Here is a 60,948-nt window from a genome sequence, read left to right on the forward strand (position 1 = left end):
ACATAGAGGAGTTACCACACATAGGCCCTCGTCAACAGCAGACAGGTGAATAAAGCTGTTTTGAACTTTCCACCCGTGTACTCGCATGAGTGAGTACAGGTAAGACCAGCAGAGAAATGGCACAGCCAATCCCCAGGATCATGAGAAATAACAAATCATCATTTTAAGCCAATGAGTTTTGGGTCATGTGCTATGCAGCAATAGATAACTGGTGCACACACTAAGGAAAAGCTCTTTCATTTGCAAATGGCAAAATCACAACTCTGGTTTAAGCAGAAAAAGAATCTGAGGGTTCTCATTACTAAAGTTCTGGGAAATATTGGATCCAGGTACAAAGACAAGATCAATGGGACTCTTGCATTTCCATGTCTCCACTGCTGCCCTGAAGACAACTTGATTCTCATGGAGACTGTAGCAGTCTGTATTTTCCAAAGACAGCTGTCGCTATAGTTCCCATTTCCTGCATTCTTTTATGACTGTGCTCCTCTGCCATCAAGAGGTAGACTATAATGTCCCTCCCCTTGACTCTGAGCTGACATAGGACTTACTTATAACTATGAATGCAATGCACTTCTAAGGCTATGTCAGAAAAGGTCATGCCCCTTCCATTTAGATTTCTTGGGACTTTAACTCTGGAGAATGACAGCTGCCATGTAAGACATCTAGCTACGCACTCCCAAGATGGCAGCCACCATAAAGAAGGCGGCTGCAGACGATGGCAATATTACCTTTGAAGACCAATAGATGATAAACAAATACAAGTAGAATCACAGAGCTAATGGAAGAAATAGATGTAGAAAAGAAACAACTGCAAAATTCAGATGTTTGTGAGGACAACATGTGGACGATGATAGTTCAATGATACTTTATCAAATTGGCCATATTTTCATGCTTTATTCTCAAGAAGAAACACAAGATATGTTGGAAGAAGCAAAGAAAAATTTGCAGGGAGAAAAAATTTGCAGGGAGAAAAAATTTGCAGAGAGAAATTGATGTCTAAGACTCCAGACTAGAATCAATTCAGCAGGTATTTGCAGATTTGAAAGCTCAATTATATGCAAAATTTGGGAGCAATATACACCTTGAAGCTGATGAAAATTATACATTTTTATACTTTTTAAATGTTTTTAATAAACTGGAATATGGTTTAAAATGGTAATTTCCCATCTTCAAATTGCAACAGGGTGGTCCCCAGGAAAGGGGGAGGTTCCCTGCCCCACCCAAGGGAGGGTGGGGCTGAGCAGGGAGAGAAGAAGCTGCAGAAGAGACTGAGGAAGGAAGCAGGATGGAGCCAGGAGACCTGGAAGAGGCGCATGGAGCCTAGAGACACGTGAAGAAACTGTGCTTGTCTTTTGGTCGTGGAATGGGTGACACAGATGTGGGTGAGACCCATGGGGAGGTGACAATGGCAGCTTTTATCTTGATGTTGATTTTGCTCTTTTCCTTCCGGGCTTGTCTGGTAGTTTTTGACCCTTTTCTGTGGGTCCCCACTGGAAGATGCTTTAGACTTGCAGCAGGCTTTGGGGCCTTGTTCTGGGCCGATCCCATTTGGATGGAGTTTTACCCACGAGGGGATGGGTAACTTTGGGTGCTTCATTTAGAAACTAGACTCTTTGCCTTACCTGTATTGTTTCCTAGTTTTATTAAAGTTTCTTCCCATTAAAGTCTCATATGTTTTGTGTTGATGCGGCGGATGGCAGAACCCATTTAGAATAGGCAGGTTTGCGGGGCTTGGGCTACCCCTCTTCCTGTCCTATAACAAAATGATATGGAAAGTAAACTTTCTTTTTTAAAAAACTTTCATTTTATTGAATAGAAACTTGCTTATTTTCTCTCCTGCTTATTTTTTTTATATTTTTTAAAAAGAAGATAGTATTCAATTTGTATTTTGAGCCACAGTTATCTCAAGGGTAGGAGCTTTACGTCACGTTTTTCAAATAAGTGAAGCAGGGCCTCCCTGACGGCAGAGAGGTTAAAGTCTCAGCACTATCAAGCTATCACTAGCTACTGTGGCATGAGTTCTATCCCTGATTCTTGGCCAGGGAACTGACCCACATGGCGCAGCAGACCTCTCCTGTCTCATCTGCTGCTCCCCTCAGCAGTGTATCTCAGTAGACCTGCCTGTTCTGCTCTCCACTCTGTCTCTGGTGAATCCTCTCACCCTACCCTCTCCCCACACCCCTGGCCTACACCCTAGTTCTTGTATGCATAAATAAATAAAAACAATAATTTTTTTTAAATCTTATTTAAAATAAGTTAAGCAAAAAAAAAAAAAAAAAAAAAAGATGTCTCCCTACCCTGAGACCACTAAAGAGGTGAGGTGTAGATGTCCTGGTCAGCAGTCCCAATGGCGCCTCACCTTCCAGACCTTGTCACCAAGGCACCAAACAAGTGGATGTCATTATCTTGGAGTCTTCAGATGAGACCCATCCATCTGCAAACAAGTGCCACTGAGTGGCCTCCATCAGCATCACAAAAAGCAGAATTGCCCAGTCAAGTCCTTTGTGAAATCCTGACCTATAAAATTCATTGGTGATGATAACATGATTGTTTGAAACTCTTGAGTTCCTGCCCAACATATCTCAGATCACCAGTGGAAAGAGAGTGTCTCTTCCCCAACTGTTTCAGCAGAAATCAAAGGAAAAGAGGAAAAACTCTCATCAGTCCCTATAACCATGGGACTGGAAAAGTTTGATTAGCCCACTCTGGAACTAGGGGTAAACCAGCCCCATGGGGAGCACACAGACTGACTTTTCCCAAAGGCAAACCGTTGTACTGTCACCAGAAGTAGGAAGGGTGTTTGCTGGAAAGCAAAATGCCTTGTCTCCACTAAAAGCACAATCACTAACACAAGCACCCTTTCCCAGTAGGGGTCCACCTGACCCAGCCATTAGAAATCCAGTCTTGATATCAAGAGACCACTTTAATAGCTGTCAACCTCTGAATTTACCCCCCATTTTACTTGTGAATCTGCTCGTGCATGACTCCTCCCCACCTTTTAACCATATCAGCACATCCCAGAATAGCTGAGCAAAACTGAACAGTCATGATAAAAACTTAGAAATAGAAGCTTAAAACTAAACTTAAAAGCTTAGAAATGGAAGAGACAGAAATCTTCAGACCATTCATGCCAAGCAGCTCACTACACACATTGCAGCCTACTTGTCGGCGCCCAGCCTTGTGAGGCTGGGCTTACTCCACACAGGATGTAGAAGCAGTCCCTGAGGAGAGATCCCGGGTCCGGCACACAGCCCCAAACGTGTCCAGTAGTTACAAATTAAAACAGGGTCGTCTCAAGGTCATTACTGTATTCACATAGACAGCCTTGTGTGCATACACAGCATTTCCAGCACTCACCATGCTTTCCACAATGTGTTCACAGCACTCAGTGGCCCTAGAGTTTTTACCTGACTGTGGGGTTCACACTCTGTCAGCATGATGTTCACCACACTTACCATGAGGGGTCCTAGTCACCATAGAGTCTGCACCACACTTTACTAGTTTGCTCACACCCAGTGACATTGTAGTGTTTAGTGCAAAAACAGTGAGTTCATAGACTGTATGTGCACACATAGGGTCCCCATGGTGTCCCCTGTACTTCCAGAAACATCCACATTCATGATTTTGTCTAGGATTAGGGAGTGCACACTCATTGGGGTGTCATTGCAAGAGAGTTCACACTACTCTCCCCTGACTACTCACACTCACCATGATGTGTTTGCACTGGTTGTTCAGCAGTTCACCCCAGTGTGTCTGGTAGACACTGGTGTGCCTGTGACCCCACACCTAATTTCATGACTCTTCCCGGAGATCCCAGGTGGCTCTGGGTGTGGTATGACCTTGGTTCTGACCAAGATGCTGGCAGCCCAGAAGAGCCCAGGGCAGTGATGGGGCAACCCTGCAAAGGGATGAGGCCAGGAGGGTGTGGGTAGGTGTTCTCTCTGGCTGTATGTTCCCAGGACACATGGCTGTTTATGGGCTAGGGCTGTGGAAAGTTGAGCGTGAGGATCCTCATTCTTTCCAAGCAGAATCTTTCACCCACACAGCGCCTGAGCCATAAGGATTTGATCCCTTCCCCAGGTCACCACCGGTAATCCAGAAGGCCGGGAAAGAAGAAATGTTTTTCTTGATACACAAAGGACAGTAGTAGCAGTAGTATTGATAGTATAGCAAGAAAAAAATGTTGCTACTACATGAGCCCAAGATAGGATAGCTTATGCCCAAATAAGTTAGAGTTAACCAACCCCTACCTATTTTAATACTTGGTTCCTCAAGTTTTTGATACCAGCGCTCTATAGAGTTTTCTTGATACACAAAGGACAGTAGCAATAGTATTGATAGTATCGCAGGAAAAAATGCTGCTATTACCTGAACCCAAGACAGAATTGCTTATGCCCAAATAAGGTACAGAGTTTTCAGTGAATAGCCCTTTTAGCTTTTACCTACAGGCCCTCTGGCTTCCCCAGATCTCAGACATGAGTCTGCTGAGGACTGCACCAGGAGACTGCTCTGCTAGGCCTGTCTTGCTCATGTCTGGGTCCAGAACTACACTTCCTCTCCAGTGACTCTATCTTCCAGGAGGCTCCTCAGTCAGAGAAGTTTTGAATCTTCTACAGTCAACAAGTCAGCTTCCATCACAGTGGAGGGCATCAACTCCCTTTCACCTTTCTGGCTGCTTTGGATTTTCATTTTAGCCAGTGAAGTTCATCCTCACTTGAGCTCCTGAAGAGCAAGGCCTGTGTCTTTATTATCTCTGTGTCCCCAGTAGCTGACTCAACATTATAAATTCATAGCTCAAACAAGGGGGTAGGGGGCTTACCCGAGGCCATTCATGGAGGAAGGGGCAGAGCTGGAGCTGGGGCCCACTCTCCTGTTCCACAGCTAGGCTCTTGTCCGCACTCCAATAGTCTCCCTGGCATCTCACAGAGACATGATGCTAAGGGACTGCAGTCCCCCCTCTGGGTCTGGTGAGGCCTCAGTCTGCCCTGAGACACTGAGACAGCCTCTTGATGCCTGATGCCTGGACACCTCTGAGTTAGTTCTAGAGGTTCAATTCCCTGCTTTACTTGAGGGAACACCTAGAGAATGCCCACAGACAGCAAAATTCCAAGTTCCCAAAGGCTCTATATCCTCTATGGGCCTGCTGACCTATGAAGACCATAGTGAGTGGGGGAAGTGGGCAGGCAGGCTTGACCCATCTACTTGCTTCAGCTTAATGAGGGATCTAAGCAACTTCAAGTGTAAATGACAACAAGCCAGACTGTGTGCATAGTGCTAGTGGCTGTGTGGGGGTGTGCAAGCCTGGCGGGGGATGTCATGATGTCTCTATGCCCAAGCACAGTTCGGACCCCCAAGTGCAGTCTGACCTTGGTACTTCGCTCTCTAAACCTCCATGGCAAAATGAGAGGATTTCATGGGCGCTAAATCCCTCTCCTCTTCCTTTTCCCACTACTGCTCCTTCCAGCTCCTTCCAGCCCCTCCTCCCTGTTTTCAGTAGAGCAGATTCCCAGCCTTTGAAAACCGGGCACTTGCAGATCCCCAGTCACCAGAGGCCTCATCTTCTATTCTTAGTACTTAAAATCTTTCCCTTAGAAGAACAATTCTCTCCTTGAGGAGAATTCTGGCATTCTCTACTACTTTGTATAGGTATATGTGTTTCTGTCTAATAGTTTGTGACTACAAATGCATCTGCACTTTAGTGTGTATGTGATCAGCAGTGGGAAAGCGAGAGATGGCAGGGGCCCCTGTGGGGAGAATGAGTCCATTTGCTTATATCTCTGTGTCTTTTCCAAACACACAGTTAGGCTGCGAGTGCATATACTCATAGCCCAGCTGTGCACATTCTCACATTATCCATTTGTAGCAAGACTTAGTCAAGCCAGGAAGACCTGGGCCCTGTACATCCCCAGCAGGGCATTTATCACATTCTATCAACATTGTCTATTTTCTTGTCTGCCCCATGTGTATGGTTAAACCCCAAGAGGACATGGCTCTCACTCCCTCCAATTCCCAGCACCCTGAATATTCAGAAACTGTGTGTGAATTGGGCTGGCCTGGCCTCAGTGCTCCCAGTAAGACATTCCAACCTCAATGCCCACCACCCCCTCTGGAGTACAAAGTAAGCCAAACCTAATACACCCACAGGGCTTTCCTCTTGGGGTCACTACCCAGGACCTTCCTCTGCCTCAGGCAAGGATTGCTCTCACCCTGAATATGGAGGCAGGCTGGGATACAGGCGTGGGCGGCCCAGCTGATCCAGCCAGCCCTGGGGCCTCCACTGCCGGGAGACTCCCTCCTATTTTCTGGACTTTCTGGCCCTGGCGTGAACCTTACTGGCGCCCATGGGCTTTTAATATTTTCCGTTCCTGGCTGTTATACAACATTTCACCTCAAAAATGCATCCTTTCCCCTCACCAAAGGGCGCACCCTTCCAGTGAGGGGAACCCGTGGCCGGGTGAGTAGAGGTGACCCACTGCATTCTGGACTTGGAGGAGTCCCAGCCCAGCACACTAGAGAAAGACGCGGCAGAAATGTCTTGCCTGCCCAAGGAAACAAGCTGCAGCCTCGTGGTCCCGCAGGAAGCCTGGATCCACAACAGGCAGGGGTTTCTGCTGGGTAACATCTGGGACTCCAGTCCCACCCCTCTGACCTTGGCCAAGTGACTTTGCCTCTCTGGGTCCCAGGCCCCCACCTGTATGCTGGGGATTTCTGCAGTGCCTGTCTCTCTGGGCCTTTGTGAGGCTCAAATGCTGCACATTTGGATCTCTGGGGAGCTTTGCGACACATCCTGCCACGCACCACACTGGCTCAGTGTGCTGGCTTAATCCCTGTGGGTGCCACCTGGTCTCGATATTTATTCAAAGCTCTCCAGGAGATCCTCACTGCTGAGAACCACTGCTCTGGTGGGAAAGGTCTTCCAAAGCCTCTTTCAAAAGGTCTCTTTGCTGGTGTCAACCGCTGAGTGATGAGCCAAGGCTCCACCACCCCTCCCACTGGAAATAGGACCCCAGGATGTCTGAGGCCCACGACAGGGCTGGAGGGAAAAGCCTGCCGAAGGGCAGCAGGTCCCGCAGGTGTGCCCAGCAGCATCAGAATTTCCAAACCAGTTCTGCCAAAAGATAGATGCTTTGGGCTACCAACCCTGTCCTTAGCCAGGACCCCACAAGCCTCCCCTGATGACCCCCTGCAGAGGGGGTCACGTTGTCCCCAAAGGGACCCCGCCTGTGGCTGAGTGACAGCTTCCCCTCCCCAGATCCAGGCCCTGAGCCTGGAGGGTGGGACTGTGAGGTGAGGTAGCCCTGGACCTGTCACCCACCCCCTCAATGCCCTCTGGATAATGGGTCACAGTTGCTAGAGAATTAAATGAATGAGTCAGGTGCCCGATGCCAGAGGAGGGAGGAGAGGATGTTTGGGGGCATAGTGAGGAGAGTGACATCTGCTTTACTCATCCTGAGAGCAGAGGATCTGCAGAAGATTCCAGAATCCAAAAGAAGAAAACAGCTAGAGAACCAGGCACCTATGGGAAAGAGAGTAGCATGCAGGGACGCTTGTCACAGTAATGAGAGCATCCACAACCTCCCTTTCCCCACACACAGCCAAGGCTATTTCTCAGTGTGGGGCTGGACAGAGAGGGAGAGAGAGAGCAGGTTCTCTCCAGGGGGTCCACAGTCCCTGTCTGGGGAGCTGCATCCAAAGTCCAGCCCCTAAGAGAGTGCAGAGCCCTAGCCCCTCAGGCCTGACCTAAGGCTCTTCTACCGGACAAAGATCCGACAAAGATCCCGCTGGGGGAAACTAGACCCCCATGGGAGACTTAGCCTTGGGAAGAAGGGGTAGGTTTTTCTCAGGCAAGCAGTGGTTAAAAAACAGGGGATGAGGGCCTCTCTGGTGGAACAAGGGGTTAAGCACGGCACTGTGAAGCTGTCCGAAGACTCTGCAGCACAAGTTCGATCCCGGCTGGCCAGCGCGCAACCCACATGGCGCAGCAGACCTCTCCTGTCTCGCCTGCTGCTCCCCTCAGCAGTGTACTTCAGTCACTCTGCCTGTTCTGTTCCCCACTCTGTCTCTGGTGAGCCCTTTCACCCCCGCTCCCCCCCCACACACCTCTGGCCTGTCCCCAGCTCTTGTATGCATAAGTAAATAAATCTTAAAAAACAAACAAACAGGGGGCCTCCCCTGGTGGCACAGCGGTTTCCGCAGCCTCTGCAGCGCTGGTTCCTTCCCGGGCTGGCGAGGGTCCCACAAAAAAAAACAAAAACAAAAACAGGGGATGCTGTGCTAATGAGGTTCACTCACAGCCCTGCCTCCCAGGAAGGAGGGTGGAGGGCACCACACAGAGGTGTATACGAATTTAATTGAGAACATTCTATCTTTCTTATAAATTCGAATTTTGAGGATTATGAAGTGACCCTTCATAGCGAAGTCTATTTTGACTAAAATTAATATAAACATATCAGTTCCCTTTATGTATGTGACAGATTTTTTTCTATCCTTTTATTTGTAACCTTTCTATATTCTCATATTTAGATATGCCTGTTATAAATACCTTATAACTGAACTCATTGCCTTGTCTAGTCTGGCAATCTTTTACCTCTGACTGGAACATTTAATCCATATACATTTATTAAAACACTGATCTCTATAAACACACATACATTTATATATTTATTTGTGTATGTAGGTATGTATGTGTGTGTATTTCTTTTTTTTTTTAAAGATTTGTTTTTATTTCTTTATGCATACAAGAGCTGGGATGCAGGTCAGAGGTACACGAGATCAGAGGATTCACCACAGACGGAGTAGTGAGCAGAACAGGCACATCTACTGAGATACACTGCTGAGGGGAGCAGCAGGCCAGTCAGGAGAGGTCTGCTGCACCATATGGGTAGCTCCTGGTCGGGAATCGAACTCAGGCTGCAGTGGCTGCTGATTGCTTCATAGTGCTGAAACTTAACCCTTTGCACCACCGGGGAGACCCCTGTATTTCTTAATGTATTATTTTGTATTTTCCCCAGCTTTGTAGGTGTTTTGTGTCCTATTCTTTCTGCTTTATTTTCTTATTCAACTTTTCTCCTTTTCTACTTTTCAAATTGTGCCCCCTCTTTTTTTTTTTTTTGCTATTTTTAGTAATTATACTAGAATTTCACATGTATACTTTGTCTAAGTCTAAAGTTAATCAGTGTTTTTAATTTGTTCTTAAATAAAACAAGGACCTTACAACTAATTCTAATTGTCCCTTTCTGGTTTACACATTATTTTTTTTATATATATACTTGAATTTTATCTTGTTTTTTAAGCCTACCAGACATCACTATTATTGTTTATACAAAAATTTTTAGATGTACTCACATATGTACCACTTTCTTTGCTCTACATTCCTTCTTGTTTTTCATTCCTTCCATCTGGAATCACTTTCTTTCAGACTGCTAGTGGCAAATACAGTTTTTATTCATCACATCATGTAATTATTTTTCCTATTCTTAAAACATCTCTTCACTGGTTTTAGACTTCTTGATTGACAGTCATTTTCTCTCAGCACATTGAAGATATAATTCCACTGTCTTCCTATTATTAAGAAATCAGCTGTTTTAATCTAATTGTCACTACTTTGAAAACAATCTGTCCTTAAGACTTTATCGTTATATTCGGCATTTTAACTGTGATGTGTCTACTTGTGGATTTTTATTTTAATTATTTTTAGATTTACTGAGATTTTTTAAAGTATTGATGAATTTTGGGTAAGTCTCAGCCACTATTAAAATATTGCTTCTGTCCCATACTCTCTCCTCTCCTTCTGGAGCCTCTGATTATATTTATCTTGAACTTTCTCACTTTAGTCTCCATGTCTTTTAACTACTCCATATTTTTCATATTTTTATATCTCTGTGCTGAATTTAAGAGAATTTCTTCAGGCTTACCTTCCAGTTCTAGTTTTATTGTACCTGATATTTTCAATTATATTTAATCATCTATGAAACACAACCATTGAATTTGTATTTTAAATTTCTAGAGGAACATTCTGTTTATTTATTGTTCAAATATACCTGATTCTTCAAGTTTTTAGCTTTTTAAATATAGTTATTTTATTTTTTTTATTTAATATAGTTTTTTTATATTATTTATCTGATAATTTCAGTATTGGACATCCAGGCAGATATGTTTCCATTGTCTGTTGTTTCTTGAATGTTTTGTGATTTTCAACTAGGAGCTACTTATTTCTTTGGAATTTTATCTGTGAGAATTCTTGAGACTTGGGGTAAAAGTGGGTTTTTCCAGGGGGGTTTACATTAACTTGTCAAAAACTGGACCCATGTAAAATTAAATGCTTGACTTAAATTTTTCAGTCCACTTGGGTAGTGTGAATTTGGGCTTATGGTTATGTATTTGTAGGGAGTATTTTATTTTCTTCTGAGATTAGAGAAACTAAGATAGGTATTTTTTTCCTGTTGGGAGGTACTAGTGCTTCTAATTCGTTCATTCATTCGCTGAAGTTTCACTTTTATATGGGGAAAGTTTTATTAGTCTTCCCATCTTAGAGGGGCTTGGAGTTTCTCTCAGTAGTGTGCTGGAACTGGCTTCTGCCAGTGCAGAACAATCAAATGTCCAGGAATTTTGTATGCCAGTCCTTAGTACTGCTGATATCTTGAAGTTGGCCATGATAGGAATACTTACTCCATGGAAATCAGCAAACACTAAAAACAGGGTGCTATGGTTTGGTGGAAAGTTAGTTACTGGCACACTGGTTTCTCTGAAATCACCCCATCCCTACGAGACCATGAAAATTCAAATTCAAGTTTATGAAATTAAAATGATAAGGTTTCAGTTATGCAAGATGAAAAAATTCCAGAGATCTGCTATATAATATTGTGTTTAATCAACAATACTGTACTGTACACTTTAAAAAATGCCAAGAGAGTAGATCTCATGTTTTTTATAAAACTCTTTTTTTGTTGTTTTTTTGTTTATAGAGGCATGTTTTATTTATTTATTTGTTTGTTTGTTTATTTTGTTTATACATGCACTGGGTATAGTCAGAAGTGCGGGAGGGTGAGAGAATTCACCAGAGCCACAGCGGGGAGCACAGCAGGCAGAAGGACCGAAGTACACTGCTGTGGGGAGCAGCGGGCGGCAGGAGAGGTCTGCGCGCCATGTGGGACCCTCCTCAGGTGGCCGGGGAGCAGCCAGGGATCGAACCGGTGCCGCAGAGGCCGTGGGCAGCTTCGCAACCCAGCGCTCAACTGCTGCGCCACCGGGGAGGCCCTCATGTTTTTTATAAATTAAAAAAACTAATTAACTAAATTAAAGTGATTTCAAGGCAAAAGTCAGTTTCGTTGCTTAGCTTACCTCTCTGTATTTTTTAATCCTTTGGCCTGCATATTCCTTATTTTCTTGCCAGATAATCAGTACATTCTTAAAAGTTTTTTTTTTCTTTTAAATAGAAATGTTTTCAGAAGAAAACTCGGTTAAGGTACTACTCCACCTTATTAGCAGAAAACAAAGTGTCCTTGCTTTCTTAACCTAGAAACTGAGACAGCTGGACTAGATCGGTAATTGTTAACTTAGTCCCACAGACCTTTTAAAAATCTGACAAAAATTAGAGCCTGGAAACCTCTTGCCTGGAAAATACACACACTCAGAGAAAATATATGTTTTTGCTTCCCTAAAACCACGCATGGCCCAAGATTAAGAATCCCCAAAGACACAATTGCTCTCTGAGGTTCCTGCCAGAGCTAACTTTTGATCGTCACACCATGTTCTCTGTCTGAGACAGAGTTCCCACAAGTCTCCCCTTGGGTGGGTATGAGAAATACAGACCTTTGAATTTCTAAAAATGAGGCTTCTGGATCTCTAGGCCCTGTGGGGAAGGAGAAACAGAGCTATCAAACCAAAACTTGCACAGAGCACAGGCAATATTTTTCAACCAGACCTCTTCACATTTATTAATTCAATAAGCATTTATTGAATGCTGTTCCAGCTATCTACTGCTACACAACAAATCATCCCTGAGCTAGTGGCTTATATAATAATAAAAACCAATCATCTATTTCAGATGAATTGAAATTGGGCTCAGCTAAGTAGTAACTCACAGTCTCATGTGGTTGCATCAGATAGTGGCTGAGGCTGGCACATAACTGCACCTTCCTCAGTACTTGACTGGGTGTTGGGTTAGCTTTTCAGTGGGTCAATTGGCTGAAACACATATGGTCTTTCTCTGTGGCCTGGGCATCCTCACAGCATAGCAGCTATGTTCTGAAAGGGTGCATCCAAAAAGAGATCGAGCCAGAAAAAAGTCAAGCCATATTACCTTTTATGGCCTGGCCTTAGGCGTCACAGCATCACTTGTGCCACATCTATTAATTAGATGCGAGTTATTAGACCATCCTAGAGTTACAGGGAGGTAGTTACATTTTATCTTTTGATGGGAAGAATGTCCAAACAGCACCTAGTGGGCCAATAAACACTAACAAAATAGTATTACAAGTATTTACACAATGGTAAACTCTGATTGTGCTATGGAAGATTAGACAGAATCTTGAGAAATTTTATCTCACATTGGTACGACCTAGACAAGGGACCCCTAAGAAGAGATATGTGGTTTGAGAGCTAAAGCATTAGTGGATGCTAACTCTGAAGTTGGTTAAGGAAAAGGAAAGGAAAAACAGGTCTTGACCCTAGGGCAGAGGCGAAAGTGATCTGAGAGGCAACCAGTGTGTCTGGAGGCAGATAGCAGGTGAGGGAGGTATAAGACAGGGCTGGATCAGGTCCCACACTTTGTAGGCCAGGTGAGGATATTGGCCTACTGTGGGAAGCTGTTCTAGGGTCACTCCCTGGAGATTGTGATGAGCAGATTGACATTGTGAAGATCACTTTGGCTGCTGTGTGGATGGCCTCTGCCAGATGCTGAGTCAGCATGAAGCGGGTGGGGAGGCTCCTGTCTGCAGTACTTCCCCTCTCCATGAGACTTAATTTCGCTCAGCAATGTTTTGTAGTTTACAGTGTACAAATCTTTTGTCAGATCTATCCCTAAGGATTTCATATTTTTGACAGTATTATACATGGTCTTATTTTCACTATGTCAGTTTCCAAGCATTCATTGCTCATCTGCAATTCCTTTTTGTATATTGATCTGGTATTCTTCAACTTTATTAAATTCAGTTACTCACTTAGTAGCTTTTTGTGTCAATTATTTAGGATTTTCTCGGTATATAATCGTATCATGGTAAATATAATTTACTTATTCCTTTGCAAACTGTATGCCTTTTATTTCTTCTCCTTGCTGTATTGCACTGGCTAGGATACCTAGTACAGTGGTGAACAAAATGTAAGAACAGACATTCTTGCCTCATTCTCAAACGGAAATAGTCCATTTTTAACCAGTGGCTGTGATGTTAGTGTTAGGCTTTCCATACATGCCAGGTGGAAGGACTTTTCCTACTTGCTGAGGGTCAAGAATGAATACTGTATTTTGTCAAATTCTTTTTCTGTATCTATTGAGGTGATCATATTTTCTCGCTTTTTCAGGTTGCTAAAATAGCAAATTAGGAGTCTCCCTGGTGGCACAAGGGGTTAAGATGCAGCACTATGAAGCTATCCACAGCCACTGCAGCATGAGTTCGATCGCAGGCCAGGGAGGTAACCCACATGGCACAACAGACCTCTCCTGACTCTCCCGCTGCTACCCTCAGCAGTGTATTTCAATCAGTCTGCCTGTTCTTCTCCCCAGTCTGTCTCTGGTGAATCCTCTCACCCCTGCAAACCTCTGGCCTGTACCCCAGTTCTCGTATGCATAAATAAACAAATCTTTAAAAAATAAAATAGTGAATTACATTGAGTTTTGAACAATTCTCCAAACTGGCCTTTCTGAGTAAACTCCACTTGGTCATCATGGTGAATTACCTGTTTGAACTTATTTTGTTAGAATTTTATTAAATATTTTGCACTTATGTTCATGAAGAACATTGATCTGTAGTTTTCTTAGAATACCTTTTTTTTTAAAGATTTATTTATTTATTCATACAAAAACTGGGGTGTAGGCCAGAGGTGCGGGGAGGAGAGGATTCACCAGGGACAGAGTGGGGAGCAGAACAGGCAGATCTACTGAAATACACTGCTGATGGGAGCAGTAGGCGAGACAGGAGAGGTCTGCTGCATCATGTGTGTTGCTCCCTGGCTGGCCGGGTATCGAACTCGTGTTGCAGAGGCTGCAGGTAGCTTGATAATGCTCTTTAACTCCACCAGGGAGGGCCTTAGAAATCTTTGTCTGGTTTGGGTATCAGAGTAATTCTGGCCTCAGAGAATGAGTTGGGAAGTATTTCTTCCCTTTCAACTTTCTTAAAGATTTTATATAAAAGTGATATTCCTTTCTTAAATATTTGGTGGAATTCATTGGGGAAGGCTCTGGGCCTAGAGTTTTTAGAGGGAAGTCTTTGACTATCAGTTCAATTTCTTTAATGGATAAAGGGCTATTCAGGTGACCTATTTCCTCTAAATGTGTCACATTTTGGCTTAAGGCCTTCAGGTTCTTCCTTTTACACCTACCTAAATCCTCACTGTGGCTTACAAGGCTTTGCTTGGTCTGATCCTGGCCTCTACTCCAGCCTCATCTACATACCTTCCTCTTTGCTCACGATGTGCCATTCATATTGATTTTCTGGATATTCCAAGATTCTGCCAAGTTGTTCCCCAACTCATGGGCTTGGCATTGCTTTTCCCTCTGACTGATTTTTTTCTCACTTTCATCTCCCAGTTCTCAGATTGCGTGTCAGGGAAGTCTTCTCTGACCATTATATCCAGGAGAGGGCCTGTTGAATACTCTTGCCCACAGAATCCTGTTTACTGCCTTCATTATATGTCTGATACTGTCATTGTTTTGTCTGCTATCATCAGCTCCTTAAGAGCAGAGATCTTGTCTGTCTTCACTGCTGTATTCCCTGCACGCATCTTACAACCTGGCACAAACAAGGTGTTCCATTACTATTTGTTGAATAGACTAAATGAGTTGGTTGGTCTACAGTCAAGCTGCACATCAGCACGCAGTGAGCTGTCTGTGAGCCTGGTTGGTCAGTCTGAAGCCTTCCATCAACCTGGAGAAAGTCGGGTAGACTTTGAGTGGGCCAGTTGCTTTATGGGGTAGATCCATGTGACTGATGAGCCCCCTGTGAGGTCACCCTAGGATTCTGGGGGGCAAAAAGAAATAGAACACTGAGGCCAACCCCAAAAAAACTTCTGGCTACCTGTCTTCTGAAATATCTGGTTCACTGCTTCCCAGTGCCCAGCCCGGAGGTGGACTGGAGGTAGTACAGTATGAAAGGGGGGAATTGGCAGCCTGACCCAATCTCCGGCTGCTATTGCTCAACAACCCTGCTGCCGGTTTTTCAAACCCCATAAAAGTCTCACCTGGCATGCAATCCTCGGGAAGGGTTTGTGCAGGAGACACAGAGGGTTTTGTGACATCTTCCCCACCCTACCTCCCAACTTCCCCTGACTTGGGCCCCCCTGCTCATGGAAACTCCCACTGGACTTGGCTGCCTGGGCCCAGAACACAGGCTTTGGTGCACGTTGCCACTACCTGCTCTCCACAGGGACAAGACAAGGGCCCAAACCTCCAGGGGCCACTTCTTACAAATGACCCCCCCCCTCTAGGGACCCTGCTCCATAGGCCAGAGGAGATCCAGCTCTCTGGTTGAGAATGAGGGCTTGTACAGGAGCTGGGGACTTCACAGTTAATCCCAAGTTTCTCCAGGAAACACCGCTGGCCACGGGAACATGGATGTAGCTGGAGTCTCGACATAGATAATGTGTAGGAGGGTGTCAGAGACATTTGTGTGGGGAACAGCTGTTTGCAATAACTGGGGAGCTGCACCTAGGCCGCCAGCAATCACCGAACCTCCATCCTGTTCACTGACAAACTCCATGACCAAGAGGCCCCACACCAGTGACATCATCCTCCTCACACTACTGAGGGAAATGAGCTCAGGGCGGCATCAGAGGCGTCTGTTTACTGACAGAGACCCTGGCCGTCAGCAGCACTTTGACCAGACATTCCCTGTCCTAGCCAGCATGAAGCAGAAATTTCCTTAAACACATTACTTTGGCCTCAACCCACCACTTGCTTCTTGCTTTTGACTTTTTTTTTTTGAGAGGAAAATTCCTAGTTCTGACGCCAAACAGAGCATCCATGACATGGTAAAGGAGATGATACCCCAGAAGACCTTTGCAGGCTAAGTTACTTCCACTTTCCCAATAATCACTGGAACTGGGAGAGCATAAAAAAAAAATTTCAGTGTAGGGTCAGAGGGATGCCCTTCATGACCTCAAGGGCAGACCCTCTCCTGGAAGGCCTCTTCAAGACCTTGGCCAACCTAAGCTCTTATTCAAAGCATTTCCTAACTTAGCAATGCTGGCTAGGCCCTGGACCCCTCCCTCATTCCCTCTGGGTCAGGGATATTTGAGGAGTTCCAAGAGCTGCCAATTCTCACAGGTTCCAGGAGATTCACAAGATGGTCACCCCCACCAACCCTGGCTAAAAGGCTGCCCTCTCCCAACTCTCTCCATGTTGTTCCTTCTGGAACTCAGTCATCCTAGAGGCCTTGAGGGGACAGTTGTCTCCTCAGTCTCCCTAGTGCTCCAGGATCCTAAGGCCATCTGTGCCAAAAGCAAAGCAGTGCCCTCCCAGGAGTATCAATCATGGGAGACAAGTGCCCTTAGCCTAGCTGGATCTGTCCACTATTGGTGCTGCTCAGGCAAGCCCAGACATGTCAGACAGTCTGAGGCCTTACTTGACCCAGCTTTACCCTCTCGCCTTAGCCTACCTAGTTCAGCATCCTGGGGCACCAGAGCACTCAGCAGCAGAGTTGGGTCAGAAGAGGGCATTGAAACTGTTTTACATAAGACAGAAAATGTCGGGCCTCCCTGGTGGCACAGCTGTTGCGCACTGGGCTGCAAAGCTGCCTGCGGCTTCTGCAGCGCCAGTTTGATCCCCAGCCACCAGCGAGGATGCCACTTAGCGCGCAGACCAATCCTGCTGCGCCCACTGCTCCCCTCAGCAGTGTATTTTGTCAGTCTGCCTGTTCTGTTCCCCGCTCTGGCTCTGGTGAATTTTCTCACCCTCCCGCACTTCTGACTGTACCCAGTGCTTGTATAAATAAATAAATAAATTTAAAAAAAAGAAATATTTATATAAAACAAAACAAAACAAAAAGACAGAAAATGTCAAGGGTCCACACAGGGAGTGGTGGAAGCGACTCACACACAAGTCTAAGAAGGCAGCTTCTTAGACTGCCCTGAAAAAAGGACCATATTTTCTCATCTAACTATTCCCACCACCCAACCAATACAGGGCCAGAACTTCCTAAAGTTCCCAGTGATTTCAAACAGTCAATATACCCACTCAACCCAAAATTTGTAAGGTATGAAAGCTGGAAAGACTCTAGATAAGAACAGAAGCTAGGGCTCTCTGGTGGCACAAGGGGTTAAGGCACAACCTATGAAGCTGTCCACAGCCACTGCAACATGAGTTGGATCCCCGGCCAGGGAGCTATCCACATGGAGCAGCAGACCTCTCCTGGCTTGCCCACTGCTCCCCTCAGCAGTGTATTTCAGTCAATCTGCCTATTCTGCTCCCCACTCTGTCTCTGGTGAATCCTCTCACCACCACCACCCCCCACACACCTCTGTTCTGCACCCTAGTTCTTGTATGCATAAATAAATAAATCTTAAAAAAAAAAAAGAACAGAAGCTAATATTTATTGAAAATCTATGAGTCTGGCATGGTGTTCAATACTTCATGTGCATTATTTTATTGAATCACAATATTAAGGGAGATTAAGTAACTCTAACAGAGACAGCTCAGACATGGCAGAGCTGGGACTCAACCCCAGTTCTGAACCTAAAGTTGCTACAATTGGGCATCCCCAAATTTGACTTCTAGAATATAATTACCTCAGGAATCAATCATAGCCCTTCTCTAAACCCAGAAAGTCTTTAAGTTAAGGACATGACCATCCAACCCCTACATTCTACAGATGAGGAAACTGATGCCAGATCACAAAGTGAGCCTGAACTAGGCATAGGACAGTGGTTCAAATTCAAGTTTGTGCAGTGCCCCTTTCACACTACCCCACAGCCTATTTCAGAGTTGTATCAATGGTATACAATTCTGCTAGGCACAAAGGATATCTAAGGGGCTATTTGAAGGGCGCACACATGGAGTTTGACATTGTGAGGAGCAACACATGCGTGCAAAGCCCCTTGAGGTACAAAGCAGAGCCAGGATGGGGCCACCTGACCTGGGTTGCTGAGTTCCAGCACAGAACTCAAAGGAGTTGGGAATTCAAAGTCAAACCCAGCTCTCTGGGTTATTAGGATTATTTTATTTAGCAGTTTATTATTTTGACATGGCATATAAATATTTCAACACAGGAATATAAGCCTTCATTTGTATGCTTGCCCTAGGTCTTGCAAATATTAGGAGCTGCTCTAGACACCTCTGTAAATGCTCAGCGCCCAGTATGGGGCCAGTCACAGCAAACACTTTAAAGATGTGTTAATAAATGAGCAAATCACTTTATGAACGACTCATTGAATGAATATTTCTGCACAAAGGTAAACAGACAGGCACACATGCTTTCAGAGACTCAACAACATGTTATTGACAAATAGATGTACTATTCCCGGGGACAGACAGGGACATACACCTCCATCTAGAAAGATGGGTACATGTCGACACCAAAGTAACCTAGATGTTCACAAATGTTCCCCCACAGACACATGCAAACAGGTACAGATGCACTCATCTCTGCCAAGACACAGAGGCCCACCCTTTCCCTTTAGGACACCCACATACACAAGCTTACACAAAGATGTGGACACATGCACATGCAGGCATACACAAGGTACACACTTGCACACTGAGGAACCCAGCTCCAACCAGAAATGCAGCCACCTACACACACAAACACAGAAGAGTCAACAAATCCACACTGATATGCACAGCTAGATAAAGACAAGCTGTAGTCTTGAGACAGACTGGGAGCGAGACACCTGACCACAGACGCCCCCAGGGCTGCAGGGGCTCCCACACCGTCTGCCTCCCTCTACCTTCTGTCTGAGGCCAAAGAGGGCTCCTAGAGGAATTCCTTTTGCAGACTGACTAAGAAAGGATGCTCTTTCCTCCCCCGCAGTCCCAACCAGAGTGGACTAAAGCAAAGAAGCAGATGGTGTGTCCTGGGGGGACTCCCCCTTTTCAAGCACTCTGTCCTTGGTCCCTGGAGGAGTCCTGGTCAGCTCCAGGCTAGGCCCTGGTCTCAAAACAGCAGCAGCACCCCATTAAGGTCCTGTTGCCCCAGCTCTACAACTGACATGATTTAGGAGGTGAACAAGCGCTTTTCCAGGGGCCTCACTTCCTCAGGAAACGACTCGGCCACAAGCCTGATCGCCAAAACAGGCACAGAATGAAAACACCTCAGCTCCTCTCCAAAAACACAGGCCATCCCTTTCACACAAAGACCCTAACATCACTCAAGTCACGGAATCCGGTGTCCCAGGGAAGCGGAGAACAATGAAAGGCCTGGGGTCTAGGTCTGCTTCAGTTGTTGACTCGCTGCATCCACCTCTGTAAAATGAACCATTTGGGTGTGATGCCTTTAGATCTATTGATAGCTAGAATGGTGGAGGAGTCTCAAACTGCCCAGGCAACCTCTGGGCAACGGTGAAGGAACTCCAACCCCAGTGGCCTGGTGCAGGCCAGTCACAGAATCATTATTACAAACAGAGCTTGGGAGTGGCTTGAGGCTGAGGTGCCTGGTGCTGGGGCGAAATAGGGACTCAGGCGAGGGAATGTCCTGTGCCGTCTGGAGACAGACGGCGGCCTCCTCTCCCTCCAGCCGCCTGCCAGGTCCCCCAGGCCTCCGCTGGAGGTGGACAATGGGCTGCAGCCCCACCCTACTGGGCGGGCGGAGAGAGGAATGCTGCTCGGCACAGCTGGCTGGACACAGGAGACTGTTTATTCTCTGATGTCGGGAACATCTCAGACAATCAGAGGGATTTGGCTGCTGGCAGCCCCTGGAAGAGAAGTCCTGAAGAAGTCAACTTAATCAGAGCAGGCTGATGGGGCTCTGAGCAGGCAGCGAGAGTGGGTAGGAGGGTCCTCCTCTCCCAGCCCCACATTCAGTGCCTCGTGTCACTCTGAGCTCACCTCCTGGGTCTGCAGTGACTGGACTGGAAGAAAATGGAACTGGACTCGGAGATCTCATTCATAGTGTGGCACTGGGGGATCTTCCCAAGGTCTCATTTCCAGCATCCCACGTGCCCCCGCCTATGGCAGGGCTAACACCTCAGCTTAGGGAGCTCCAACCTGCCTATACCACCAGCCCAGATCCTTTTGCTCAGGCAGCCCCTCTAGCTTTGGTCTTGTGCTTGCCTGCTTTTCTTTTTATTCCAGTTCTAGAGTCAGCTATGATTCTGCCTCTTCCAGGCTTTCTCACCTGGGGCAAGCCACTTCTCTCAGTCTCTCTCTTTTATAAAATAAAGGTAGTATCAGGGCCTCCCCAGTGGCGCAGCGGTTGAGCGCTGGGTTGTGAAGCTGCCCGCAGCCTCTGCAGTGCCGGTTCAATCCCGGGCTGCTCCCTGGCCACCGGAGGAGGGTCCCGCATGGCACGCAGACCTCTCCTGCCGCCTGCTGCTCCCCTCAGCAGTGTACTTGGGTCCTTCTGCCTGCTCTGCTCCCCGCTCTGGCTCTGGTGAATTCTCTCACCCTCCCGAGCTTCTGACTGTACCCAGTGCTTGTATAAATAAATAAATAAATAAATAAATAAATAAATAAATAAATAAATAAATCTTTTTTTTAAAAAATAAAGGTAGTATCAGTCTCCTAAGGATATTGTGTGGGTTCAGTGAGACAATTCTTTCAATATGGCCATCACGCACTTGATAAATAGTAGACCCCTTTCCCCTCATCCCTTCTATTGCTACAAATCCTGGTTTTCTGAGGGCCAGGCCCCTTCAGTGCAGCTTCCAAGTCTCACCCTGGTTGCATCTACCCACTGATGCTCACAGGCCTGATTTCCCTGGGCTTCCCTAACCAGAAACCTTTTCAGAGAAGAATCCAAGTTGATCCAAGGAGGCACCCTGATGCTGAGGCTGCAGAAGGCCCCAAAACACAGTGTTTTGTGTCTGCCCACCTTTAATTTTTTCATTTTGCACGGTTTGAGTGCCTCATGGCAATGATCCAGGAGTCAGGGCAGTCAAACTTCAATAACCTAGACTCACTCATTTGGAATTCACATCTTTATACATGGAATAAAGGATTTACACAAAAATAATTAAGTTCCAGGACAGCAAAGGGTATCAGTAAAGGGCGCCCCCCCTCCTTTATTGCCGTAAGACCCAATTTAAACTCTTTTAAACAAAAATAAATCTATTGGTTACACAAGTGAAAAGTCTGGTTTTAGGCATGACTGATTCAGTACTTAAACAGCATCATCAGGACTCAGTTTCTCTTCCTCTCCTGGCTCTGCTTTCCATTGAGTTGGCCTCCTCTGAGGCATCACCGTGGCAGCAAGATGACCACAACAGGGCCAGCCTCCCTATTGAGGTCCAACCAGGAGGAACAAGAGTCTCTCCTAGGAACCCCTGCAGAAATTTCCTATAGTCTCTGATTGGGTCACATGCCCTCATCTGAACCAATCACTGAGGCCAGGGGGAATGCAATTTGTTGATTGACTGGGACCTGAACCACTTCTCAACCCCTATAGTGTGTGTGTGTGTGTGTGTGTGTGTGTGTAAAGGGCAGTCAGTTTTACCAAGATCCAAAGAGTGGAAAAGAGGTTGGTTTCCCAGAGGAAATCTGGGGTATAGTACCAGGAGGTGTGAATGGCCCGTGGGTGACAAGGACAACAGATGTCATCCAAAGGAAATCAGTGGTCAAAGAACTGAGTTAACAAGTGCTTTTCAAGCACTCTGAAGTCCCCCAAAAAACATAATTGATGATTGTAGTTTGAAATCCCTACACACCTGTGATAGGCAGTGTGTTTCCTGCCTATTTGGGTTAGCCTGGACTTGCTTGAAAACAGTATAACTGCATCTTTAAACCAGTCTGCAAACCCTACTTCCCGGTAATTCAGACTAGCCTCGTCTCCTTCCTGCCCCATGAGTGGGCAATTTGAAGCAACCAATATTGCCAGGACTGGAAGGTCTATCAGCACCACATGCTGTTTTCACAGGGGTGTTCCCTTGGCCAAATGGGTGTTGAGCAATATTTGCCTCCAGTGGCTGCAGTCTTTGCTTACTCCTCCCACCCCCTTACATGGTCAGAGCTCTCCTGACCTTGAAGCTCCAATGGTTTCCTTCTTGTTCACTACCCCTTCCCCCAATTCACTTCTAAAACCTGTTATTTGAAAAGGTTTTGTCCCCATTTACATGTGTATATGAATAAACATCAAATTAACAGCTTATTCTTTCTCAGGACCATTTGCATTTTATGTCTGAGCATTTTCTGTGACACAAGAGTGCCTATTTTCTCCCCACTACTCCCAAAAGATAATTCTGGTGACAGAGAACAAATGGGACTCCCTGCAATCAACAAATATCCACAACCTCTTAAATGCTCTCATCCACCTACCTTATCCATGCATTTCTTCTCAAGACTGATTTCAATGATGTTTGCTGACATTCAGTCATTACCCTTTATTATGGCAGGGAATTTCTTGCATCCTTTCATCCATTTATTCACTCAACAAACTTGTTTTGAATATTCTCCATATGTTAGAAATTTGGGTAATCAAACACTACTTGGGACCTGGCCTCAAGCAGCTTGAAGCTGAATGCAGGAAACATCACCTTCACCATTGGTTTTTAATACAGGCAAAGCATAGTCAAGTAGCTGATAAACAGTAGGTATTCAATAAATATTGCTTCTCAGGGCTGCACTGTATGGTCACTGTGGTGGAACACGGGAATTTTCTAAAGACCCTTTCCAGGTGGACAAGAGTGCCAGCAGGAGTGGGTGGTGATGGTGATTTCTATCTTGCTTTAGAATGTTATGATTTGTTTTGTAAGCTCCAATGTCAGGTTGAGATGCATGCAAAGGAGAGGGGTTTATTCTAACCAGATCAGGGCTAGAGGCAGCCCAGGACACTGTCTCCATGGTGCACAGCCCCAGACAGTTTGGAAACAAACAGAAACCCATCCAGAGCAGGAGACTGACAAAATCAAAAACAAACAAAGGCCAAGAAATGGAAAACTCATGAGGTGGGGCAGATGGAGAGGAGGGAAGTGGGGAAATACAGTGGGGCCTGTGGAGAGGCCTTAGGGAGGGGCATGGTCCTGGTTGGTTGTTTTGCGTGTGTGTGTGTGTGTGTGTGTGTGTGTTCACGTATGTGTGCGCGCACATGTGCATTTTTTCTGGGTTGTTTTTTTTTTTTTTTTGAGCTGAATCCATCTCCTTCCATCCCAAGTTACCATGACAACAAGGAGGTTAAGTACAGCTGATTCCAAGTCAACACAAATATCCTGGACTTAGCAGCAAGAATGGACTCAGATGTGATGGGGCCATGTTCTAAAGAAAAATGTTTGAATTGGGTCTCTAAATCAAACGCCCACTACTAGTGGGCGTTTAATGACACGAATTAATCAGAAATGATAGTGAATCACAGCTCTCCTACATGCACATCTACACTACCCAGAAGCCCACCCATGTAAAATTGCTTCCCTTTGTGGCAGACCCTGATGGCTCATGGGATTCTTGGCACTTCCCAGAAGCTGGTCCTTCACCTGTAAGGTCCACTTGCTACCCCTCCCTGGGCTATGTCCCCTGACAGTGGAATTACTTCCAGAGGGCTGATGGGGTTGCTTTCATAAGACCAAGGCAGCTGTGATGTGAGGTAGCTCCAACTGAACCACCATCTGGTCTCCCTGACATCAGCAGTCTAGTGAAGTTCTTGGTCTATTGTGGGGCTTGTTGGCAAGGAGACCACTTCCTTCACCATGAAAAAATGTCTGCAGCAAGAGCCTCCCGAATTCTTACCCTCCAATATGAAAATTTGCCTTTTCTGGAGCTGGCTGATGTGGGGATCTGACTTAGGTGTAGGGTCAGTGCTAGATAAGTCCGTGAGTCTTTAGGGTTTATCTTCTTCCCTTCTCTTCGTTTCCAGGTAGCCAGAGATCTCACACTCTCCCCCCAAATCCTAGTTCAAGATTGACTCATCCATTATGCAGAGTGGGCACAGGGCTTGAAGCCCACAATTACAAAAATGTTGTAATTCCTTTTAAAATCAGAAGAAAAAAGACAAGCTTTTAAGTGAAAGAATATGCTATAACACTGTGTGGAGATTCCTCAAACAGCTAAAGATGGAGATTCCATATGATCCAGTAATTCCACTCCTAGGTATTTACCCAAAGGATATAGAAACATTAAGTCAAAGGGCACCTGCATCCCTATGTTTATGGCAGCACTATTTACAACAGCTGAGCTATGGAAACAACCAAATGTGCAAAAATAGATGACCGGATCAAAAAGATGTGCTACATATACACAATGGAGTATTACTCAGCAATCAAAAAAGATAAACTCATGCAATTCGCGGCAACATGGATGGAGCTGGAAGGGATCTTCTCAGCAAAATAAGCTAGAAAGAAAAAGAAAAATACCATATGGTCTCACTCATAGCAGGAATTTAGAAAACCTAAATAAGGGACCAGGAAAAAACCTAATTATAATAAAGTAAAAATCAAAATCAACAAGCAACTACTATAAACCAGAGACGCACTCAGGGGGGAGGAGGGAGTAGGATCAAAACAAGGGGGGGTGGGAATTATATGGGGAATATAACCAAGATGAAAATGCATACATTGCGCAAAAATGAAAAATTATGTAAAAAATGTATGAAATAAAAAAAGAACTAAAATAAAGTCAAAGATAATATGAGATAAATAGATCATCTAAACAGGGAGATATCAAAGTACAAGACAGGAGACTCAAAATAAACAGATAAAAATTTTGAATAACAACATAATCCAAAGGTACATGAACGAACCAGAGCAAAATAGCATACCTGAAATCCAGAAATACAGGTATCAGTTATTTTTTTAAGAAAAAATGAAATGTTTTTAATAAAGATGAGGACCAAGGGGAAAAAAAGAAAATGCTGTAACAATAGCAATATTTTCATCTTTATACCAATGCAGTCATAAAATATTTTAATTTTTTTTTAAAGGCAAATTGTCCAGAGCCCATCAAAGTCCTCAAGACGCCCTAGTTTTCCCTCCTGCCCGTTTCGGCCCTCCAGAATCCAAGAGTTTCCTTCCCACATATCAAAATGTACTGCCTGAATGAATGAGACCCACTCCTCATCCCTGTTTCCAGCAATGAGCTAATGTGACGGAAGATTCAAGCCAAATCAGGGGTTCTTGATTTGAGTTATGTCACCAGGCCTCAGGGAAATAACCCTGGAAACTGCATATTTCACTTGTACATCCATATCCACTACACACGCCACTGACAACACTCCTACCAAGTTCACCAGGATCTCCAACACAGTAAGTCCAACAGATGCATCTCAGGTGTAACTTTTTTTAATGAAAAATACAGTATTATGTCACTTACATATGGAGTCTCAAAGAAACAGAGAACGGTAGCCAACTGGGGAAATGGGGAGACCTTAGCCAAAGGGTCCAAATGTTTGATTATAAGATGAATGAACTCTGGGGATCTAGTACATAGCTTGGTGACCATAATTAACAATATTATACTATACCTTTGAAAGTTGCTAAGAGAACAGATCTTATTGAGCCTCCCTGATGGTGCAGGAGGTTGAGCGCCACACTATGAAGCTATCTGGAGCCTCTCCAGTGCTGGTTCAATCCTGGCCGGGCGGGGAGAAACCCACATGGCGCAGCAGACCTCTCCTGTCTCGCCCGCTGCTGCTCTCAGCAGTGTATTTCTTCAGTCTGCCTGTTCTGTTCCCCACTCTGTCTCTGGTGAATCCTCTCACCCTCCCGCACACCTGGCCCACACCCCAGTTCTTGCATAAATAAATCTTAAAAAAAAAAGAGAATAGATCTTATATATTCTTACCATATCTACATTTACATATGTAATTGCCAACTATATCAGCAATCTTATTGCAGCAATAATTTTTTATGACATACACATGTATTAAATCATCACATTCTATATCAGGTATCATTTGACTGCTCAGCAACATTTGACATGCTCATCAAGCCTGACTTTCTGGCTTCCAGACACCCTGCTGTCTGTTTCCCTGGGACATTCTGGCCCATTTCCTTTGTTTTGTTTTGTTTTGTTAGAGATTTACCGATTTATGCATACAAGAGCTGGGGTGTAGGCCAGAGGTACAGGAGGATGAGAGGATTCACCAGAGACATTGTGGAGAGCAGAACAGGCAGATCCACTGAAGTACACTGCTGAGGGGAGCAGCAGGGAAACAGGAGAGGTCTGCTGCGCCATGTGGGTCAGTTCACTGGCTGGGGATCAAACTCCTGCTGCAATGGCTGTGAATTGCTTCATAGTGCTGAGACTTAACCCCTACACCACTAGGGAGGCCCTGGCCCATCTCCTTTGCATGCTCATCACCTCTGCTGGGCCATTAAAAACTAATAATGGGGCCTCCCCTGGTGGCGCAGCAGTTGAGCACTGGGCTGCGAAGCTGACCGCAGCCTCTGCAGCGCCGGTTCAATCCCTGGCCGCCGGCGAGGGTCCCACATGGCGCGCAGATCTCTCTTGCAGCGTCCACTGCTCCCCTCAGCAGTGTATTTCATCGATCTGCCTGTTCTGTTTCCCGCTCTGGCCCTGGTGAATTCTCTCACCCTCCCACACCTCTGACTGTACCCAGTGCTTGTATAAATAAATAAATAAATCTTAAAAAAAAAAAAGTTAAAAAAAACTTAGAGTAGTCTTTAAAAAAAATAAAAATAAAAATAAAAACTAATAATGATGATAATACTTTCATTATCAGCTATTTGCTCTGTGCTGGGCACTATTTTATTATCAGTTTTTTTAATGCTTAAAATTATTTGAAATCCATTCTCCAACCACCAGTCAGAGTGACTTTTCTGAAAACCAACTCCACTCATATCACTTCCTTGCTTTAAACCTTTGGGCTTTCCCACGCCCACAGCTTTTAAGGTTTTTCCATGGTCTGGTCCCTGCCCACCTCTCCAGGATCATTTCTCACCACAGCCTCTTCCTTCATGACTCTCCTTGCTTGTACCTTCTCCAGTAAGAACTCCAGGATTTTGCCTAAGGATTCCCACTGCCCGAAACACTTTTCCTCCCTCTCTTTGCTTAACACCGATGGCTCTTTTAGGATTCCATAGAATGTCAACTTTTCTGGGGAGTCCAGGATGGCTGTACAAGTACAGTGATAATGAGAATGACACTGAAACCAGTTTCCCAGGTTCAACTCCCAGCTCTACCACTTCCTAGCTTCATAACCTTGGGCTAGCTATTAAACTCTGTGACTTCCATTACTTATCTGTAGTGAGGATTAAAGAAATCAGTGCAAGGTATCCCACAGTGCTAACATACATCACTTCCATACTTCCTGACCCTGGACCATATTAAGATACTTTGCCAAGTATCTTCCAAAACTCCTTCTTAACACCGTATATGCCAGCCCATGAATCCTGTCCATCTGCTCACCTTGCTAGACTGCCAGCTCCAAGAAGGCAGAAGCATTGTGACTTGTGACCTGGATCCTGCTACTATTTCTGGTGCCTTGCACATAGCAGGTGCTCATATTTGGTAAACTAATGAGTAGAAATGCAACACATACTAGAGATCCTAGTGATGTATGTTCCCTGGCAAATGGACACCTTGAATAAGAAGAGAGGATATGGGGCCTCCCCGGTGGTGCAGCAGGTTGAGCACAGCACTGTGAAGCTGTCCGCAGCCTCTGCAGCGCAGGTTCAATGCCCAACCGGCCAGGGAGATACCCACATGGTGCGGCAGATCTCTCATTGCACCCGCTGCTCCCCTCAGCAGTGTCTTTGGTCTGTCTGCCTGTTCTGCTCCCTGCTCTGTCTCTGTATTCTCTCCCCCTCCCACTCCTCTGACTGTACCTCAGTTCTTGTATAAATAAAAAAATCTTTTTAAAAAAAAGAGAGATGTGAAATTATATTCGTGTCTGCTAATCCAGCTTTATGTTATTAAAAACGCAGTACAGGGCCTCCCCTGGTGACTCAGGCAGTTGAGCGCAACGTTGTGAAGCTGTCTGCAGACTCTGCAGTGTGGGTTCGATCCCAGATGGCCAGGGAGATTCCACATCGCGCAGCAGACCTCTCCTGACTCGCCTGCTGCTCTCCTCAGCAGTGTATTTCGGTCCTTCTGCCTGTTCTGCTCTCTGCTCTGTCTCTGGTGAATCCTCTCACCCTCCCGCGCCTCTGGCCTGTACCCCAGCTATTGTATAAATAATTTTTTAAAAAAGAGGATACAAGTTTTAGCCACAGGGCACACAAGGCAGACTGGCATTGAGATTGAAAGTAGTTACAGTGTGACTGGATAATTAGGAAAATGCCTTTATTATTTTTGAAGTGTTCCAATATTCCATGTAAAAACCATGATAACAGTTTTTTTCACAACTTCACAAATTATAGAAAAATGGCTTTCCATTTCTCCCCTTCCCCTAAATCAGACAGGGTTCTGTTATGGCTGAAAATCCTGCAGGAGAGAGGGACAGAGAATACAGCAGAAGTGGCTCTCTGGGCAGCCATAGACTTTTCCTGAACATTTAACACCCAGGCTGAGTCCCAAGGACCTTGATTCCCTCTGAGGGGGACATAGTTCCATGCATATCTGTGGCACTAAGGCAGGCCTGTCCCAAGGCCACCAGCCCACAGAAGGCCTGCGGCATGGCACTTGTGGCTGGCAGGCCACAATCAAGGCAGCTTCGTGAGAACAAGAAGAGGAGGCAGGCCTGCGGCTCAAATCCCTTTCTCTCAAATGCGGCCAGGAAAGAGACTGTGGATGCTGGCCAAATGGTGCTCTTAGTTTAGAAATTTCCCCTTTTCCTCAGCTCACAAAGACTAATTTTTCAAATAGCTATTTAAAAAAAAAAACCAGAAAACAAACAATTGGTTCCATTTCAGCTGTAATCAGCAGCTGGTAATTTTTAGAAAAAGACAACTTGAGTTGCTCATTGTTCAGTTCATTTTTTTAATGAGGTCTCTGACTCCTTTCTTACCCACGCTAGGGGGAGGGGGTGGTTACAGCTGTAGCAGAAGGCTGTTTGTTGATCTGAGAAAACTGTGAAAATGTTTTGCACTCACATTCAAAGGCTGAAGGAATTCAAAAACAATCCCACTGACTTTTATGAGAAACATGACTGTTCCTCTTGGGTGTCTCAAGTCAAAACAAGGCAACTGCCTCGTGATTTATAGTCCCCACTACACATTTTCCGCCTTCCAGAAGGCATTAGAGAAAGGTCCAGCGTCTGCCAGGAGCAATTGTAAACACACCACTGACAGCTTGGACACGCTGTTTTTAAATGCAGCAGGACTTTTTCCTTTGGCCCTAGCTGAGAAGCCAACTCCCTAGGAATGTTTAGGAAGGAGCAGACAGGAAGGCTCCCCAAAACTTAAAGAGTGTGGGACCAGTGGGCCCCCTGACCAAAATGTGGCCTGGAGCATCATCAAAGGCAATCAATACATTTATGGCATATGAAATTATCCGGTGGTCCCAAACTGATCTCCAGGCACAGCCCGGCGAGACGTGGGGCACGGAGGGTCGGAAAAAAGTGGTCATAAGGCACATGGCTGAGGCGGCCCCCACACCAGGCCCAGAAAGGTTATCTCTTCGCACGATTCCAAAAGTGTTGGAAAGCTGAGGAGTTGATGACACTCACTATGAGCAGCAGCAGCAGATATAGGGATATCATGACCGTAAACCAATGGCTGGAAAACCAGGAGAGCTGGCTTGAAGCCCTGCTTAAGGGGGAAAAAAAAGTGACGTTGGCAAAAGGAGAAAAACATTTTTTTTAAGTGTATGCAACAACTTCTGGCTTAAAGAAGACGAAATGATGAATTTCATCCTCTGAGCGAGTCATGAAATGAAGTTTCGTGCGTGCTCCTTTGCTGGAGAAATCTGGGGCTGCTGGCGCCGACACTGACACGCCTTTCACCAGAACATTTTCTAAATGTACAAAGACAGCTATGCAATGAGCTCATCCTGATCTTCGCTTTTACAGCTCCTCTTGTACCTTTTATAACCCCTCTTTTCTTAAGCAAGACTTCGGTATCTAGAAGAACAACCTCGCTCGGGGTGTCTGTCCAGATGGCAGCAGGTGATTTAACAAAAGTCTTTTCACTTGTAGACATGCACAGACATCAATCCAAGCGAGGGAAATCCTCTTTGGCCCACTGGGAGATGATCTAAATCATCCAAGAGTGCTCTAAAGAGACACTCCAGGGAGAAGTAGGAAGGAATGGAATTTTCAAGTAGAAAAAGCCAGATGATATTAAACCAAAGGCTAATGTCCACCAGACTCGGAAATCCTATAAAAATTTCCCAGATTTGGAGGGGAAAGAATTTTAATGTCTATGAAATCCTCAAGTGTAGAAACCACTGGCGTGTAAAAGCAGGAGTAGGGAATGTGAAGTGACTCCCTTTCCTGACCTACTACTCATCTGCTGCTCACCCCTGTGAGAAGCTCTACCGTGGACCCCAACAATACAATGACATCTCAAAACGACCCCTGACCCTGGAGAGCCCAGAACATCCCCCCATGACCATACTGTGGAAACATGAGGCATCCATCATGGTTCCAGGAGCTGGAAAGCCTCACCTGCTGTTGGGCTCAGCACCCTCATCTTGAAGATGAAGATGAAGCAGCTCAGGGCCAGAGGAGCAGGCAGTGGTTCAGCAGCCACTGTGGGAAGTGCCGAGCCGGCCATCGTCTAGTCAACACCCTGCCTCTCAGTTGAACGTGACTGGTATTCAGACAACAATCAGAAGCTCAGTGGCTGAGAGGCCTCATGGTTGGAGCAGCCAATTTGGCTTCATACAGTCCCTCAGGCTAGTTGTGTTTACGAACCTCTCTCTTCCGCCCCTGAAGAGCCAGTCCTCATGGAGCCAGCACCACCTCTTATTTGATCTATAGTCCTTACCGTTCCCCATGCCTCCCACTGTGCTTTAGATACTTACATATATCTGGGGTCTAAGGCTGGGGGATAGGGCTAAAGGCTGCCACCTTTAGTTGTCCCCCAGGACCTCACACAGGGACCATCCTTACCTCTTGGGCTGCTTCTGCGCATACACTAGCAGGTACTTCACTCTCAGGAGCTGGTTATTGGTGACCACAAAGTACTTGGGAGGGATGTCTCCCCCTTCACTGTGTTTAATTCTCGCCCTCCTGCGATCTATCTCCTTGGAATCTGGTAACAAGAGTAAAGCACAACTTTACTTGCAGAAGGAGGGAATACAATAATAGAAGAAGCAAATTATGAAAATGAACAGAAACAGATCAAGTCTCTTGATCCTGAGAATACATAAGCCTCAACAGGCTGAAAAAGCGGCACTAAAAAACAGTGACAGACAGACCAGGGTAGAAAAAAAAGAACAGAAAATATTATAAAAGAGAGACAGGGAAAAACCTCAACCGAGAGAGAAAATAAGAGGGAAGAAGCAGATTAACAGCAAAAACAGAATAATAATCTGGGGTGGGAACAGAGCAGGACTTGACCTGAAACAAGTCTTTTAGCAAGCATTTTGAATTTGTCAGGCTGGATCTGAGCCTCTTAAAACACTTATATTCCACCCTTTGTGCTAAGACTTGTTTAAAAAAATCCAAAACTGTTCTTTTAGTAACATGAAAAAGCTTTACCAAAGGGGGGAAAAAAAAGGCCAGAGCTTCGTGACAGCAGACATTGCAAGGTTTTGTTTTGATGTTTAATGTCACTGTTTGCAAGCTTCCTAAGAATTATAAATGCAAATATATTCATGCTGTCTGGTTTGGAAGGGTGGCGTCAGACCCGGGCCGTTCCTCAGATTCCAGTTGGTTTACATTAGAGGCCAGGAACAGACAGTTTTCTCAATTTTCCTTATCTCAGTGGAACCAAAAGTCCGGTTTGGGAGACTAGAATGACAGCTCTGTGATTCTTCCACCTTTAAGCAAAAAGCAGGGGGCACAGGGCAAACATGCTAGTAAGGGACATATGAGGTGGGGTGGGCAGTGGACTGCTGGCAGGCAGCTAGTCATCTGCTCCCTGGAGAGTCAGGAATTTGCTCCCCAAGGCCTCATTTGCCCCTCACATCCTCCAGGGACTCTGGAACCCACCAGAACAGCCAAGAAGGACAGGGTCTGGACCTACATCTTTAGCTTCAGTTTAACAAGTAATTATTGGACTTCAAATATGTACCCCGCTCCTTGCTGATAACAGGTACCTAAGAGTGAGTAAGACTAGTTTCTGCTCTGAAGGGGCCCGTGCTCGGGCCTCATACATGTTAATCTCATCTCCTCCCCAATGTTTTCCCTCAGCACTTGGCCCCACCATGACTACTTTTCCTCTGAGCTGCCTTTGTAGATGTCACAGCCCCCTCATCTGGCACGCCTTACACACTGCCCTGTATTAAGTGATATAGAGTCCATTATGTGTTCAATCCCTAAGGAGACTACTCACTTCTTGAAGGCAGGTCCCTGTCCCATACTGCTCTGGACTCAATCTATCTCTCAGCAGGCAATGGGAACTCCACCCAACAGCTGGGCCAACAGCAAGGGCGTCAGCCTAGCGCCTGGCCAAGCACTCACTCACCCTTCTTCTTGATTTGGCACTTGACATCTGGATGGTCAATGACCTCGCACACAGCCACGCAGCTGAGGATGGGGCCCAGGAGGCTGCGCTGCCACCCATGGCCGTGAGGACTATAAATGAGAGCCAGGCTCAAGTCACTGGTGAGGTAGGTCCCTTCTCCAAACAAGGATGTCTGGAACAGCAGATGCCAACAGAGAAAGAGGACGTGATGAATGCAGAGCTGGCACAGCAAGATGACACAGGTCTTCAATAGAATCGTACACACAACATTTTCAAATCTTTCTTTTCCCAGCAAAAGGCATAAGATCAAATAATCCCATGACATCATCATAGATTTATTACTAAATACAGTCTTATCTGACGACATTTTAATTGATTGTGAATGTGGCCAATTAGCTTGGTGAACTATTAGTTCTTGCAGTCAAGATTGAGAGGGAAAAACATAGGTATAAGAGTCCAAACAGACCTGAATTGAACCCTGCTTGTACCCTTAACAAGCTGGCAAGTTACATAAACTATCTGGGTCTCAGTTTCAATGCTGATAACAGAATCTCCTTCATAAAGTGACAGATGAGGAGTCAATGAGATAATGTACACAAAACATCCAGCAGGAGCCCTGGCACACAAGAGAGGCAGGCAGTGTATGTACTGTAGCTCATACAATAATCCCTTATGAATGTATTAAGCATTTTATACGGGCTTGCAGAAGCAATTTCACACACTTATATTTGGGGAGGGAGAATCATACCTGAGGGGTCGGTAATGTGTGTCATTACTAAGAAAAGAACTGAATGTCTCAGGCCAAAAACTGTAACCAAATAAGAAAGGGTAAGTTTCACTCCTTGTGTAAGCACTGACCAAGAAAATGTCCAAAAATCTAGGATACAGCTCCCTGATGGTAGGTGTTAACTTGGGGGCCTCCCTAGAAAGCATGCAGGTAAAAGAAAAGGATCTCAGGTGATACATCTGCAATTTGAGGCTGTAGCAGTCAATAGCAAACACATACTTTGCCAGTGGTCGACATCAATAATTTACCGTATGGCCAACATAAAAATGTCCATGATGGGCCCCCATTCACACTGACTCAGAATCCTTCTCAACACATAACACTCCAGGTAGCTGCTACCAATGGATGGAATCTGACATTTGAGTTGAGGTTCAACTGTTATCCCTGAGCCACAGTAGCAGTATTTCAAGACGACAAGTGGACTCAAACTGCACACTGAATTGAGAAATTAGAAATTGAGAGGAACTGAAAATTAGGAATTGAGAAATGGCCTATTCAGTGATACCAAGCTTCCATAAAAGCCAATTAAGTGAAACTTAGGAGAAATGAAATGAGACATTGTTTGGTCTTTAGGAAGCCTTTTGCCACGCAAGGCAGTGTCCCCATGCTTCAAAAGCTGACATGGACATTGCATTTGCCTTGATCTGACCTCACAGCCATTCTCTGCTACATCTGCCATGTTTGTGCCCTTCCCCAGACTTGAGAAGCAAGAACAAGGCTGCTGTGAGTAAAGGTGTCCAAGACTGTGAAACTAGAGGTACCTCAACCATGAAAACATATCACAGCTTCAGCTGATAGGAAGGCTCTCTCAAGTCCTTGACTGAAATCCCAAACAGAAGAGGCCAGAAAGCATACACTTTATCCAAGGACTCAGCAGATACCTCTAATCAACAAACTCCTGGGGCAATAAAATGAAGGTTTGGTGTTACAAGAACATAATCTGCAGGCAACTTCTCCAGGTCAACTCTGGTGTGAAAGGGGGGCCTCTGGATTCCAGTAGCCTGACCGTGACAATAAGCTCAGAGCCAGTATAAACAAATCCATCACCCTCAGCAAAATCCAACCGCGCTAATCAGATGCAGCAGTGATGGGAAAGTCTCCCTAGCTCTGGTGCTGCATCAGCCCCAACTGAACCTGTGGATGATGGAGCCAGCCCTTCAGATAAGGCAGATGCTGCCACAACTGGGGGAAAAGTCTGCAGCTCTTCAACTACCCCTGATTCCCTTGACAACACTTTCTACAAGAGCTACTATGTCCTTGGTGCCTAGGGAGGGAAGAGCCCTGTGCACACATGTACTGTTTCAGTCCTCTCAGCACACCCGAGGACAGTCACCTTATCCTATTTTACAGATGACACTGAAGCTCAGAGAGTTAAAGTAATTTGCCCAGGGCCACAGAACTGCCAAGGTAGTCTTTTTTGGTCCCTGTTTGTACTCTTCGTCTACATATGATTAAGGGGCAAAATAAGTGCCAGCAGAAATGGGTGGTTAACATTGTTTTGACTCCTAAAAAAAGGGAAGGAAGGAGCTAAAAAGGGAAAGGACCTCTCCTTAACAAATTCTTCAATTTCTCCAACGGCCAACTTTGTTGTAATGTCTACAAGGCAAGTGTTACCCAAACTTCACTGTGCATATGAGGCACCTGGGGGTCCCAACAGAGTGAGATTTCTATCAGATGGCCCAGGGTGGGCCTGAGATTTCACATTTCCAGCAAGCTCCCAGGAGATGTGGAGGCCTCTGGCCCAGAGAGCGCATATTCACTATCGAGGGTTGGCCACACACTGTGATCACCTGTGAGCTTTTCAAGTCTACTTAGGTCTGGGCTCCTTTCAGAGTTTCTGATTTGATCAGCTAGGATATAGCCAGTCACTGGGATTTTTAAAAGCTCTCCAAGTGATTCAAAATGTGCATCCAAGGTTGGAACTATTTTTAAACTGATGCTTCTCAAACTGTAAATGGCATAGGAACTACCAAGGAGTCTTATTAAAACGCAGGCTCTGGCTCATACAGTCTAGAAGTGGGCCCAAGGTTCTGTGTTTTCACAGGCTCCCAGGTGGTGCTGCTGGTCTGCTGTGGTCAGCAAGGCCTGAGTGAACCTACCCACCCCTACTTGTAATACCCCCCTCCCAGGGTTCTGATCTCCCTCCCCCATTCCCACCATATTATCAGGTTTAGGCCCCACCTTGTTCAGGTGACAGTGCAGGCCATTGTGGATGATGGAATGGAAGTTTTCGAGGCGGCTCCCATGGAAGGCATAGATTAGGTCTCGTTCTCCTTTGGTCTCATAAAATTTGGCGTTCACTGGGTCAGAGTACTGGATTTCAAACAGAAAGTCCGGCACGGGGACAGGTGTGTGAGGAGCACCAGTCAGCTTTTGGATCTTTTCAAACTTGAAAATATGAAGGAAGCCACAATTTTATTTGGGAAACTGGTAAAATGTGCTGACAAAATGGCGCCCTAAAGCCTTGGTCAACTCCTATGGGCTCTATCAAGAGAAGATATGCTTTCATGAGAACAAAGACATCAATTTATAAACAAGCTCAGAGCTCAAGATTGCTCTCCTCTAGTGTTTTTCCTTACAGTAGGGTAAGGAGCAGGACTTGCTACTTCCAACAAAATACTTCTTATTTTCATAATACTTTCACATCTATTTCCTGCATTTCATCTACAATACTCTCAAGAGATACGAAGTTAGTTTTGATTGCAAAAATGGCCCCAAATGTTTCCTTCCACCCCAGTCCATACACCCCTCTGCAATGTGACTTTGCAGGTGGAATTCTAGCAATATTCCATCGAAAGGTGGAATCTACATCTTTGTCCCTTCAATCTGGGCTTGGCTATATGACTTGTCTTGGTCAATGGGACCTTGGTAAACCTACAACAAACAGAGACTAGTCATTCCTTGTCTGCTAGTAAGACAAGTCTGTTCCTTGTCTTATTAGCCTCTGTAAGGGAGAGCCTCTAGAAGAGTACCCCAGCCAGAGAAGCCAGCCCAGCTGAAGCTGTGGACATGTGAGACCACCCTTGATCAACCAGCAGCTTGCTTCCTATCCTAACCCTTCCCATCCCTCCATACAGAGCCACACAGAAGCAATCAATGTTGTTTTAAGCCACTAGATTTTAGGGAAGCCTTGTTGATACAGATAGGTAGGCTCCTTCCTAAAAGGTAATAATCCTCTTCAAGGCAAAGACCACATCATTCCCATGATTTCTAAAGAATAAACACAGACCATAGCCAATATGTTCTAAAGTTTTCTCTGAATGGTGATTAAATGAGGAAAAGAAGGGCAAAGTAACAAATACTGTTATACTGATGTCAGGTTGCCATGAAATGTCCTTTATTCTGAGGTCAGGACTATCCTCCATGTTGGGGCTAAAAATCCTTTTATAAAATGACAGTATATGGTAGGTTGATGTCTTTACTTGGTCAAAATAAAAAGCTGATAATCCTGGGCCCAACATTCCATTTTTAATGGAACTTAACTGGTCTATAAGCAAAAGTCAAGTAGCCATTGCCTTATCTACTTTACCTACAGTACCAGAACGGCCTCAGTACTTGATGCCTATACAAGATCTGAATAAATCACAATTTAACAACAACAACAACAGAAATTAAAAAACCTAGGGATCATCTAGGAATTATCAGACCAGCATAAACTATGGGTCTCTTGACTCTGATTCAGGGCTCTTTATGTTTTACCATCCAACACAGACAGACATCCCTAGATACGAGAATCTTGGATATCAAATTTTAAGCTGCTTAAGGAGGATTTTTGTCTTTGACAAAAGCTTATAAGCTTGAAAGTTCTTAAGTTTGATTATTGATTAATTTGCAAAGAACAGCACAGATAAACTCCTAAGGCCACTCAGGAACTAACACCGTATCAGGAATCCTCTAGCCCTTGTCATCCCACTCTGTGCCTGGAAGATCCCAGTGTCTGGTCTGTGGCAGAAACTGTACTGGGAGTGACACACAATTTATCATAGTGCCCCTCAATTTATAAATAGGGAAAGGGAGATTCAATAATGGATAAAAGTGGGTTTTGAAACCAGGGCCAGAGGATTTCCACACTTCAGGCACTGCTCTGTTTCCTGACAAGTGAACTTGACCAATGTCTCTAAAGATATGATCAAGGGCCTAACCTTGTCAGAAAACCCTGGGTGCTGATACCCAACATTTACTGAGTCCCTGAATATGCCCTTTCTAAGTGTGAAAATTCATTCTACTCTCACAGCCAGTCCAAGTATATTATTATCCCCACTTTATAGTTGAGGAAATCAAGGTGCTGAAATGTACCCAGTAACCTGCTCAAGGTCAGACAGCTAGTAAGAGCAAAAACACAGCTTAGTAATGTCATATGCAAGTTTCTGGGCCCTACTGCAGACACAGAATCAGAATCTCTGGGGCAAGGTCCCAGGAATCTGCATTTTCAACAGGCTCCTCAGGCCATTCTGGATCATAAGGAGGTTCCAGGGCCTGCCAGCCTTAGGAATCTGTGACCCTACAGACCAAAGTCTCACCTTTGACTTCCCTGTACTGTGGATTGTCAGGACCTTTGAGGATAAAATCCAGCTCACCAGGTCCCAGGACCGTTTGTCTTTGTCACCGGAGGACTGAAGCAGTTCTTTCAAGTTGGGTAACTTGCTGGCATCGGCAAGCTGAAGTGAGGAAAAACCTCCATTAGACAAAATGATAACCAGGGGCCCTCTAGTGGTAAGGCCTGTGACTTGCACTTCTTTCCTCTCAAGGGATTTCCTAAGAGGGAAATGCACAGGATTATAGAATCCCCTTTCCAAACATACCAACTCCCAGAGCTATGAACCTTGAAAGGTTATTTTGAAACTCATTTGTTATAAAACCTTGATGTGATTTTCAATCTTTATTCCACTTCTTGCTACTACTGCAGCAGTAACATTAATGTCTGATTATGGGTTGACACCTCACAGGAAGTACTACCAAATACACGGTATACCAAATATAAACAGCAGAAATGAATTTCCCATTAACCTGTTACCCCAGAGACTAGATAAAGGCCGTATGGCAAGTGTGCATGTAACTTGTCATAAAAATGACCCAGAATGGTAAACTGCACCCAGGCAGGAAGTTAACTGCATGGGAAGGCATGGTTTTGTTTTTTCTCGAGCGTGGTGACATTTTGTGAGGATCCTGGCCACTGTGTCTAAGCATTCTTACAGGAGTTCAGCCTCTGTGGCTTCACATGCTGAAGCAGCTCCTGTACCCACCCGATGCAAATCTCACCTCCTTACCCCTGAGCCGCTCTTGGGGGCAAAGACTAACTTCTGCACCTCTGTGAGGACTTCTGCAGAAACGGGATACCTGCTGCTGCCCTGCTGAAAACCCTGATCCAGCCCAGAGCCTTCTGATTGAAGCTGGCCCTAGGGTGGCTGCAGTAGGTTTCTGGGTGGGATAGTTTAGTTGTCACTATAGCACCTTTCTAAAATTGGAAAGACTCTGAATTCCAAAACATATGTGTGCCAGGATTCCTGATAAAGAACTCAGGCCCAATATTTTCTTCCCAGTATGGTCAGGACTTCTGGGGGCCAAGAACTATCGATGGGGCCTCCCTGCTGGTGCAAGGGTTAAGTCTCAGCACTGTGAAGCTATTGGCAGCCACTGCAGCATGAGTTCAAGCCACAGCCAGGGAGCTGACCCACATGGTGTGGCAGACCTCTCCTGTCTTGCCCGCTGCTCCCCTCAGCAGTGTATTTCAGTAGTCCACTTGTTCTGCTCCCTACTCTTTCACTGGTGAATCCTCTGCACCACTGGGCTACATCCCAGTTCTTGTATGCATAAATAAAAAAATAAATCTTAAAGAAAAACACATGGGTGTGTGGATGTATAAATTCTCCATGAGTGTTGGTGCTACATAGTAGGGAGGCAGAAAGGTAATGATTTTGATTTAAACCTATTCCTTGTCATGACAAAGGAAAGTGCTGTAAGGGGACCAGGCAGGACCTTAGTTGGGTAGAAGCCTGGGGTGGACAGCAAAAGTGTGGCAGAGGATGTGCTGAGTGACCTGGGTTTGATGTGCAAAGGCATAGCATGTAGTCAGGGAAGTGGATGGTGCTGTGGTTAATTTGCAGGCTCCCCTCCCTGGTGCCTGGATCCAAACCTGGCTTCTTATTCCCCATGCTAGCTGTGAGCCCTAGGTGAGTTGTTTGACTTCCTGTGTCTGTTTCCCCAAATATATAAGTGGGATAATATTAGTAGCCACTTCACAGGACGCCTGTGACAGTTAATCACATTAAGCAAGTACAGTGCTTAGAGCAATAGGCAGGTATCAAGTATTCTAATGTTAAGGGGACTGCCAAGATTGTGGTCATCATGAACTGCAGGTTCAGGTGGCGGCCCTAGAGTGCAGGGGAGGGGTCACCATGTGGACCAGGAGTGAGAAGGTGACAAGATCAGCCTGTGAAGGGCCTTGCACACCACCTTCACCCCCCACCCCACCCCACTGCACCAGTGAGGACTTTCATAAGCAAATATGGAGCCACCAAAGGTAACCTAAAGATGTGTTCCTCAGGTGGCCACCTACATGGTCTGCTGCCTACATAGTGCAGAGGACATCTGGAGCAGCCTACAGCTCATCTTGACCTCTTCTTCCCTTCTTTCTACTTCCGTTTCACACTCGTTCTTCCAGAGCCAGAGCTGAATCTTCTCTCCCAAGAGCCCTATGTCTTTCCTTCTCTGTGCTTCTACAGCTCCCTAATAAAACATTCCAGTCTTCAAGGTCAGCCAAAAGTCTCCTCCCCCATGAAGACTTCCCTGATCACTCTTGACATCTGTGCTCCTCAGCCCTTCCCTTGTCAATGCTCTATGCAGAATACTGCCGGTAGTTCACTCTCTCAAATCTGGTTTGGACAAATGCTTCCTGAAGTCCAAACATATCTTCCATATCCTGGAGACCCAGCAGCCAGCTGGGAGCCTGGTATGAAGATCAGAATGAGATAATAACAATTACTATTGGTAAGGCCTTATCATGTGAGAAGTTCTAGCATCATCTGATTTTATCCTCACAAAGGCTTATTTTAAAGGCAAAGAAAATAAGGGTTGGCGAGATTAAGCACCTTGCTTGTGCCACACAGCTTCAGCAGCAGGGAAATGACATGAAGCCAGGCAGCCTGACTCTGCAGTCTGTTCTCTGCAGTGCTTTCCTACCAAATCAATTGGAAAATTCAGTAATGGACTGAACATTTTTGCCGAAAGGGGCAATTCCAGAAGAACTTGGAGACACTGTTTGAGAAGCTAATCAGGTATATTCCCAGAGTCTCCCACCTACTCCACCCCTAATGATACAACCAAGACAGCTAGTGACTGTCCTAACCCTGTCAAAGGCAGGAAAAGGCGTGTGTATGTGCAGTACGGAGCAGGTGCAGGAGAGAGAAAGCCCTCCATCAGACAAGACTTATGAAGCCCTGAGGAGAATACATGCTGGGTGTTTCTGGGGTTTGGTGGGGAAGGCAGAGAGAAGGGTTCATGGGGCAGGGAGGTAAGGTGGGACCTGGTGTGATGGGGAAGATTTGGAAAAAGCACTCCCACTGGGAAAGAGCATGGGCACGCGGACACACAGAGAAGTGAATAGCGCCTGTCCCAAAAGGTGGCCCCCTGACTCAAATGATCCCAGGGCCAAAGAGGTGATCAGCATGAGTAAGGGAAGAGTCTAGGAAAGAGTGGTGCAGGCTATGTCAAACAGGGAGGGCCCAGCCACCCACTACCAGCTGTGTGCCCAAGGGTGATCTCCACCCAGGCTGTGGGCCCTCCAATTTTTTCTTATTTTATAAAGAAATCAACAAGCTGCATTTTTTAAAAAAAATTCAATTTCTAAAAGGCTAGAGGAGAAACAAAACTGATCAGGTCACAGACCACACTTCTGTTCTGGGGAACAGGAAGGATTTAACTGAGAGGGAGCTGTGGACACTTGGAGAGGGATATGGGCCATGTCAGAGTCACAAGGGTTTCAGAAATGTCTCTCAGGAAAGAAGTGGATTCAGTGACTGAGTGGCCAAGGGCAAGGAACCACCAAGGGACAGGCAGAGAAGACCAATGAAATAATGCAACCTCCCTGCTGTGAGTCAGGAATAGGCAGGACAGCCCAGGGGCACTGCAAAGTTGCAGATCACAATCTCCTGGGAAGGAGGCCCAGGAATCTGCATTTGCATGTTACCACAGGTGATTCTTATCACCAGAAACAAATGGGAATAACCGGGTTTAGCTGTTAAACAATGATGTCCTAGAAGGGCTGGCAGCAGGAAAAAAGAACATTTTTTTATAATCCTTGTCCAGGAAAGCACCAGAGGTCATAATTACTAGATGTGGGTGGAGGTGCTGGAAGGAAATAACCAAAGTTACAGCCAAGGTCCCCAGCCTCAGGGATCAGACAAATAGAATGATACCTGGAACCGTAGGGTAGGTGGGATGAGGGAGCTGGCGGCTGCTGAGTTGAAGGCTGGAAAGGGGTAAGCCCCAGATACAAACAGATACACCTTGCTTGCACAAATCTAAGGTATGAAAATCTAGACTCACTAAAACAAACTGAGGTGAGAGCCTACAAGAGAACTCTTCACAAATGCAGTCATGATGGGGACCCTTTAAAAGAGTGGTTCTCCACCCTGGCTACATGCCAGCATTACCTGGGAGCTGGAGAGTGTCTGCCACTGGCACAGATGCTGATTAGCTGACGAAGACAAAAGTAAGAGAACCTACATACATCACTGAGGTGTTAGGAAGATTAAATGAGTTACACTAGAAATAGCTCAGGACATGATTGGGCAAATAGTGAGTGCTACTGGTATCATGTGATACTGTGCTGTTATTACCACTAACCAAACTAATCAAATGTCCCTCTCTAGAGGTCAAAGAGGTGATCAGCGTGAGTAAGGGTCTGCTTAGGAAAAGCCAGCACTTCTGGGATGGCTGGCAAAGGAGGGGGTGGTGTACACTGGAAGGATGGATCCCACCCTGGGTTCTCCATATCACCATGCCACAGGCTGAGACATCTTTCCAGCCACATTCTCACTGAGAGTCACATCACATTATATCTATGTCCCTATCATTTTATATCTGTATACTATCTCTTCAGATACCATCTTTGAGAGCAGAGAAATAAAAAGGTGATCTGAGAGGCTGAGCACTTTACCTTGAGATATCCAATATGTACCCAAATGAACATTTTATTGACCGAACTGAATCTAATTGTTAAAGCTGATGGTTGCTCATGAAAATGATCAAATCAATAGGAGAAATTTCAAACTACATATTCTCTGCAAGTAAACAAAATATCCTAATGCCCAGATCTCATCAACCTCAGACCAATTAAATCAGAATCTCAGGAGGTGAAACCCAGACATTAGTATTTTTTTTAATTTTTTTAGATTTATTTTTAATTATTTATGCATACAAGAACTGGTGTGTAGGCCAGAGGTGTGGGGAGGGGGTGAGAGGATTCACCAGAGACAGAGTAGGGAGCAGAACAGGCAGATCCACTGAAATGTCCTGCAGAGGAGAACAGCGGATGAGGCAGGACAGGTCTTCTGCACCATGTGGGTCAGCTCTCTGGCCAGGGTTGGAACTCATGCTGTCTGGCTGCTGATAGCTTCATAGTGCTGAGACTTAACCCCTTGCACCACTAAGGAGGCCCCATGACATTAGTATTTTTTAAATCTTCCCAGGTGATTCCAGTATGAATCAATATTGAGAAGCTTATAAAAAATGATCTCCCTCAGTAAATGTCAATACTCAATTTCCAGTCTAGAAATTAGCATCAAAAGTTTTCCTTAGAAAGGTTGTTAGCCTGTGAGACAGCAATTTCAACCTCTTGGAATTTATCTTAATAACTGGAGACATAAACAATGATTAACATAGAAGGATGTTTGCCATAGCACTATTTGTAAAAGCAAACGTTAAAAAAATTTTTGAACGAACCCTGAGGTGAGTCGTGGCCCAGCTGTCCCTTAAAGGATGAAGAACAGTTTACCTGGAGAAAGAGGGGGATGGCATGGGGAGGACAGACACGCCCCAGAGTGAGGACAGAGAGGAACTGAGCCTGCTTTAACCCAGATGTCAGCAGCAAGAGAGCCAAAATGGTTAATGGGAACAGGGTAGGCTAGATGTAATGCTTAACAGACCTGTGAGCACACAATCTTGTTAAAATGCAGGTCCTGACTGGTAGGCCTAGGAGGGGCCTGATATTCTGCATTTCTAACAATCTTCCTGGGGACACCATTGTGCTGGTCCTCAACTTGAGTGGCAAAGTACCCAGAATTAATACAAAGGAACCCTGGCTCCCCTGCCCAGCTCCCACCTATAGGCTAGTGGAGAACTAAGGTATGGTGTTTTCTAGGGGAAAAACAAAACAAAGCTGAAGTTGGAGGTTAATAATCAGGGGTATAGGATATCCCAAGAATGCTCAGATTCTCTGACCTGATAAAGGTTTTGCAATCCTTGTCCCAAGGAACAAGGTCAGAAATCTTCAGACTGGGTGTTCAACAAGCATCCAATTTGATTCCTAAAACAGCTGATAAGCATCTCCCAGGTCAGGCACTGGGAATACAAAGAACTCCCAGGGCCTCCCTTGGTGGCACAGCGAGTTGAGCACAGCGCTGTGAAGCTGTCTGCAGCCTTTGCAACGCGGGTTCGGTTCCTGCTGACCAGGGAGATATCCACATGGCGTGGCAGACCTCTCCTGTCTTGCCCACTGCTCACCTCAGCAGTGCTTCCAGACCGTCTGCCTGTTCAGCTCCCTGCTCTGTCTCTGGTGAATCCTTTCACCCTCCCGCGCCTCTGGCCTGTACCCCAGCTCTTGTATAAATAAAATAAATCTTTAAAAAAAAAAACAAAACAAAGAACTCCCAGTGTAAAATCAAAGAGGTCACTCAGAATAAAAATGTTCTCAAAATGTTCTCAAAAAAGGCACCTGAGAAGATTTGGGGCTTTGAAGACTGTGACAGGATAAATCCATGGCCCTGAGTAAAGGTTCAGCTGGGGCATGCTCAGAAAAGCAATCATAAAGTAATTTAAGTTAGAGGACACTTTTTGGAAACTGCAACATATGTGTTATAAGTGTGTAACAACACCTTGTAGTGCAGAGAAAATTAAAATGGCTGAAAGTAATCAACTATTTCACATTACTTCCCAATGCTTGTAGCTAAACAAATGAAAGTGAGAGATTATTAAACAGTTCCTTACCTCCCCTCTTCCAGTAACCACAAAATGATCCAGAAGGTCTAGTCCAGAGTTGATTTCCTTTTCTTTAAAAATTAACCTTTGAGTTAAATACAGGTCCAGATGCCAAGTTCACAGCATCTTTTCTGTAACCCATGATGTATGGCAAATGAAACCTAGATTTAGGTAATAAGAACGTGTGTGCCCCCCTTTGCCTGGGAAGCCAGTCCCATGCGCAGAGAATCTGTGCAACCTGCTGGTTTCCCCATGATGGCACCCACTAAGGAATATGGCAACAGAGCAGGGCAGCAAGTATCTGTCTGTGTTTCTCCATTGGCCCTTGACAGAAAGGGTGCACTCAAAAGGGCCCAGTGAGCCCCATTAGAGAGACGGTCTGTCCCTACAGAGAGCTACCTGAATAGCCCATGCTTTCCTATGGGACTACAGATATGGAGGAAGGGTCTGCCCCAAGCTGAGAGCACTGACACTATGGGGAGGGATGTGGGAAAGGGTGAGCTCTAACAGGGACACGTCTCCTTTATTGGTATCAGTTGTATTTTTTAATAACAAAAGTATACTTAAACATTACTTACATAATTAAAAATAAACTTTAGATGTTGTAGAATAAATACATTTTTAAAAAGCATAAACAAAAACAATTCCAAATCTCCCTTCGCTTTTATCCTATATGCTTCAAACAAACAAGATTCTGGGGCCTCCCTGGCGGCCCAAGGAGTTGAGATGCAGTTTGATCCCCGGCCAGGGAGCTACCCACATGGCGCAGCAGACCTCTCCTGTCTTGCCCGCTGCTCCCCTCAGCAGTGTATTTCAGTCCATCTGCCTGTTCTGTTCCCTGCTCTGTCTCTGGTGAATCCTTTCACCCCCCCCCCAACTCTGGCCTGTACCCTAGTTCTTGTATGTATAAATAAATAAAATCTTTAAAAGAAAAAAAAAAAAGATTCTGTTTGCCAAGGAGACCTTCCAGAAGAGAGAGTACACTGAACATTCTCACTCACTTTCTTGGTATAAACTATAAACCGCATAGTGGGGCACAATCTCTGGTGATTTTGGTTCATCTTACTCCACTCTCTCCCACTGTCTACTCCTGTCCCTAATCATCTCACCCCACCACCATAGAGGGCTCTTAGTAACGCATCCTGGATCTCACTAATGCCCTCCCTTGCCCAAAGAGAAAATCTACACATTTTGGCAAGACATGCTCAGCCCTGTGTGCTCATCTCTTCCTGCTTCCCGCAACAGCCACATTAAAACAATAGACTTGTCCTTCGCAGCAAACTCCTGACTTTCTGCCCATTCTGCCGCTCCTCTGAATAAATACCCCTTTCCTCTTCTCTGCTCCTTGAAATTCGACAAGTCTCTAGTAACAGCCTGGCACCACTGCCATGATTAGTGCTCCCTGACTCCAGCCCACTGCCAGGGCCCTGCTCTGGACTTCCCCAGAGTATAGCCAAGCACACTGTTAACCTCTGTATTCTTTGTTAATTCTGTATTCGCAGCACCCGGCCTACAGCAGGAACTCCATAAATCTATTGACCAAAACTGAAGGAACTTTCATGCCTAGGCTCTGATATCACAAACACACAAAATCGAGTATCTGAATTTGCAAAACAAAGCTTGGGGGAAATCTGTTCAGCTTTCCCCTTTCTCTGACTTCCAATCTCTTCCTGTACCCTGAAATGCTTGGGCACAGTGGTCAAGACCTAAGCTCCCCTCAATTAGAATGCAGTGGGCCAGGTGGGGGAGGTCAAGGGGCTGAGCCTTTGCCCCTCAGCTTCCTGAAAGTGATAGCAAAGAGAGAACCTAACAGTGACCACCTCATCAGAGATAATTCTAAGCATATTGATTCTGAATGTTTCCTTTAATCTGTTAATGTGGCTCATAACACTAATGATTTTCTAAAGTTGAATTAATTTTGCATTCCTGGGATAAACTCATCCTGTTAATGAGGAATTACTTTTTTTTTATACATTGCTAGCTTCAGATCCTAATATTTTATAGAGGATTTTGACATTTATACTCAAGAATGATATAGATCTGTAATTTTCTTTTTTGTATCATCTTTATCAGATTCAGATTCTGGGTTATACTAGCCACTTTCTCAATACTCTGGAATAGTTCATGTAAAACTGGAATTACTTATTTCAGTAATTGGTAGAACTTACCAATGAAGACAACCAAGCCCTGAGCTTTCTTTTAGGAAAAATATTTGACGATTAATTCAATTTATTCAATAATTGTAGGCTATTTTGGTCTCAGTAAATTATAGTTTTCTAGGTAATTCCAAATATTTGGATTGCAAAGATAACTGTTATCCAGAAAGCTGACCCCTGGGTGAACTCTGCCAGAAATTAAGTGCCTTATGAATCATCAGAAAAATGACTGTTCATATACGTACTATACACGACCTAGAAAAGTCGTGTTCATACAGAACTTGAAGATGGAGGTCCGGGTGACTTGGTGACTTTGGGACAGACAACTCCCTATTTAGCAGAATCAGTTGCTGCAAATCAACAGCTACGGCTGGCCATGCTAAAAGAAAATTGGGGGGGGGGGGCTCACACCACTATTCCTTACTTCACTCCTGGGAATCGCTTGTCTTCAACAAGAGAAAACAGTCCTGGAAGACACTGGCGTGTGGGGAGTGTTTTGGGCGCGGGGACACCTTCCCGAGGCCCGGCTGGGGGTGCAAGTCTGGGGCCTGGTATGTTTACAAACGCCGGTTCCGCGGGCCACGTGGCCCGGGTCGGCGCGGGGCGGGGGCGGCATCGGAGCACACTCACCAGGGCCTCAAAGTCCTTGCAGTCGCGGTGGGCATAGGACGCGGGAAAAGGCCGCAGCACAGAGTCGCGCTTGTAGCTCTGCAGGGCCGAGGCGAAGAGGCTGCACCGCAGGTCCGCGGCCAGCACGTCGCGGCCCGCCGCCTCCCTGACGGCCGCCCTGGCTGCCGGCTGCATCCCAGGCCGCGGCCCGTCGCCGGGGAGGGCGCGCCGGTGGGGAGCGGGGGCGCTGGCCCCGGGGACCGGGGGTCGGAGGGGACCGGGCTCCCCGTCCGAGGCGGAGCTGGGCAGAGGGCGAGGTGACAGGGGTGCGGCCGCGGGCTCGAGCGTCTCCTGCGGGGTTCTGGGCCGGGGCGCCGGCTGCTGGGGGCGGAGACCGACGGCTCTAGAAGGGGGACCCTGCCCGGGGCACAGGTCAGGACAGGTGGGGGGCCGGGCCTGGGGCGGGGCTATGACAGGGGACGGGATGACAACGGCGGGAACGTGCTGACACGTGTCCTCCGCAGGGGTCCGGGACGCGGGGCGCCCCCGGGGGACGGCGGGCGGGGCTCCCCGCCAGCGCCGGGCCAGGCTGCGGTGCGGCCGGCGCGCTCCTGAACGGCCTCCGGGTGTCGCTGCCGGAGCCCCGGCGCCCTCCCCGCGGCCCGCGGCGCCGCCTGCTTCCAGCCAGCCGGGCACGTCCGCCCGCCGCGCCCTGCCCGCCGGAGGGCCCCGGGCCGGCCGCGCGCCCAGGCCTACCTCCCTCTCCGCCGCCGGCTCCCCGCGGCTCGCGCCCCGCCCCGCCCCGCGCCGCCCCGGGGCCCGCCCCCCACCCCCCGCCCCGGAGGCCGCGCCCGCCCCGCGCGACCCGAGAGGTCCCCGGCTTCCCGGCGCGCGGCCGGGGCGGAGCCGCCCGCGCCCCTGCGCCCCGGGCGCACCGAAGCCCGCCGCGGAAAATGGCACGGGCGCCCTTGGTGACCCGCCCTTGGACTTGCCTTTGTCCCGGCTCGGTGGGCTGAGCCTGCTCTTCTCGCCTAGGGAGTTCCTGCTACCGGTTGCCTCCCGCTTGGGCCGTTTCCCTCCCAAGCTGGCTGTGTAGAACCTTTCAACACCCAAGGAAACAGCTCAGAGTGCTGCACTGCTCGCCAGGTTCCCACTCAGCCTGACGAGATGCTGAAGTTCACTCCCAGTTGGTCTGAAAGCCTAAAGAACCTTCCTCTGCCTTTCAGCTCCCGGAATTCTCTGCATGGCTAGTGTCTGACCTCTCAGCTAAGATGTTCCTAGTGTTATAGGGCAGCCCCGATATTGAACCCGCGCGCTTAAAAGGGACTTATTAATACTCCACTACAGGCACACACAAAAGGTTCATAAAAGGTTTATTTACAAGGGAAAAGGAAATAAGGAAAATGTACAACTCAGGGAGAAAATAGGGAAATAAAGTCTTTAATGCATCCTACCCGATCCGCCGACCTGGAAACCCAAAGGCACTCTCAGAGCTGGCCGGACGCTGCTAGCTGGTGGAGAGCCAAAATGGGGAACCCCCCCCCCCCAAAGCCCACGTGTCTGTCTTTATACTCACTTGGTTGCTTAACCCCACCCTCAGGTCCCAGCCACCTTCCCTTTGGTGGTGATGGGATTTGGAGTTCCCAGTGTCTTTGTCTTTGGCCTGGGGTGGGGGTGGAGTCCACAAAGCCTGTATGGAATTAGCTTTAGGACATCCTTTCCCCCCTAACACTAGATCCTTCTTGGGGCACGCTCTGACAGGGAGCATAGGGAGCCAGGGAGCCAGGTAAAGAGGAGCGCGGACCTAACTCTGCAGGAAGGAAGAGACTAGACACAACTCCAGTTAGAGGAAACACCGCAGTTTGGACTCCTGGTCACAAGGAAATCTAAACACAGGTTATTACTGAATTCCTAGTCCAAGAAGCCTCTAAAAAGCCTGCCCACACACCCAGCCTCAGGATGCTCTGAGGGAGCAACTTCCCTTCCTGCATCCATCCTGAAGTGGACCATGGTTCAGAGAAGTGTCCACTCTACAGGGGAATATTATTCAGCCATAAAAAGGAATGAAGTACTGATACATGCATGACAGGGATGAACCCTGAACACATTACACTAATTGACAGATCAGGTCACAAAAGACCATGTAGTAAATGGATTGTATTGTATGTATGACTTTGGGAGGAAGAACAAGACCAGACCCAAATACTGCAGAGCTTCCTAGGCCGAGCAACGGGTGCTGGCTTCTCCTGGGAGTCCACAGAAAACCTCTGTTTGCTGTGAGGCCTGGACTGGTCCAAAAATGCCAAAAAAAAAAAAAAAAGTGTTTAAGAACCTTATGGCATCAGACAAGGCCCGGATAGCACCCCAAATCCTGGGGGCCGCCTGGTCACCAGAAACTCTAACATGGCTACTGAACCTCATGCTAAGAAGGCAGGGCTGGCAGCAAAGGGGCAGGAGACCTGAGAACTACCCCTCATTCCACCTCTTCTCCACTGTGAAGCCCTAAAACAAGTTCCCTCCTTGGCCTCAGTAATGTCTGTTGTATGAATACATGAAATCTGCTTGTCTGAATATATTTTCTCACATATGCAATGAGAACTGTAGTGGTAATGCCCATGTACCAGTAAGTGTAGAACTACCTCTGAGAATGCAACCCTCAGGGTCTAGGTGCTCTACAGAGCGAGCTGCCTTATCTAGTTCCTTGTCATTGTGTTGTTTCCATTTTCTAAAACAGTTTAATTAAGATATAATCCATATATATACAACTCACCCATTTGAAATGTACACCTTAATAGTTTTTAGTATATTCAGATATATGTAACCATAATACTGTCAATTTTAAAACATTTCATCACATCTGAAAGAAACCCTAGGGCCTCTCTGGTGGCGCAAGGGGTTAAGTCTCAGCATTGTGAAGCTGTCCGCAGCCATTGCAGCACGAGTTTGATCCCTGGCCAGGGAGCTACCCACACCGCACAACAGACCTCTCCTGCCTCGCCCACTGCTCCCCTCAGCAGTGTATTTAGTAGATCTGCCTGTTCTGCTCCCCACTTTGGTGATCCTCTCACCCCTCCATCTCTGGCCTGCACCCCAGCTCTTGTATGCACAAATAAATAAATAAATCTTTTTAAAAATTTAAAAAAGAAACCCTATACAATTTGCTATCACTGCCCTATGTTTCCACCTGCATTTGCCCTTCCCATGAGCAACTACTAATCTGCTTTCTGTCTCTTCAGATATATCTAGTCTGGACATTTCATATAAATGGAGTCATATGATACATGGTCTTTTTGTGACTTGTTCTGTCAACTAATATAATGTTTACAGGTTTCATCCATGTTGTGCACGTATCAATACTTCATTCCCTTTATGGCTGAATAATATTCCACTGTATAGATACACCACATTTGTTTTTCACTCCTCAATGATTGGTCTTCAGGTTGTATCTACCTTTTGGCTATTTTGAATATGTAATGTTTGGCTATAAATATGTATGGTATAGTGCTGTTGGCTATAAACATTCATGTACACACTTTTGTAGGGGACATATATTTTCATTTCTCCTGGGTATATATACTTGGGAGTGTAACTGCTGAGTCATATGGTAATTACATGTTTAATTGAATAAGGAATTGCAGGTCTTCAAAAATGGCTGCATGTTACATTCCCACCAGCAGTCGAAGAGGGTTCTGATTTCTTCACATACTGGACAGCACTTATTTTGACTGTTTTATTCTACCCATGCTGGAGGGTGTGAAGTGTATATTATATCCATGGGGTTTTGATTTGTATTTCCCTGATGGCTGACATGGAACATCTCTTCATGTGCTCTTTGGACATTTGCATATCTTCTCAGAGAAGTATCTATTCAGGTCATTTGCCCTCTTTTATATTAAAGCTTACTTATAATCATCATAATGATGTTTATGAGTCCATTTTAAAACTGTTATTTTTTTCCCTAGAGTTGTAAGAATTCTTTGTATCTTCTAATATCGTTCCCTTATCAGATATGAGTTGTAAATATCTTCTCACATCCTGTGGATTGTCCTTCACTTTCTTTTTTTTTTTAACATTTATTTATTTATGCATACAAGAGCTGGGGTACAGGCCAGAGATGTGGGGGGTGAGAGGATTCACCAGAGACATAGTGGGGAACAGAACAGGCAGAGTGACTGAAATACACTACTGAGGGGAGAAGCAAGCAAGACAGGAGAGGTCTGCCTCGCCATGTGGGTTTCTCCCTGGTCAGCCAGGGGATTGAACTTGTGCTGCAGAGGCTGTGGATTGTTTCATAGTGCGGTGCTTAACCCCTTGCACCACCAGGGAGGCCCTGTCCTTCACTTTCTTGAGGGTACCAGTGAAGCAAAATTTTTTGATTTGAGGAAATCCAATTTACCTATTTTTCTTTTGTTGCTGGTGCTTTTTGGTGGCATAACTAAGAATCCACAAAACCCAAGATCAGAAAGATTTCTCTCCACCACCATACTTGTGTCTAAGAGTTTGACAGTTTTAGCTCCTACTTGTATACCTTTGATCTGTTTGAGATGATTTTTTGCATTATTGCAAAGACGATCCTTTCCCCATATTGAATGGTCTCAGCACTCTTGTTGGAAACCTATTGATCAGACACGGGCTTTATTTCTGGAATCTCAATTCTATCTATTGATCTATCTTGATTATCATTTCTTTGTAGTAAGTTTTGAAAATAAAATTGAGTTCTTACAAAAAATAAAAGTAAAAAAAAAATAAAAACTGAGTTCTACTTGGTTCTTTTTCTAAATTGTATTGGCTATTATGGGTTCCTTGCAATTTCATGTGAATAGTTTTCTGAGTATAAGTTTTATACGTATTTAGTTACATTTATTCCTAATTATTTCATTCTTTTTCATGCTATCGTCGGTGGAAGTGATTGTTCATAAGACCCTTATAGAAATACAGGGGGGTTTTTTGTACATTAATCTCATATCCTGCAAACTTACAGAACATGTTTATTAGTTGCAATCTTTTTTGGTAATTTTTTTCAAGATTTATTTTATTTATTTATGCACACAAGAGCTGGGGTGTAGGTCAGAGGTGCCGGAGGGTGTGAGGATTCACCATAGACAGAGTAGGGAGCAGAACAGGCAGATTGACTGAAATACACTGCTGAGGGGAGCAGCAGGCGAGAGTGGAGTGGTCTGCTGTGTCATGTGGGTTAGCTCCCTGGCCAGCTAGGGATCGAACTCATGCTGCAGTGGCTGCTGATAGTTTCATAGTGCTGACACTTTAACCCCTTGTGCTACCAGGGAGGTCCCATTTTTTGTAATTTTTAAGGTTTTCTATATACTAGTTAATGTCATCTACGAATAGGGATAGTTTTACTTTTTTCTTTCCAAACCAGATGCTTATTTTTCTTACCTAATAGCCCTGGCTAGAACCTCCAGTATAGTGATGAATAGAAGTGGTGACAGCATACTTATTTTGTCATTTGGATGCTTTCTTCAGTATGATGTTAGCTGTGGGTTTTCCAGATATGCCCTTTGTCAAGGACAGTAAGTTCACTTCTATTTCTAGTTTGTTGAGTGTTTTTATGAAGCAAGAGTGTTAGATTTTATCAAATGCTTTTTGCATTTGTTGGGATGGCCATGTGATTTTTATTGTTTTCATATGGTGTATTCCATTAATTGATTTTCAGATGGTCAACCTTTAATTCCTAGGATAATTCCTACATATTAATGGTATTTGATTCTTTTTGTATGTTGCTACATTTGGTTTGCTAGTATTTTGTTGAGGGTTTTTGCATTCACATTCCTAAAGACATTCCTAAAGGTCTGTAATTTTCTTGTGGTGTCTTTGTCTAGTTTTATTTCATGGCAATACTGGTCTCTTAGAATGAGTTAAGAAGTGTTCGCTCCTTTTCTATTTTTGGTGAAGAATTGGTATTAATTCATCTTTAAATATTTGTAGAATTCAACAGGAATTCAGCTAGGTGAGCCTGGCTTTTTCTTTGTGGCTAGTTTTCGGGTTTGTTTGTTTTGTTTTTTTGTTTTTTTACTAATTTAATCTCTCCTCTAGTTACAGGTCTATTCAGATTGTTTATTCTTCTTAAGTCAGTTTTTATAACTTGAGTATTCAAGAATTTGCCTATTTTGGGGGCTCCGTTGTGGTGCAGGGGTTCAAATCTCAGCACTATTAAGCTATGGCCAGCCACTGCAGCATGAGTTAAATCCCCAGGCAGGGAGCTGATCCACATGGTACAGCACACCTCTTCTGTCCCGCCTGATTTTCCCCTCAGCAGTGTATTTCGGTAAATTGCCTGCTCTGCTCCCCACTCTGTCTCCGGTGAATCCTCTCACACCCCTCCCCCCCACTTCTGGCTTACACCCCAATTCTTGTATGCATAAGTAAATAAGTCTTTAAAAAAATTAAAAAATTAAAAAAAGAATTTCATAAAGGTGACAGCAGAGTGAGAGCCTTCTGAGCACAGAGCTCTAGGCAACTGCATAGACCCTTAGCCCCACCTGCCTTCCTCGAACTTCTCCCTGGTGGTCCAATAAAATCTATGATCAGAATAAGATAAAGATACTCGCTAAGAACACTGCAATTCAAAGTCTCTATCAGAGTTCCCAACCAGCTAAGTAAAACAAGAAATAATAATAAAAAACATAAGACTTGGAGAGGAAAAAGACAAAGATACCACTTTCAAGTAATAGTAGAATCTACACTAAATCTATTAGAACTAAAGAGTTTAAGATCGCTGAATGCAAGAGCAATAGGTAAAACTCAGCTGCATTACTATATACCAGCAATAAGTTATACAATTATGAATTGGAATTTTAAAAATCTATAGTATAGTAGCCACAGCAACTATAAGGTATTAGAAATAATTGTAATTTTTTAAATTATGGTAAAACCATAGAACTACACTTACAGGTAAAAGTGACCTCAAAGAAGGGGAAGCTTTACAATGTTCATGAATATGCTATATAGTGCATGATCTATGAATATAATTTTAAAATTACTAAAATGAAACTCCTTTGCCTCTCTTCCGGTTTGAGAAAAAGGACACTGCCAACACTCTGAAGCCCTCTGTGGGCCCTGCCCCATCACACCCCTTACTCCCTACAAAGGGCTAACCACAATCCTGAATTTTGTTTTAATGCCCCGCTCCCACAGTCAGAAAACTCCTTTACTTGAAAGCAATCATGCTCAAAGCCGCAGTGCACGCGTAGGTGAGACCTGAATTTCTCCAGCTGACCAGGAAGGAGTTTAGATCACGGGCAGCCAAGACGCCCTTGCACCTTTACGGGTGGCCCCAGAGCACGGTTTGAATATTAAGTTGTTTCCGCCGAACAAAGGGCGGGTATTCCGGGATCATCTGCATACCCATAATACACTGCAAACAGTACAAATATTTTCAAGTAAAAAATAGTTCTTTCTCATCAGACTTCCCTAAGTGTGAGAATATTATTATCAGAATTTCCTGGATAAGCTTCTTCAGGCAGTAACTCGTGGAATAAGTAGCCACCATTAGTGCATTAGGAGTTGCAGATGCCTGATAAATGAGTTATGGCCCGGCAGAAGACATACTCTGGTTTCTCTTCAGATCGTATAAATCTTTCGCCTTTTACTAAAGATTTCCGTGGAGAGGAACAATTCTGAGTCTTTACCCAATTTTTTGAGGTCTTGCTTCGGCAAGGCTACTTTGTGGTGTTTAATATTAGAAATTATTGCTATTTGCTTGTGTGGTTTTTCTGTGCGTCTTCTTTGTAGTGCTTGCTTTACTGTTCTTGCAAGTGGTTTTGCGAATATTTGATATTTCCTGAGTAGCGGGTGTTTTGCCATTTCTTTTGTCATTTAATCTCTGGCTGAGATTATCCTGCACTTAAAAGCTAAATGGTTTTAGTCCTAACTTTGCTGATTTTAAAAACGGCATGTATGTAAGTGCAACCATTCGCTGCCCTGCGTATGCTTTTTCCACGCAAACTTATGTTTAATACGATATTATGCAATTTAGTAACGCACGTTGCCGTTTTATTTCAATTTACTGTAAGGAGCTACACATAAGAGGCCAGTTCGAGGATTAATATCTTGGTTAGGACTTTTTTTTTTTTTTAAGATGATACTAGTTACCATAATTACTGTTAGACTAGATACAAAAGTAAATGAAGGGCCTCCCTGGTGGCGCAAGGGGTTAAGCTTAACGCAACCTATGAAGCTAACCGCAGCCTCTGCAGCACAAGTTCGATCCCCGGCCAGGGAGAAGCCCACAAGGCACAGCAGACCTCTCCTGGCTGGCCCGCTGCTCCCCTCAGCAGTGTATTGCAGTCAGTCTGCCTGTTCTGTTCCCCACTCTGTCTCTGGTGAATCCTCTCAGCCCCCGCTCCATACACATCTCTGGCCTGCGCCCCACTTCTTGTATGCATAAACAAATACATCTTTAAAAAAAGAAGTATGCAAAAAATTAATTTTTAATTTTTTGTGTATTTACTTTAGATCAATTACATTTCAAAGTGATGTAAGCTGGGAGTATCAATATTTACAATGCCCAAAGTATGCATCCTTTGCATGTGTTTATAAGATACCTGGCGCGCAGACCTCTCCTGCCGCCCGCTGCTCCCCTCAGCAGTGTGCTTCGGTCCTTCTGCCTGCTCTGCTCCCTGCTCTGGCTCTGGTGAATCCTCTCACCCTCCCGCGCTTCTGACTGTACCCAGTGCTTGTATAAATTAATAAATTCATTAAAAAAATAAACTTACGATACCATAAGTTATGAAAACAGTACATTTGGTCTTCACGGTGTGCAAGCGGAACATAACTGCAAACTTCTTCACGAGGGATGAGAGCAAAAATGTTGGACTCCCTGACCTTACTTAACAGGCAGGCCTGGCGGCCGAACTGAGCACTAAGGGGAAGCATCGCCCCCTGGTGGCCAGTATGGAGGCTGCAACAGAAGCGAGCAAAGGGCCCAGAAAGTCTATAAATCTGGGGACGAGAGCTGAGATCCAGGCCCAGTGCGCCTCCCACGGGAAGTGTCCACTGCAAAATTTGAAAGGGTTAGGTTTCCTTCCTAGATCAGACCTGTAGCTGTGGCCCCTGGAAGCCAGACAAAACAAATAGAAAAGGATGATTGAAATTAATGTAGATCAACACTTTTTAATACAAGAAATAACTTGTACCACAAGATGGGAACTTAGCATTGCCACTAGTCTCTGACTTCTTACCCTGTGAAATAAAGAAAGCTTGCAAAAGGATATTGAAACAAATAGTATGCGTGGATGAACTTTGCAAACATTACCTAAGTGAAGGAAGCAGTCACAAAGGCCCACAGGTGGTGTGCTTCCACGTACACGAAATGTGCGGAAAAACACTTTAAAGATAGAAAAGTAGATTCGAGGTTGCCAGAGACTGGGAGATGCGGGCATGAGGAGTAAGAGTCAATGAGTACAAAGTGGGTTTTTTTAGGGGGACGTGGGGGTGGGACAGGGGATGACAAATGTTCTATAATCAAACTGTGGTGATGATTGCACAATTCTGTGAATAGACTAAAAACCATTTAATTGTAGCTTTTAAGTGAGTAAATTGTATGGCAAGTGAAGCATGTCTACTAAAGCTGGTTTTAAAATGTATTACACACATTTAAGTCGAATATATGTCAAGCATGATTGACTTGTTAGCAAAGGAATCAGCAAAAATTAAAAAAAAAAAAAGTGCCAGTTGAAAGATAGTGTCAAAGTTGGGAAGCCGAATATTTATTTACAAAAGCGGCTAGGGAAAGAAAAAAGCTGTTTCCTTTTCCAAGGTTGTTCAGTGAGCACACAAGGTTGTTCGGTCACCACTAGGGCGAGCCAGAGGTAAGCGCCGTGGAGGAAAGAACAGCACGTTTTAGAGGCACAGGATGGGGAGACTGAGGCTCCAGGTTGTTGCACAAGATTTCACCCCCACGTTAGTCTCAGGTGCGGCAGGAAACCTGAGTCCCAGCGCCAAGCTCTCATTTGAAATTGGACATATCAGGAGTTTTCCTCAAGAGCAGACAAAAATGCAGAATTTCAGGAATATACAGCCCGGAGGAGAGGAGGTGCACGGTTACAAGCAGAACACCTGCGCGCCCACCATGCCAACCCAGAATGAGAAGCACTGAACATTTTTTCATATGCCTGTTGGCCATTTGCATTTCCTCTTTGGAGAAGTTCATTTTTAGCTCTTCTGCCCATTTTTTGACTGGGTTATTTACTTTGTTTTTGTTGAGTATCAGCAGCTCTGTAGATTTTTGTGATCAGTCCTTTTGTTACCGGCCAGGGAGACGGGAAGTCCAAACCCCACAAACCTGCCTATTCTATGTAGGGTTCTGCCATCCGCCTCATCAACACAAAACATGAGACTTTAATGGAAAGGAACTTTAATACAATTAGAAAACAATACAGGAAAGGCAAAGAATCTAGTTTCTAAATCAAGCACCCAAAGTTACCCAATCCCTCGTGGGTAAAAGTCCATCCAACTGGGACTGGCCCAGAGAAAAGCCCCAAAGCCTGCCACAAGTCTAAAGCATCTTCCAGTGGGGACCCACAGAAAAGGGTCAGAAGCAACCAGAGAAGCCCGGAAGGAAAAGAGCAAAATCAAAATCAAGATAAAAGCTGCCATTGTCACCTCCCCACGGGTCTCTCACCCACATCTGTGTCACCCCGTCCAAAAGGCAAGCGCAGTTTCTTCACGTGTCTCTCGGCTCCATGTGCCTCCTCCAGGTCTCCTTCTGGCTCCAACCTGCTTCCTTCCTCAGTCTCCTCTGCAGCTTCTTCTCTCCCTGCTCAGCGCCACCCACCATTTGGGTGGGGCAGGAAACCTGGAACCTCCCCCTTTCCTGGGGACCACCCTGTTATAATTCCCCCTTTGAACTTTTATTCCACTGTATCTATGGTGGCACAGATCTCAGGGTGTAGTCTTAGGAGACAGTCTTTTTTCAGGGTTACAATGTGTGTAAGAGAAGCAACAATTAGTCAGCAGCATTGTCCATGAATGTCCAGTATGACAGTTTTCTGTTACTGGAAAATAGTCCATTATCCAAGCAAAAAGAAAAAAAAATCTGGAGCATTAGCTAAAACAAGACAGCAAATACATGAAAATCACAGGGGAAAAAAATCTTAAAATTGGTTGAACTTATGTAATAAAAAAACAAGTTCTCTATTGATGGAACTGTTGAAAGTACAAATTTCCTACACAGGACTGAATACACCTGATATTTACTAAGTTTTCTGTGACATAATACTGGTAGTTTTTTTGCATTTTTTTCTGAATCCACAAAGTTTTCTTGTTTTGGTGACCAGGATCTGCAGCAAGGTTGCAATTTTTTTTCCAGCAAAGCTAACCTGTGTTTGCATTTTCTCTCCCCTTGATACCAACACAGCATAAAAATAGTGGTAGTATATTTTACTACTTACCTCAGAGTCTGTTTTTGCATAACTTCCATAGGGATTTTGTTTGCTTAAACTAAAAAATTGGACATGAGTTTGATCGTGTAGCTTTGCACGGAGTTCTTCCAGAAAGTTGAAGCAGAGCTGAACCAAGAAGAGGAGAACGTGTTTGCTTTGTTCGTAAGGGTTCCAGAGACCGCCAAAGAAGGTGAGGAAGCTTGCCTCCATTGGCAGGACTGGACAACCCGGCCAATGAAAAAGTCCTGGTACCCTCGAAAAGAGGAAAGCCCAGGTGGAGTCTGATGAGACCAACTTTGTTCCTGAAGCCTACATTGACCGGATGCCAACTGTTCGCTCTGATCCTGTATGGAGTATTCCAACAAAGTCAGCAAAAAATTGCTGTTTAGTTATTCTACCCTGTGATTTTATGCAAAAGTAGGTAAAATGGTTTAAAAGTAAATTTAGTCTGCAAACTTTTGCTACGCTGTTAAAAAAGTTTGGGATCAAGGTTGAGAAAATTTGTGTTTTACATAAGTTGAACCATTTTAAGTTTTTTTTTCCTGTGATTTTGATATATTTGCTGTCTTGTTTTAGCTAATGCTCCAGATTTTTTTTTCTTTTTGCTTGGATAATGGACTATTTTCCAGTAACAGAAAACTGTCATACTGGACATTCATGGACAATGCTGCTGACTAATTATTGCTTCTCTTACACACATTGTAACCCTGAAAAAAGACTGTCTCCTAAGACTACACCCTGAGATCTGTGCCACCATAGATACAGTGGAATAAAAGTTCAAAGGGGGAATTATAACAGGGTGGTCCCCAGAAAAGGGGGCGGTTCCAGGTTTCCTGCCCCACCCAAATGGTGGGTGGCGCTGAGCAGGGAGAGAAGAAGCTGCAGAGGAGACTGAGGAAGGAAGGAAGCAGGATGAAGATCCAGAAGGAGACCTGGAGGAGGCACATGGAGCCGAGAGACACGTGAAGAAACTGCGCTTGCCTTTTGGTTGTGGACTGGGTGACACAGATGTGGGTGAGAGACCCGTGGGGAGGTGACAATGGCAGCTTTTATCTTGATTTTGATTTTGCTCTTTTCCTTCCGGGCTTGTCTGGTTGCTTCTGACCCTTTTCTGTGGGTCCCCACTGGGAGATGCTTCAGACCTGTGGCCGGCTTCGAGGCCTTGCTCTGGGCCAATCCTGCTTGGGTGGACTTTCACCCACGAGGGATTGGGTAACTTTGGGTGCTTCATTTAGAAACTAGATTCTTTGCCTTTCCTGTATTGTTTCCTAGTTGTATTAAAGTTCCTTCCCATTAAAGTCTCATACGATTTGTGTTGATGCGGCGGATGGCAGAACCCATTTAGAACAGGCAGGTTTGCGGGCTTTGGGCTGCCCCTCTCCCTGCCCTATAACACTTTATCATTAGTGTTGTGTGCAAAAATAAGGGGGGTGGAATTGCATGGTGAATAGAACCAAAATAAAAATGCATACATTGTGCAAAAATGAAAAATGATGTGATAATTATATAAAATATATGAAATTTAAAAATGAGAAAAAAAAATTAAAAAACACACCCAACTTTTAAAACTCCGTTGTGTCCTTCCCTTTCACCCCCTCACTCCCCGCCGAAAGAACGCATCTCAGTCCTGAATGTTGTATCGGCCACTGTATTGCTAAATTTTTATTTTCCAATTCAGCTGCAGAGTCTTTACGTAAAAGAAGTCAAACTCAAATGTACAAAAACACCACACCTGAAGTCCGAGTCCCGGGTCTGGGCGGCGCTCAGCGCGCCAATCCCGCCACGCCCCCTACTGGCGACAGGACGCACCGCGACACTGCAGAGAGCTTTCCGAATCCAAACGGCGCTGACGCGGCTTATTTGCATACCCACAGTGCACTGCACTCACTACACGCTTTAAAATGCAAAATTTTAAAAATTATTACATTTATATTTTCTGCACGTTAGAATTTCATTTGAAAAGTAGTCTGAAAAAGTTTTTTCACTTATTGAACGTTGGTGGTAATTAGCCACCATCAGAGAATTAGGAGTTCTTTTC

General features: G+C 45.3%; 1 protein-coding gene across 3 annotated transcripts; it reads right to left on the minus strand.

Moving 5' to 3' along the window:
• Positions 1–29,798: 29,798 nt before the first annotated feature.
• PARP16 (poly(ADP-ribose) polymerase family member 16) lies at positions 29,799–47,703 on the minus strand (the record flags this gene model as incomplete). 3 transcript variants are annotated; one of them, XM_084240724.1, is made up of 6 exons in its annotated part: positions 29,799–29,934; positions 31,242–31,383; positions 32,761–32,932; positions 35,729–35,935; positions 38,068–38,205; positions 47,530–47,703. In XM_084240724.1, the coding sequence occupies 6 exons, from the start codon at positions 47,701–47,703 to the stop codon at positions 29,799–29,801; spliced, it is 969 nt and encodes a 322-aa protein (XP_084096850.1). The 3 variants fall into 3 exon arrangements, with proteins under 3 accessions (XP_084096850.1, XP_084096849.1, XP_084096851.1); XM_084240723.1 differs by having other exon boundaries at positions 29,799–29,937; XM_084240725.1 differs by lacking the exons at positions 35,729–35,935; positions 38,068–38,205.
• Positions 47,704–60,948: the final 13,245 nt, after the last annotated feature.

Source organism: Talpa europaea (genome assembly GCF_964194135.1).
Source record: "Talpa europaea genome assembly, chromosome: 8".
Classification (NCBI taxonomy): Eukaryota; Metazoa; Chordata; class Mammalia; order Eulipotyphla; family Talpidae; genus Talpa; species Talpa europaea.